Source organism: Bidens hawaiensis, unplaced genomic scaffold (assembly GCF_021521415.1).
Source record: "Bidens hawaiensis isolate Kalapana, Puna unplaced genomic scaffold, B.hawaiensis_p1.1 tig00003698_1, whole genome shotgun sequence".
Taxonomy (NCBI): domain Eukaryota; kingdom Viridiplantae; phylum Streptophyta; class Magnoliopsida; order Asterales; family Asteraceae; genus Bidens; species Bidens hawaiensis.
In genome coordinates this window covers 106008-178096 of record NW_027491212.1, presented here as the reverse complement: position 1 = coordinate 178096, position 72089 = coordinate 106008, and the positions used below count along the sequence as shown (strand labels likewise).

The 72089-nt window shown below is 36.8% G+C and overlaps 4 protein-coding genes across 5 annotated transcripts; 3 read left to right on the top strand and 1 right to left on the bottom strand.

The window, feature by feature from the left end:
* The first annotated feature begins 31672 nt into the window (after positions 1-31672).
* On the top strand, positions 31673-32448 carry LOC143624177 (uncharacterized). Its single transcript, XM_077094900.1, has 3 exons — positions 31673-31854; positions 31965-32108; positions 32181-32448. Exons 1-3 carry the CDS (start codon positions 31673-31675, stop codon positions 32446-32448), a joined length of 594 nt encoding a protein of 197 aa, XP_076951015.1.
* Positions 32449-42595: 10147 nt separating this feature from the next.
* LOC143624214 (azadirone synthase LFS-like) lies at positions 42596-45301 on the top strand. 2 transcript variants are annotated; one of them, XM_077094929.1, is made up of 11 exons: positions 42596-42773; positions 43011-43206; positions 43318-43416; positions 43788-43839; positions 43932-44053; positions 44143-44243; positions 44335-44393; positions 44483-44539; positions 44697-44742; positions 44873-44952; positions 45066-45301. In XM_077094929.1, the coding sequence occupies exons 1-11, from the start codon at positions 42681-42683 to the stop codon at positions 45145-45147; spliced, it is 987 nt and encodes a 328-aa protein (XP_076951044.1). In that variant the 5' UTR covers positions 42596-42680; the 3' UTR covers positions 45148-45301. The 2 variants fall into 2 exon arrangements, with proteins under 2 accessions (XP_076951044.1, XP_076951045.1); XM_077094930.1 differs by having other exon boundaries at positions 44873-44963; positions 44996-45105.
* A 3330-nt stretch (positions 45302-48631) lies between these two features.
* On the top strand, positions 48632-51805 carry LOC143624213 (azadirone synthase LFS-like). Its single transcript, XM_077094928.1, has 12 exons — positions 48632-48812; positions 49412-49607; positions 49753-49851; positions 50260-50311; positions 50415-50536; positions 50630-50730; positions 50807-50865; positions 50951-51007; positions 51176-51221; positions 51288-51367; positions 51455-51552; positions 51659-51805. The coding sequence occupies exons 1-11, from the start codon at positions 48720-48722 to the stop codon at positions 51537-51539; spliced, it is 990 nt and encodes a 329-aa protein (XP_076951043.1). The 5' UTR covers positions 48632-48719; the 3' UTR covers positions 51540-51552; positions 51659-51805.
* Positions 51806-52292: 487 nt separating this feature from the next.
* On the bottom strand, positions 52293-58528 carry LOC143624218 (NADP-dependent malic enzyme-like). The gene is made up of 18 exons (XM_077094934.1): positions 58332-58528; positions 57342-57462; positions 57193-57267; positions 56938-57089; positions 56740-56845; positions 56565-56630; positions 56342-56437; positions 56184-56255; positions 56026-56109; positions 55853-55951; positions 55687-55734; positions 54812-54865; positions 54640-54738; positions 54457-54546; positions 53897-53974; positions 53646-53811; positions 53442-53570; positions 52293-52612 (listed from the first exon to the last, which is right to left on the bottom strand). Exons 1-18 carry the CDS (start codon positions 58526-58528, stop codon positions 52524-52526), a joined length of 1821 nt encoding a protein of 606 aa, XP_076951049.1. The 3' UTR covers positions 52293-52523.
* Between the last annotated feature and the right edge of the window lie 13561 nt (positions 58529-72089).

Sequence of the window (72089 nt, the reverse complement as noted above, 5' to 3'; positions counted from 1 at the left end):
ATTCGGGTTTTCTTGGTGTTGGCCTTTGAATTGAAGGTCTAGTATACGATTAAGAAGTATATATATTAAGATCAAGAAATAGGAGAATATAAGGGTTGGAAGGTAGATCTCAAGGTTATATTCTCGGCTTACCTAGTAACAGGATCGGATGCTTGGGAGATGATTAGTGCAAGTTTGCAGTTCTTAAGAGAGAAGTTTGAAGTGTGTTTGGGTGATAACTTAGGTTACATATTTATAGTCAAACTCAAGGGAACAAAATCCCTTGCTTTAGGGGATTGTAATCTTTTCATATCTAGGTGTAATGATGATAAAGTATGGAAATTATTATTATTTATTTAAAAGTGGAGTAGTGGATAAAAGATTTTGATTTGATTTGGTCAGGACATGCAGGTCTGGGGTTGGTGAGAATAGGGTGGCTGACAGTTGACTTTTCATGTTACAGTGTGCTTTTTCAGGTACTTTTGTCAGTGTACAGTAAAAAGTGGAAAATCTCTGAAACACGCTACTGTTTCCTTTTGGGCGGGAGTAATCTCCTTACGTCTGGAGAATAGACTAAGTGTTCTGCGCGTATCACTTGGTGCGCATAGCTTTCTGTGTGAAGGACATTTCTTTGCTGCGGGTAGGCACGTAACCTTCTCGCAGTTAGGGACATTGAGTTTCATTTGTAGATTCTCCAGGTGGTCTTGGTATTTCAACATAGTGATCAGTTATGTTGAAGTCAATTCCATCTTGGAGCTTCAGACAAACTAGCTCTCAATGTTCCCGCCATGCAGGGAGGTTAGTTCCCTTCCGCACGCGCATAAACGATTTAGGATGCACCCGCCTTAGCATCATGCGGGATGGTCAGCCCATTAGACAACATAACGTTAAGGTACATAAAACCAATACACTCGCGCATGGCGCATATAACATATGCCCACGCAGGTTCTTAACATGGCGCGCTCGCGCAGGGCGCACATAACAAATGCACGCGCTGACTAACATGGCGCACTCGCGCAGGGCGCACATAACAAATGCACGCGCTGACTAACATGGCGCGCTCGCGCAGGGCGCACATAACAAATGCACGCGCTGACTAACATGGTGCACTCGCGCAAGGCGCATATAACAAAATTACCTAATATTTAGGTTGATTACTTGGTTTAAGGGATTGGGAATTTACCGGGTGTCACATTCTCCCCCTGTTAAGAGAATTTCGTCCCGAAATTTAGGAGACGTCGCTGGCAGAAGCCATGTTCTGAAAGAGGTGTGGGTATTTCTTGCGCATCTGGTCTTCTCTTTCCCAAGTGAATTCAGGCCCACGCCTCGAGTTCCATTGAACCTTTACTAACTTGATTCTGCTTCTGCGTAACTTTTGTTCTTTCCAATCGGTTACTGCTATAGGTTCTTCTACGAAGTGCAGCTGTTTGTCGATGTGAATCTCTTCCAACGGCAAAATCAACGTCTCGTCAGATAAACACTTTTTGAGGTTGGACACATGAAACGTATCATGAACTCCACTGAGTTCGGCGGGTAAACGGAGTTTATAAGCAACCGGACCGATCCTTTCCAGGATCTCAAATGGTCCAATGTAGCGCGGATTCAACTTTCCTCGCTTACCGAAACGGGGGACTCCTTTCCATGGAGAGACTTTCAAAAGTATTCTATCCCCTACCTGAAACTCCAATGGTTTCCTTCGCACATCTGCGTAGCTCTTCTGTCTGTCGCGCGCTGTCTTAAGGCGATCCCGTATCTGAAAAATCTTGTCTGTTGTTTCTTGGATCAATTCTGGACCAGTCATTTGCTTGTCACCCACTTCAGCCCAGCACAGTGGGGATCTACACTTGCGCCCATACAAAGCTTCGAATGGCGCAGCCTTGATGCTTGTGTGATAGCTGTTGTTGTAAGAAAATTCAACCAATGGGAGATGAGTATCCCAGCTACCTCCGAAATCGATCGCGCACGCGCGCAGCATATCTTCCAATGTCTGGATTGTTCGCTCGCTTTGCCCATCCGTTTGAGGATGATATGCCGTACTCATGTCAAGACGAGTACCTAAAGCCCCTTGTAACGATCTCCAAAATCTTGAGGTGAACCGACTATCTCTATCAGAAATGATGGACACTGGGACTCCATGTTTTGAAACTACTTCTCGAATATACAATCGGGCTAACTTTTCCATCTTATCGGTTTCCTTGATCGGCAGGAAGTGCGCTGACTTAGTTAGCCGATCCACAATAACCCAGATTGTGTCATAACCCCCAGGTGTCCTTGGCAGTTTGGTGATGAAGTCCATAGAGATTTGTTCCCACTTCCACATGGGAATTTCTGGCTGCTGAAGCAACCCTGATGGTTTCTGGTATTCAGCCTTCACCTTCGAACACGTCAGGCACTTACTGACATACGTCGCGATGGCGCCTTTAAGATTGGGCCACCAATACAGCGTTTTAACATCTTGGTACATCTTGTCTGCGCCAGGATGTACGGAGTACCTTGTCTTGTGAGCTTCGTTTAATACTTGCTCGCGCAGTCCTCCCTTGAGAGGGACCCATATGCGGTTAGCAAAATATAGATTGCCGTTCTCTTTAAGTTCCAAACTCTTAATCATACCCCCAAGGCATTCGTTTTTAACAAACTCTGGTTTCAAGGCTTCTTGCTGAGCGTCTCGGATGCGGGTAGAGAGATCTGCGTGAATGGTCAACCTTAGAGCCTTGACTCGTAGCGTTTTTATTCGCTCCTTCCTACTTAGCGCGTCTGCTACCACATTCGCCTTTCCAGGGTGGTACTTAATTTCACAATCATAATCATTCAACAACTCCACCCATCTTCGTTGCCTCATGTTTAAATCCTTTTGATCAAATATATGTTGAAGGCTCTTGTGATCCGTAAAGATTACACACTTTGTACCATAGAGGTAATGGCGCCAAATCTTTAGCGCGAAGACAACCGCTCCAAGTTCCAGATCATGCGTTGTGTAGTTCTTTTCATTGGTCTTGAGTTGGCGCGAGGCATACGCTATGACTTTGTCTCGCTGCATAAGGACACATCCAAGTCCCTGATGTGAAGCGTCGCAGTAAACGACGATGTCATCCGTCCCCTCGGGCAGAGACAAAATTGGCGCACTACATAACTTCTGTTTCAACATTTGAAATGCTGTTTCCTGATTTTCGCCCCAAACAAACTTCTTGTCTTTCTGAGTTAGCGCGGTCAGTGGTAGAGCTATCTTGGAGAAGTTCTCAATGAAGCGTCGATAGTAGCCAGCTAGTCCTAGGAATTGCCTCACCTCAGTTGAGGTTTTTGGCGCTTCCCAGTTTTCGATGGCCTTGACTTTGGAAGGATCAACGTGTATTCCTTTCTCGTTTACAACGTGACCGAGAAAGTGAACTTCTCTAAGCCAAAACTCACATTTGGAAAACTTCGCATACAACTTTTCTTTCCGCAACAATTCCAAAATCAATCTCAGGTGTTGCTCATGCTCGGCCTTGGTCCGAGAGTAAATCAGAATATCATCTATAAACACAATCACAAACTTGTCCAAGTATGGTTTGCACACGCGGTTCATCAGATCCATGAATACAGCCGGCGCATTAGTTAGCCCGAAGGGCATCACTAAGAACTCATAATGGCCGTATCTAGTTCGGAAGGCTGTTTTTGGCACATCTTCCTCATGGACCCTAAGTTGGTGGTATCCTGACCGTAGATCTATCTTCGAATAATAACTGGATCCCTGCAACTGGTCAAATAAGTCGTCAATCCTTGGTAAGGGGTACCGATTCTTGACTGTTAGCTTGTTCAGCTCCCTGTAGTCAATACACATCCGGAAGGAACCATCCTTCTTCTTAACAAACAGTACTGGAGCTCCCCAAGGCGAAAAGCTTGGGCGTATGAAACCCTTATCCAATAGTTCCTGTAACTGATTGGATAGCTCTTGCATCTCAGATGGAGCTAATCGATAAGGCGCTCGAGCTACTGGCGCAGCTCCTGGACTAAATCAATACGAAATTCGACTTGTCGCGGTGGCGGTAATTCGGGCAAATCTTCAGGAAAAACTTCTGGAAATTCGCGCACTACTGGTAAGTCTTCAATTCTTCGCTCATCTCCTTTCTTTTCTACGACATGCGCCAGGAAGGCGTAGCACCCTTTCCTTAGGCACTTACGCGCCTTTAGGCACGAAATCAGTTTCGTCGCAACTCCCCTTCTTTCCCCTTGAATTACCAAGGCTTCTCCGTTCAACAGTGGGATCCGAACCTGCTTCTCATGGCAAATAACTTCCGCGCGGTTCTCGGCTAACCAATCCATACCTACCACAATGTCAAAACTTCCCAAGTCTATTGGCAACAAATTAATATTGAACCCGTGACCTCCCATGACTATTACACATTGTTCAGTTCTTTCGTTCGCGCATAACTGCCTACCATTGGCTAGTTCTATAGTATAAGGCGTGTCTAGCCTACTGCTTGCTAGGCCTAGGGAGTTTTTAAACTCAGCAGATATAAAACTTAGGTCAGCGCCAGTATCAAATAAGACAGATGCAAAATGGCCGTTAAGCAAAAACGTACCGGTTACCACATTCGGCTCTTCTTTAGCTTCGCCTGCGCCGATCACAAAAGCTCTCCCGCGAGCTTGGTTTCCCCTTTGCGGGCAATCCCGGCTGAAATGCCCTGGCTTTCCGCATGCGTAGCAGTTGTCACTGGCTCCAGCTTCTTTAGCACGGCAATTCACCGTCTTGTGCCCTGGCCTGTTACATTTGGCGCACGTGACGCTCGCGCATTCACCCTCGTGGTGAAACTTGCATTTGTTGCACCATGGGCGAGGCCCGTTGTATCCTTTCCTTGATGGCTCCGCGGCTTGGATCGCGTAAGCCCTTACGCTCTCCTGCTTCTTGAAAGGTGGCTGCTTGGAGTCGGACCCTCGGTGGTGAGAGTTCCATTTCCTCTTGGAGTCAGAGGTTCGCTGCTCGTTTCCGCGCGTAGTCAACATACCCGCACGGACCGTATCCCTTGTAAGGGTGATGGCCCGCGCTACCGCCTCATCAAAGGTTGGAGGCGCTGCGGCGTTGAGCGGAACCCTAACAACAGGAGGTAACCCAAAAATATACCTCTCGATCTTCTTTTCCTCCGTGTTTGCCATGTCGGGTACCAACTGGCAAAGCTCGTTGAACCGGTTGTTGTAGGCGTCGATATCCGTTCCTACCATGGTGTGGTTCCAGAATTCCTGCTGCAGACTCTGGATTTCTGCGCGAGAGCAGAACTTTCTCATCATCATTTCCTTCAGTTCTTCCCAGGTCTTGTGAAGAGCAACTTCTCGCCCCAAAGTCTTCATTTGAAGTTTCCACCAGGACGAAGCTGCTTCTTGGAACATGCATGTCGCGTAAAGAACCTTCTGGTTCTCACTACATCTGCTAATGGAGAGAACTGTCTCCATCTTGTCAATCCAGTTGTAGAGCCCAATGGCCCCTTCGGTACCCTTGAATGGCCAAGGCCTACAGGCCATAAATGTTTTATAGGAGCATCCTTTGTCCAAGGCTCCTGAATCGGGTTCTGGGGTCTCGTTCTGACGACCCTGACTTGATTCGGCCTTGCTGGCCTCATGTGTCGCAATCGCCTGCGCGATTATTTCCGCGAGTTCCTCGGGTGTCATGGTAATTCCCTTGGCTCTGGTTGGAGGCATTCTCGCTTTAAAAGAGAATGAAAATATATTAAACTTAGCGCATGTACTCTGAGCACATAATGTTCTTTATCTACTACACTGTGTGACCCGTGTTCCTAAGTGTGTGTATAGTTTCTTTTGAAAATATTCTTTGAAAAAAAATATTTCATGCGATTCCCCAACGGTTATAGTCTAGGTTAAAACTTCTTTTCCTAGTTCGCTATAACCAGTGCTCTGATACCAATCTGTCACACCCGGCCCTGAACGGCGGAAACAGCCGGGCGCGCGCGAGTGGGGATTGATACTCAAGCACGGGCCATTGCAAACATTCAAGATAAGATTTTCATTGCGCATGAAAATGTTTAATACAAATACATTACATTGTTTAAAAATTACATAAAATCACCCAAGTATAAAAACTGTTGAAGATTTCCACGCCATATCCCCTTGCGCGGCGGGAACAACCACGCGCATCGAAGGGATAGAACTAAAATCTTCCAAAAAGCTAGTTTTAGATGTTCAGCGTGAGGTGCTCTAAGTGTGACTCCATGCGCTACCTAGTTATCTCCTGAAAGACACGTAAAAACATTTGAATCAGTATAAACTGAGTGAGTTCACAAGTTTTAGTAACTTGATAAATCGTATTGCATCATAATCTTGATAAAAATCATTCTGAAACATAATTCTGATAGCATCCTTAAAACACATGCTTGGTAAAACATAGTTCTATCAACATATTCTGATAAAATCGTTCCGCGGGTTACGCGCGAACATTTCTGGGAACTGTGCTCGTCTGTGTAAGTGGCGCTGCCACTACGAGCGAAACAAGTAATACCGTCCCGCGGTTTACGCGCGGACACATCTGAAAAACCGTGCTCGTCTGTGTAAGTGGCGCTGCCACTACGAGCGAAAAATACCGTCCCGCGGGTTACGCGCAGACGTTGTGCCGGAAAACAAGGCGCTCGTCTGCGTAAGAGGAGCGACCTCTACGAGCGGGCTCAAACCCATAGTACTGCCCCATTACCATACTAGGCACTCGTCTGTGTAAGAGGTGCGACCCCTACGAGTGGGCGGATCAAACCAGCAGTCCCTACCCTTAGAGTTCCAATGGTAAAGTGATCACTTACTCGAATCTGGTGCACTAACATCGAAAAACCATAGATAACCGTTCGCATTACTCACCATGAAACATAAACACATAATCGCTTGCTTAGCTTGTAAGTATACCATGATAAAACATTATATAAGTACGTGTCCCTCGCCCCGAAAGCAGTTTAAAAATAGTGAAAACAGTGAAAATAGGGGCTGTGAGACTCACCTGTGGTTCTTGTTAAGGGATTAATCGAGATTCGGGTTTTCTTGGTGTTGGCCTTTGAATTGAAGGTCTAGTATACGATTAAGAAGTATATATATTAAGATCAAGAAATAGGAGAATATAAGGGTTGGAAGGTAGATCTCAAGGTTATATTCTCGGCTTACCTAGTAACAGGATCGGATGCTTGGGAGATGATTAGTGCAAGTTTGCAGTTCTTAAGAGAGAAGTTTGAAGTGTGTTTGGGTGATAACTTAGGTTACATATTTATAGTCAAACTCAAGGGAACACAATCCCTTGCTTTAGGGGATTGTAATCTTTTCATATCTAGGTGTAATGATGATAAAGTATGGAAATTATTATTATTTATTTAAAAGTGGAGTAGTGGATAAAAGATTTTGATTTGATTTGGTCAGGACATGCAGGTCTGGGGTTGGTGAGAATAGGGTGGCTGACAGTTGACTTTTCATGTTACAGTGTGCTTTTTCAGGTACTTTTGTCAGTGTACAGTAAAAAGTGGAAAATCTCTGAAACACGCTACTGTTTCCTTTTGGGCGGGAGTAATCTCCTTACGTCTGGAGAATAGACTAAGTGTTCTGCGCGTATCACTTGGTGCGCATAGCTTTCTGTGTGAAGGACATTTCTTTGCTGCGGGTAGGCACGTAACCTTCTCGCAGTTAGGGACATTGAGTTTCATTTGTAGATTCTCCAGGTGGTCTTGGTATTTCAACATAGTAATCAGTTATGTTGAAGTCAATTCCATCTTGGAGCTTCAGACAAACTAGCTCTCAATGTTCCCGCCATGCGGGGAGGTTAGTTCCCTTCCGCACGCGCATAAACGATTTAGGATGCACCCGCCTTAGCATCATGCGGGATGGTCAGCCCATTAGACAACATAACGTTAAGGTACATAAAACCAATACACTCGCGCATGGCGCATATAACATATGCCCACGCAGGTTCTTAACATGGCGCGCTCGCGCAGGGCGCACATAACAAATGCACGCGCTGACTAACATGGCGCACTCGCGCAGGGCGCACATAACAAATGCACGCGCTGACTAACATGGCGCGCTCGCGCAGGGCGCACATAACAAATGCACGCGCTGACTAACATGGCGCACTCGCGCAAGGCGCATATAACAAAATTACCTAATATTTAGGTTGATTACTTGGTTTAAGGGATTGGGAATTTACCGGGTGTCACACTGTGACATTCGTCAAAATTCGGATATCGATTTATATTCGTGTTGCAAACCTTTATTATACAAACCCGACTCAACATCTTTTTGTTTCTTTATTTTCGTTATCATATAATATTATTATATATCTCGATCACCAATAAATCGGTGTTAGTCATATTATAGAGTCGTCAATAAAAACATAAGTGGTTCAAACTAATTTTCGTTAAGTTGTTATAAGATTTTAAAACCTTTAAACTTGTTTTAAACGTTTATTGAAACTTGAGGGGGCTGTTATGAAAATATGCATACATATATTCCAACCCAAAACCCTAACCCTACCCACATTAACATACAACCTCCATCATCTTCTTCCTCCCTTTGTTTTCCGGCCGCCGTCGCCACAGCCGACGCCACCCCTCCGGCCACCACCTCCAACACACACACAAACATCCAACCGCACCCCACCACCTCCTGCCGTTTTTCGGCGAACCTCCATTTCCAGCGAAAAGCCGCCTCCGGCTACCACACCCGCACCACCACCTCCCTTCGTCTCTCCCCCTGGTCCGAAACCTGACACCACCGAACCCTCTCTTCCTCTCACGCACTCCTGGCAGCACCCCTTTTCCCCGCGTTTTTCCGGCGACCAGAAATTCGGCCGCCGTGTGATCGTTCAAGCTCTCTCGGTTCTCCTCGTTTTTCCGGCGACTTTTGGCCACCGTGACCCTCACCGTCTCTCTCTCTTTATCTCTCTGCTCTCTCTCCGTCTTTCTCCCTCCTCATATCTCTCTCTCTCTCGCGATGTCTCTCTCTCTCTCTCTTACTCCATCTCTCTCTCGGCTCTGCCGGAATTTGGCTCCGGCAACCCTCCGTGTCTTCATCTCCGACGACTCGTGTTCACTAATAGGTACAATTTAATTGGGTTTTGTTATTATTAATCTTTCATATATCGAGTGTCAGATTTAAATTGTTAATAATCGGATATAAAAGTTTGGTTATAAATTGTTATATAAAATATAGAATTAGATTGTTAATAAATTGTGTTTCGGGATTAGATTGTTGAGGCGTCTCGTCAAAACCCGAGTTCGAGTCCCACGTTTAAACCGATTTTGTGTTTTCGTAGTTAGAAGTCGTATAATTAGTATAAAACTATTTAAATATATATAACTCATTATTTTTAACAATTATTATTATTATAAATTGCTATGAATATTCATGGATGACCTTAATTTTATAGACAAGAATCATACCAATTCAAATTCATAAGTCGTATAAAAAAGTTAAGTATTAGGCATTATTATCTATTCTCAAATTGTTAATTATTTAAATCTAGCGCATATATAGTTATATACACAGTAACACAAATAGTAACATAATTGTGGATTTGCGTGCATTTGGTATGATTATTTAATCATTGTATATTAAATATTATTATGTATTACAAGTTGTTAATTATGTTTTTGATTTTCTAGTTATGATTTATATTTTCTGTCAATAAGAAATTAATTTTTTTTGCCTCAACTAAGGTACGAAATTATGTAGTTCTGAATCTTGATGAGTAGGCATTTTCTAGAAAGTTCTCTTTGCATAGCTTAGCGATATAAATTAGTATGTGTTTGAGCATGTCTAAGTGTCTAACCTCAAGTGCGACTCGGGAATAGTTTTTCGAGCATAAGTGTAGATTGGGTTCGGCTAATCTATCTATTACTTATTCTGTATATTTAATAATATATTTTTTATACGTAAATAATATACATTATTTAATACTATATTTTTAATTTTCATATCATACTTATTAGTTAAATATATATTTAATATGTTAAAAAATATTTATATGAAATAAGAGGCTTGTACTAGCATCGTGAGCTTAGTCAAGCTATTTTTGCTAAGCAAGTCACAACCTAGTCAAGTTTGATATGTGAAGTTTTGCTTTCGCTCATTGATTAAATGTGCTTCTATGGCTTGTCTTGATTCGAGCTTTAAACATGCAAGTCTCGGGAAGCCTACGAGCGTATTTACTCTTTTAAGCCCATGGAAACTAGTAAGATTTGTCTATATCCAAGTTAATTATGCATAGACTTAATTGCACTTATGGTCCCTGTGGTGAAACCCAAAACGTAGCTTTCAATCACGTGGTGGTTTTTTCGCAGTTATGGTCCCTGTGGTGGTCTTTTTTTTTTTTTGCAATTGGAACCAACCATTAGTCCCAAAACATTAATAACCTTGCAGCTTACAACCTTCGGTTATTGTTTTGTTAGTCGTTACCCGACCAGTTTCTATGTTCGGGTAATTTTAATTAATAAAATATCACATTTATCGAGTTATTATCATTATTATTATTTATATATTTATAGTATATATATATATATATTCATTTATCCATAATAAATTTCAGTTATATACATTTTTACCCCTAAACTTAAGTTCTAACTCAATATGTATCCACACCTATAGTTCGGGGGCCTTTTTGCAAATTTGATTAAAAGATTATATTATACTCCTTTACCCAAACCCGTAACCCATGTGTAACATCCTACTTCTTTTGATAATAATAAATAAAAGAAGTTTCATTTACTTAAGGGTGTGTTTATATTTAGTTAAGATAATAAAGTGTGGTCTTGGAAAAAGAAAGATGGAATAAGGGATGGTGAAGGGGCTTAGGTCCATGGGCTTATGGGTATATAAACCCCTTAAACCTCTCTAAAACCTTAAAACCCTCATTCTTATCTTTTAGCCTCCATAACACACTCAAAAACACACACAAACACTCCCTAATATCACGGCCGAGATCCAAGATCCAAGCCAAGCTTAGATCCTAGTAGATCTTGAGTATCAAGCAAGAAACAAGTCCATAGCTATACGAGAAGCTAACCCGTAGCTTAAAATACGTCAAGAGGAACGTTTTATGTATAAAGGTTTAACTTTTAAGAACAGTTTGCCCTATGACTTGGTACTAAGGCAAATTGGGTATTTTTATACCATAAAAATGTAAACTTGATGTTAAAAGTGGACTTAATGGACTCGTTAGTATGCGCGGTTCATATAATAACCCTAGATCTAGCTTAAACGAGTTTTAAATCAATAAAGGTATAAACTTTATTGACAAGTAAGCCAGATCTTGGTCTAAGATAGAAAGGAAAACGTTTAGGAGATGATACAACACTGAAAAATGAGAACGGGTGTTAATATATGAGGTAATAATGAAGATAAAGGTGTTGATACCCTACAATGGGTATATTCGAATGAAAAGCAAGCATTCGAATGGAAAGCACCCGATTAGAAAGAAAAGAAAGAAGGAAAAGGGTGCAGATTCCATTTGAACCGAACAAAGGGTCCATTCAAATAGAAGGTTTGATTCGAACAGAAAGTCCATTCGAACAGAAAAGTCCATTCGAATAGAAAGTACATTTGAATAGAAAGTACATTCGAATAGAATCTGCCATTCGAATAGAAAGTCCATTCGAATAGAATCTGCCATTCGAATAGAAAGTCCATTCGAATAGAAAATTCATTCGATTAGAATTGAGAATTCGATTAGATTAGTTCAGTCTTAGAATTTTCTGATGAACTTTTAGTAAAGGACTGTTAATGAAAATAAAATTTTTCCAAGCTGACCTGACAGCTTAATCCCAGCCAGGGGCTCTGCCCCTTGGACCCCGCTAGGGGCTGCGCCCCGCTACCAGGGGCGCTGCCCCCGGACCCCTGTTCGTTGAGGGTTATATTGAATAAAAATACGATATGGGTAGTGATAGTTAATTGATACGTGTAATTGTTATACAATTAGCCGCCCCCAGTTAAAAAGAGGAGTTACCATTAACTTGGAAAGTAACCGAGCTCAGGTGAGTTTCTAGCCCCATTTCCTGGCTATGTTTTCGGGGCTGTTTGCATACTCGATTTGATTAATTAATACACTTACCTTAAGTGGTAAGTGTATGCTATGTGAATGTTTATTAATGATGTATGTATGATATATGAATATTTATGAATGATGTATGTATGATATGTGAATGATGTAGAAAAGATTAAGAGTATGCATGAAAGTATATAAATATAAAAGAAAAGGAAGGTACGTATTAATTAACGGCAAGAGGATGGCAGACTCTAATAATATCTGTGAAGAAGGTTGGGCAGACCCTAATAATATATGTGAATGAGGGTGACAGACCCTAATAATACCTGTGAAGGAAGGTGGCAGACCCTAATAATATCTGTGAGGTTATAGGGCGAAAAGCTCTTTAAGGGTGGCAGACCCTAATAATATCTGTAAGGTTATAGGGCGAAAGACTCTTTAAAACGTATAAGTATGTATGTAAAGTAAGATAAATAATGAAAGTATGAAAGAAAGAAAGAATGAAAGTAAGAATGAAGGTATATACTTATGCATGTATGAAAGAAAGAAGGAACATGTGAAGTAACTAATATGTATCTTCGAATACATATAAGTAAATATGTGAATGTATTGTATGTTACTTGTTTACTAGAACTCACTCAGCGTAGCTATAATCTATATTTATTTTCCCGCTATCACTCTTAATTAGGGTTTCCCGTTGATATTCTTCGACGAGCGTGACACCTTATTTTCTTATTTTTATCCTTTTGCTTAATTGATAAGGTGAGTAACTCATTCCCCTATTTTACTCGTTTTCAATACTTTGGGGACATATGCGTATCATATCGTATTTACATATTAATTAGTATTCACATTAGCTAATTGTTTACCTTGTGTGCTTATCAATTAATTGCCTAAATTGCTATGTCTAATTGTATATTTGATCGCATTCGGAGAGGTCAATCATAATCACATTAGTAGTATGAACATACGACCGTCGTAGTAGCCAAAGCCCATTTGGCAAGGCAATGGTTTTACCGACACTCATTAATTGCTCACCGGCTTAATTGTTTATCTCACAAAGGACAATTTTTCTCTTTTTATATTATATTGTATTTAAATTTACTGATGTTTTACTTGCTCAACATTGTGTTGACAAATCTACTCTAATTTATACGCATATGCAGGTTTTTGTTTGAATTGATTGCACGTTGGTGAAGAATTTAGTGACACTTTTAAGCTATAGGAAATTAATCAAGACTTATTTTAACTTTGAATTTGAATTTAAAAATTTTCTTTTATTCCAAGATTATGTACTTTGTTTGCTTGGAATGTTTGAATTATTAAATTAAATAAATAGATATTGTCACATGTAATATTGCATGATAGTACTTTGGGAGCTGTGAACAATTAGTTCACGGACCAACATTTCTGCCTTAGGTTGGGGTGTGACACAACCTCGTAGTCTGATAACGTATGCAATTTGGACCCTAATTCAATTTTAGTTTTTTCCCTCCAAATCTAACAACTAACATTTGACTTTCCTTGTTTGACCTTCTTTGACTCGTTGACTTTCAATTACCTACTTATTATACTCAAATTCAAACACAATGATTTACCCTAATCTTGATTATGTATATGGCTAACCAATTGAAACACACCGTCTGACTTTACTAAGTCAAATTGTGACTTTGCGAAACATTTACGGGTTAGGCTAAATGTTACCGCCCTCCCGTACTTGTCATACCCCTCCTTGAACTTTGAATTCCTTCAAAAACTTTTTTTGACATATTATTACCCTCTAACATTTTTTTTAAATTTTACGCTGTCTCTTTAAAAGTTTTATTTTTATTTTTTATTTCTACAATATTTTATTTTTTATTACTTGTTTGTTTCTCTCTTTTGTGTTTATTGTCCTTAATCATAATAATATTTCTTATTATCACTTTCATGTATTATTATATTTATTAAACTATATATAAATATGAGAGAGAGAGAGAGAGATTGATATTAATATTGATACTATCACTGTCGGACATTATTATATTTATAAAACTATATATAAATATGTGCTCATGTGTCTGTGAGGAGGGGGGGGGGGGAGTAATACTAATACAGATACTATTTTTATAATAAATTAATAAAATTTACAATGATAATAATAACAATAATAATAATAACAAAATATTTTAACTTTGAAATATTTAGTGGAGATTATTAACTAAAACAAAAATGTTTGAGGGACTAATATGTATATAAATAATGTTAAATGAAAATGGTAATTGATTTGATAAATTCAAGGGGTGTACATTTACTAAAAATTGCATGAACGGTGGTACGTTAAGCAACAACCATATTAACCAATTGAAACACAATGTTTGACTTTCCTAAGTCAAACTGTGCATTTCAACAAATGCAGCTACCTAATATACTCAAATGCATACAACACATACACAGATATATGCCTACATATAGACACACACCCATACATACATACATACATACATACATACATACATACATACATACACACTGTAACATCCCGTTTTTCTCGTTTCGGTTAATAAATAAAATAGAAGTTATTATGAGTTGGACTTGTGTTGGGTTAAATAAACATGAGTTAGGGACTTGGGTTAAAAAGGAAAGAAATAAAGACCATGGGCTTAAGACCATGACCCATCATATATATAAACAATAATTACTCCATAATCCATTCATTTCACATATTCCTTACACCACTCAAAACACACACTCAAGCTCTCTCTCTAGTTTCTCTCTTTCCCTTAGCCGAACCCAAGAGGAAAACCGAGCATCGATATGAGGTAGTGATAGACTGATATTGTATGAACCCAAATCCGCTAGATTTAGTCGCGAAACGACGAGCCGACACCCTTAAACCGTTAAATTCACGAGATCCGGGTGGAATTGGGTATAAACCGATCAAAAGATGAGCTTAGAGGTCACCCTAGCTCAGATTTGGATCGAACGGGACGAAAAACGGTGAAAACGGTGCAAAAATACACTTTTCCGGCCACCGCCTGGTTTTCCGGCGGTGACGGCGCCGGAAAGGCGGCGTGGTACGAGGTACGAGGTTAGGATGTCAGAGAATGTTCTGACATTCTTTGACCTAACCCTAATTCGTTAGCGGGGAAATGATGAATTAACCCTAATTCGTTAGCGCGGAAATGACGAATTAACCCCAATTCGTTATGTCAATTCGCTAAGGAAAAAAGTAGCGAATAAGCTTTAATTCGTTAAGGAAATTTGTTAATAGGGGACGAATGAACCGCATTCGTTATAGGGTTCATTCGTTAACCAGACCAAACGAATAAGCCCAAATTCGTTATAAGGACCAGTTCGTCATAAGGTCCAATTCGTTATGAGGACCAGTTCGTTATAAGGTCCGATTCGTTATAGTAGCAAATTCGTCAAGAAGGCAGGCTCGTTATAATAGTCAGTTCGTTATGAAGTAACGAATGGGTTCATTCGTTATGAACCCCATTCGTTAAGGGACTGGGCCGAATTAGAAGTTTGAAGAATGACAGAAAGGTCCCTGGACTTAGAATAAAATGGATTAACTACAAAGAAACCCTTGAACTTTTGAGTTAGAAAATAAAATAATAATTTAGAATTCTATTGAAAAATGTGTTAAGACAGTATGTGAAAGTATTGTATGTTACTTGATTAACTAGAACTCACTCAACGTAGCTGACTTTTAGTATGCACGCAGGTGAGTAGGATGAGGCAGCTCGCTTGACGTGGGCACATGGCATGTGAAGGAAGAGACTGGCATTTCAAGGAAGATCGCTATGTTTTACGTTTAATGTATTTAAATTTGAAAGACAAGTTGTTGTTTAAGACAAGTTGCGCATTATTATGTAATGTTTTATGAAAGATTTAATATTCCGCGAAGTTTTATTTAACTCTGATGATTAGAACTGTGTTTATGAGTAAATAAACCGCCCAATGTAGGGCACCGGTAACGGGGCCTTACACACACACACATACACAGATGCCTACATATATGCAGACACACATACACATAAATGCCAACATACATATTACATATATATGCACAGTCACATGTGATTGTGAATAGGAAATTATGACCGTGCAAACACATACATAACATACTGTTATGCCCAACAATTGATTATTTAACACATATAAACACAAAGACACACCCACATATACATAACACACACAAACACATAAATACAGGAACACACACACACACAAACACTGTTACTTAAATATAAGATTGACATTCAACTTATAAAGATAACGACATGTTACACTTAGTTCATTGAAAGACATAATTGATATTTATTATAGATTATAAGTACTAATATATACACAGATACATACATACACATCGATAAATATGCATATACAATACATAAATGCATACATAGGTGCATACATATAGATGTACGGGTAAAAGAACGTGTTCTAATGCTTAATGTAGTGTGTTTTAATTGTTTATATGTATCGAACACGAGTACTTTGATTGGTTTTATGATTGTAGGTGATCGAAGCTTAAAGAAACCAATATGGAGCATTTAGGATGGAGTGTAAATGAAACTAATGATTTATGGTATGATAGAGAGTTGAAATACGAAGACGTGGCCGCAAACGGGGAGGAAAAACGGAGTTGGAATGAAGATTTTATGAAATAAATGAAAAATATACGAGCTGGTATTGTAGAAGGCGTAGGCTATGGAGGGAACTTAGCCTACGAGTTTGTCTCATCATGTTTGACCGTAAGTCAGTGGATGAAGGGCCATAGCCTATGGCTTCACCGTAAGCTACGGTTCCAGCCGTAGGCTACAGCTGGGTCTGACTGGATATCTTATTTTTCTTTATTTTCTTCCATATTTAAGGCCTGTTAAACCCTAGGTCGATTATTCTTCATAACCTATCCACCGACGATGATTTTGGGGTAATTCTCCACCATCATCATAATCATCCACGTGCTAGTGCATAAAATGTCTATTGCTTAGGTCTTGTGTATAGGTCTTGATAGTTTAGTGATTTGGAATGGTTGGTTAATGTTGTAAGAAACCCGTTCACAAAAAGAAATAAAACTGAAATTTTAGTAATAGTAATCCATATTACAATACAAGAACAAAATATGAAACTTACAATATAGAAACCAAATTACAAACATATTAGATTTAATTAACAAAGCGAGAAACAAGGTGATTGAGGCATGTGTAAAACACGCTTCCCTTAAAACAGATTTTCCGGGCCACCCAGGTGAACCTGTCTGTTTTCCAGGGTACAACAGCCTAAGCTGATTGTACTGCCAGGATTAGCCTAGCACCTGAACTAAACCTGAAACAAGAGCGCGTAAGATCGAAAAGTTGGGAAATTCTTTTGGTTGTGTGTGAGATTGCATGAACAATATTTTTCTCTATCCCAACCGTGGACCTCCATGCTAGTATATATAGAGGAGCCATGTGTCAACCAAAATACTTGAGTTAATTCACTATTCATTATATGAGTTAAATGATGATCTTAATGTGACACTTATGAGATTTGAATATCTCAATGAATTTCCTTCAACCGACGGAAATCAAAAGGTCACCGATTTCTCATTCATATAAACTACATTATTGGAATAATAATTATATTAGTAACTAATACAAATAATTATTTATCTCCAAATATTAAAATTTCCAACAATCTCCCACATGAATGGAGATCGGACCGTACGCCCAAGTGATAGATATAGTTACAGCGGTTGAGTGTTGCAGGAGAAGTAGGTGTTCCCTTTGAACCCTCCTTTGTGAAATATACTTTGTCTCCTAGCGGTTAGTAGACGTGGTGTCCTTGAACCAACCCCTTTCTACGACGCTATTAAATTTCACACAACACTCTTCCTGGCCTAGCTAACCCCTCATTGTTGTGTCCGTTATGGTCATGGAACACTAGCCTGGTTCTGCAAGAGCTCTAGGATTTGTGCACCCCAGAAATCCATTTGAAGTGACCCCACTTCTCTCTCACATAGGTGATTTTTTTTTCTACAAATCATTAAAAGCGTTATGCTTATCCTCCTTGACATCACTGATTTATTATAGTAATGGACTAGGAAGTATACAACTCCCTTTATATGTTGAGGTACTCCCCCACGGTGACCTCAATTTATACAGTTAGGTTGTCCTATTGAACCTAGATCATGGGATTCCCAGTCTTCTAGGATAGGTTTTCCTTTGTAGAAACTTACTCCATGGGCTTTAGTCCCATTCCTCTCAAAGATTTACATACGACCTCTCTGCTTAAGCCTTTTGTAAGCGGATCCGCAATGTTATCCATTGACTTCACGTAGTCAATGGTGATAACTCCCGTTGAGAGAAACTGTCATATGGTATTGTGTCTACGGCGCATGTGTCTAGATTTGCCATTATACATTGAACTTTGAGCTCTTCCAATCGCCGACGGGCAGTCATAATGATTGCAAATAGCCGTAAAAGGTTTTGGCCATCCCGGAATATATTCCAAAAATTGGCGTAACCATTCGGCTTCTTCACCAGCTTTGTCTAACGCAATGAACTCAGATTCCTTCGTAGATCTAGCTATAAGCGTTTGCTTGGAATCATTCATGTCGGATATCCAGCTAGCATCACTGTATCCTTCTACAACAGCTGGGTCTTGGCCATAATGTAGTCCATAACTCCTTGTGTATCTCAAATATCTTAATAATCTTGTCATACTCTTTCAATGCTCAGAGCTAGGATTACTAGTATATCTACTTAGCCTGCTCACAACATATGCTAAGTCCGGTCGGGTACAAGACATAAGATACATAAGACTGCCAATTATCCTTGAATACTCCAACTGAGCAACACCCTCACCTCTATTATTTGACAATTGTTGGCTAGTATCAATCGGAGTTTGAGCCACACTCGTGTCTCCCGCGTTTAACTTTTCATGGATTTTATCTACATAAGAGATTGACTTAACACAAGACCATTTTGGGTTCTAGTGATCTTAACTCCAAGAATCACATCGGCTAAGCCCATGTCTTTCATGTCAAATCTCTCCTTCAACATATTTTTAGTAGATTTGATCATCTTATCATCACTCCCTATGACAATCATATCATCCACATACATGCATAAAATCACATAACCTCTAGCTGTGTCTTTCACATAGACACACTTGTCGCACTCATTTATCTTGAAACCATTTTCCAGCATAGCTTGATTAAACTTTTGGTGCCATTGTTTTGGGGCTTGCTTCAAACCATATAGGGACTTGACGAGTTTGCAAACTTTACCCTCCTGGCCAGGAGCTGAAAAACCCTCAGGTTGTTCCATATATATTTCTTCGTCCAACTCCCCATTTAGAAATGCATTTTTTACATCCATTTGATGTATTTCCAAATTTCTCAAAGCAGCAATCGCAAGCACCAACCTTATAGAGGTTATTCGAGTCATAGGCGAGTATGTATCAAAATAGTCTAGACCTTCCTTCTGTCTAAACCCTTTGATTACTAACCTTGCCTTGTACTTACCAATGGAACCATCCATTTTCATCTTCTTTTTGAGTATCCAACGATATCCAAGCGGTTTACGACCCGGTGGAAGATCCACTAGTTCCCAAGTATGATTCTGTAAGATAGAATCAATTTCATTTTTAATGGTTTTTTTCCATCGTGGTCCTTCTGAAGAGGTGACCGCCTCTCGATAGGTTTGGGGCTCACCCTCAACCAAGTAAGTAAGAAAGTCAGGTCCAAAGGATCTCTCAATCCGTTGTCGTTTACTTCTTCTTGGCTCAACCTCTTCAGCCTCAGCATGTTCTTGAGTTTCATGTTGAACAATATCATCGACAAGTGTTGATGTACTAGCACGTGTTGATGAACTAGCATGTGTAGATGAGCTAGCATGTTCATTTTCTAAACATGGAAACACAACTTCAAAGAATGATGCATTCCTTGATTCCATTAAAATTTTTCTGTGTATTTCGGGATTCTTTGATTCATGAACAAGAAACCGATATGCACTACTATGATGAGCATATCCTATAAATACACAATCTACCATTTTGGGGTCCTATTTTTTGAGCCTTTGGTGGTGGTACGATCACTTTTGCTTGGCACCCCCACACTTTCAAGTATTTATAATATGGTTTTCTACCCGTCCATAATTCATAAGGAGTTACATCCTTATTCTTGAAAGGTATTTTGTTCAAAAGATAATTAGCCGACAAAACGGCTTCCCCCCACATGTCTGGGCTTAACCCGGAACTCAACAATAACACATTCATCATTTCTTTTAAGGTATGATTCTTACATTCTGCAATGCCATTAGATTGTGGGGAGTATGGTGGGGTAAGCTCATGAACAATTCCACTTTGTGCGCATAGATTTGCAAATGGTGCAACATATTCACCACTTCTATCGCTTCTTACTCTTTTTATTTTCCGGTTTAGTTGGTTTTCTACTTCATTTTTATACAAGACAAACTTGTTTATGGCTTCATCTTTACTTTTAAGTAGGTATACATAACAATACCTTGTACAATCATCAATAAAAGTGATGAAGTACTTATTTCCTCCTCTTATGGGAACTAATTTTAGATCACATACATCGGTGTGTATCATGTCAAGGGGCCCGGTTATTCGTTCAACCGATTTAAATGATGATCTTGTTTCTTTAGCTTCAACACATGTTTTACATTTAGTTTTTGAGTTGAAAGTGATAGAAGATATGTAATTTAGTTTAGTCAAACGACGCATTGAATTATAGTTAACATGACCTAAACGACCATGCCACACATTAAAAGACTCAATCAAGTAAGCCGAAGTAGTCGCCTTTTCATTCATATTATTCTTGGTCACAACCATTACATTTAACTTAAACATGTCATTAAGGACATAACACTTAACAACAAACATACCATTCTTAGTTAACACAAACTTATCACTTTCAAAAACTAGACGAAAGCCAAACTTATTCAACAACCATCCAGACACAAGACTCTTGTGCAGATCAGGAATATAAAGCAAGTTGCTTAGAGTGAGCTCCTTTCCCGGAATCCACTTCAAAATCACCTCACCTTCACCCTTGATATATGCTGTAGTTGAGTTCCCCATGTAGAGTTTTTCATCTCTTGCAACCTCCTTAAACTTTCTAAAGAGGGTCTTGTCCGGGCACACATGACGAGTAGCCCCGGTGTCGATCCACCATCCTTTAGGGTGGTTGGACACTAAGTTTACCTCATCCATCATAGCAGTAAGATCAGTGATCAGTGATCATGTTTGCTCTCTCTTTTTTGGGTTTGTTGCAACGATCAACTCGATGACCAACTTCTCCACAATTATAACACTTTCCCTTAAAAACCGAAAGCTTTTTCTTACAGCACCCATTCTAAGCCCAAGATCAAACTTACCCCTTACCTTGCCATACAGTTTGTGATTCTTGTTGCCATTGTACCCCTTGACGATTGACCATGTTCAACCATGTTTGCCTTTGCAGAAACTTCCACTTGAGTTCCCTTTAGTGCCACCTATTATCCTCCTCAATTCGAAGACGGACAACTAAGTACTCAACGGTTATCTCTTTTTCGCTTATGTTTAAGATAATTCTTAAAGTCTACCCAACTTGGAGGCAATTTCTCAATCATGGAAGCCACTTGGAATGCCTCTCTAAAAGTCATTCTTTCAGAAATCATATTGCCAATTAAAATTTGCAAGTCTTGAATTTGACTCATTAAAGTTTTAGAATCAACCATCTTAAAGTCCAAGAACCAGGCTACAACATATTTCTCTATACCCGCGTCTTCGATTTTGTACTTTCGTTCCAAAGTGTCCCATAATTCTTTGGCACTTGGTATTTTTGCAATATACATTATACAATTCATCAACAAGGCCATTCAACACATAGTTGCGGCAAAGATACTCGAAGTGCTTTCAAGCATCAAGACCACTCACGGCTTGAACATCCGCACCCTCCTCTAGTTGAGGGGGGGACTCGGTCAAAAATCTCACAAGGTTCAAAGTGGTTAAGTAAATCATCATCTTTGGTTGCCAACTTTTGAAGTTCACACTAGAAAGTTTTCCTGGTTTTTCAGCATGGTTAGCAATAGTTTGGGCTGCGTGGGTACCAACCAATGGTCCCATGGTGGAAGAAGTTGACCCAATAGTAGTGGATCCCATAGACACGGTAGTGGAGGATACAACAGTACTCTCCATTTCTGAAACAAGTTACAAAACGATTAGGTCTACTAAAGAATTTATTATTATTATTTTTTTACTAAAAACCATACACAAACTTTTACAAAAGTTTGCACCTAATCAGATGCAATTTAAATATAAATGGTCTAACAAAAAAAATATAAGTTAGATGACTTTTGTGGCGGCTTAGAAACTCAGATGTCAAAATTTCATGAGACATAAAAAAATAATACTAACTAAATAGACATACATACATACATACATACATACATACATACATACATACATACATACATACATACATACGTACGTACGTACGTACGTACGTACGTACGTACGTACGTACGTACGTACATACATACATACATACATACATACATACGCAGATGCCTACATATATGGAAACACGCAGACACATAGATGCCAACATACATATTACATATATATACACAATCATATGTGATTGTGAATAGACAATTATGTCCCTGCAAACACATATATAACATACAGTTATGCCCAACAGTTGATTATTTAACACATATAAACACAAAGGCACACCCACATATACATAACACACACAAAGACATAAATACAAGAACACACACACACACACACACACTGTTCCTTAAATATAAGATTGACATTACACTTAGTTCATTGAAAGACATAATTGATATTTATTATAGATTATAAGTCCTAATATATACACAGATACATACATACATACACATAGAAAAATATGCATACACAATACATAAATACATATATAGATGCATACATATAGATGTACGGGTAAAAGAACGTGTTCTAATGCTTAATGTGGTGTATTTTAATTGTTTATATGTATCGAACACGAGTACTTTGATTGGTTTTTTGATTGTAGGTGATCAGAGCCTAAAGAAACCAATTTGGAGCATTTAGGATGGAGTGTAAATGAAGCTAATTATTTATGATATGACAGAGAGTTAAAATACGATGACGTGGCCGCAAACGGGGAGGAAAACAGAGTTGGAATGGAGATTTTTTGAAGAAAACAAAAAATATACGAGCTGGTATTGTAGAAGGTGTAGGCTATGGGCACCGGACCTTTGACTACGAATTTGGCTCATCATGTGTGACCATAAGTCAGTGGATGAAGGGCGATAGCCTATGGGTTCACCGTAAGCTACACCGGATATCTTATTTTTCTTTATTTTCTTCCATATTTAAGGCCCGTTAAACCCTAGGTCGATTATTCTTCATACCCAATCCACCACGACGATTTTGGGGTAATTCTCCACCATCATCATAATCATCTATGTGTTAGTGCATAAAATGTCTATTGCTTAGGTCGTGTGTATAGGTCTTGAGAGTTTAGTGATTTGGAATGGTTGGTTAATGTTGTAAGAAACCCGTTCACAAAAAGAAATAAAACTGAAATTTTAGTAATAGTAATCCAAGAAAAAGAAATGAACCTTACAATATAGAAACCAAATTACAAACATATTAGAAAGAAATAACAAAGCGAGAAACAAGGTGACTGAGGCACGTGTAAAACACGCTTCCCTTAAAACAGATTTTTCGGGCCACCCAGGTGAACCCGTCTGTTTCCCAGGGTACAACAGCCTAAGCAGATTGTAGTGCCGGGATTAGCCTAGCACCTGAACTAAACCTGAAACAAGAGCGCATAAGATGAAAAGGTCAGGAAATTCTTTTGGTTGTGTGTGAGATTGCATGAACATTATTTTTCTCTATCCCAACCGTGGACCTCCATGCTAGTATATATACAGGAGCCATGTGTCAACCAAAATACTTGAGTTAATTCACCATTCATTATATGAGTTAAATGATGATCTTAATGCGACACTTATGGGATTTGAATATCTCAATTAATTTCCTTCAACCGATGGAAATCAAAAGGTCACCGATTTCTCATTCATATAAACTACATTTTTGGAATAATAATTATATTAGTAACTAATACAAATAATTATTTATCTCCAAATATTAAAATTTCCAACAAATGTTCCACACCCAAATTAAACGAGACTGTGAAATGATTTGGCCCAATAAAGATGTTGAAGCAATAGAAGAGGCTCTTGATTTTTCAGATAATGAAGTTTCACACCAACGCCATCAGTTCTTGAAATGTCAATCAATGTATCAGTTGGGGTTGTTAATGAGGATGTTGAGGGAAAAGGTCCATACCTTTTGGAGTATATTGTTGAATTTGTGGACCGAGTTGAAGACAAAGTACCTTTCAAGGAATCAGACACTGAAATAGTCCCAAGTTTTTTCTGATAATCCCTGGTTACATATTCCTCCAATTCATAAAGTTGGGTATGCTGATTTGAACTCGAAAAAGAAGAAGGTGGAGTTAAAGGATATTGGGAAAAATCGTAAAATTGGGCCTGTTTGGGCTCGACGTGTTAACCATCGGGCATAACTGGAAATTCTCAATGGAAATGTGCATTCACACCAACTCGGATTGGTTTGTCAAACATGCTAATCATGAAGGAGGAAGCAGAGCATTGACACCCTAACTACCGAGTGGTTAACACGTCGAGCCCAAACAGGCCCGAATTATGTGGGAAATTCGGTAGGTAAATGTTTCATTAGACCACCATAATCGCCAAATCAGGTAATGTTTCGGCTGAAGACCTTAAAACAAACTTAGCACTGACTGGGAGGCAACTCTACCCTTTGTTTTGTTTTATTTTCTTAATTTTTGGTTTTCTTTTTGCGTGTCACTTTTTGTTTGTGTTTAGTATTCATGGTAAATCCTAAGCGTGGAGAATTTCATAGTGGGTTAGTCAAGATTAGTTGGAGCATATATCGTCACATCATAGTTCAAGGAGTGCGGGTCAAGTTTTCAACAATACTTATCAGTAGGAACCATTTGACACGAGGGATTTGAATCGGGTGCATGTGCCTCTTTCCTTTACTTTGTTTGTTAATTGTTAAAATAGTAAAAGTTCTCAGGTACCACACTCGTTTATTAATTAAAAATATACATTGGAGACAATGTAATGTTAAAGTGTGGGCATACGGGAAAGTATTGGGAAATAGTTTTTGAGAAAAGTGAAAAATGTTATAAATTTCCTAATTTTTTTTTCAAAACAATGGAAAATCAGGAACTGTTTTTCAAAACTAACATATATATATATATATGAGATAATAAAAGATGGAAACACACATAGCTTTTAAAAATGAAAGGACAATTTGGTTGTTGAGTTATTTAAGCTTATAATTGCTTGATTTTAGTGGGAAACATACTCGGGTTTTGTTTGCTTAGCTAAACCCGTGTAAGGACTGGGATGAAAGGTCGGGCCATACTCAAGCCTTTTGTTAGTTTGATCACCAATGATATAATTTTGTAATATATGAGTAGACTATTGAACGATGCTTGGATTGGCTTAACGTTAGAGTATGCTAGATGGCCTGCTATATAAACTAAAATGAAAGTACTTCTAGTTTAAGTGGTTAACGCTTCACAGCGTATGGTTTTATGGTCTTAAATCCTGTATTGATAGGATGCTTCGAGATTCTGAGATTTTGGGTCTTTAGGCAGCTTGTCATCTGGGTTTTTGTATTACCTAACTGGTTTACAAATATTAAATTGAGCTGAAAAGCTAAACCCGCAGTTACTACTTCCAATATAAAGTAAAATCTACATAGCCAATGCAAATTACTTAGTCAAAATAGTGATAAAAAGTCATAAATGATCATTAGGTACTTCTTTGTACGCTTAAACAATTGAGTTGATCACTCCCGCTGTTAGTCATACGTTGGTCTCTCTTGCGCGTTCCATACCTATAATAAGAACCTACCCTATATATATATATATATGAGATAATAAAAGATGGAAGCACACTTAGCTTTTAAAAATGAAAGGACAGTTTGGTTGTTGAGTTATTTAAGCTTATAATTGCTTGCTTTTAGTGGGAAACATCCTAGGGTTTTATTTGCTTAGCTAAACCCATGTAAGGACCGGGATGAAAGGTCGGGCCATACTCAAGCCTTTTGTTAGTTTGATCACCAAAGATATAATTTTCTAATATATGAATAGACTATTGAACGATGCTTGGATTGGCTTAACGTTAGAGTATGCTAGATGGCCTGTTATATAAACTAAAATGAAAGTACTTCTAGTTTAAGTGGTTAACGCTTCACAGCCTATGGTTTTATGGTCTTAAATCCTGTATTGATAGGATAATTCGGGATTCTGAGATTTTGGGTCTTTAGGCAGCTTGTCATCTGGGTTTTGTATTACTTAACTGGTTTACAAATACTAAATTGAGCTGAAAAGCTAAACCCGCAGTTACTACTTCCAATATAAAGTAAAATCTACATAGCCAATGCAAATTACTTAGTCAAAATAGTGATAAAAAGTCAAAAATGATCATTAGGTACTTCTTTGTACACTTAAACAATTGAGTTGATCACTCCCGCTGTTTGTCATACGTTGGTCTCTCTTGCGCGTTCCATACCAATAATAAGAACCTACCTGAGATTTAACGTATGTAAACCCTACATATTAAATCATGCATATTCACATGGGATGATGCGCTCTAGGGTGTTGCTTGATAATAGGGGTATGTCATGTAGTGGGGATCGTTTGCTAGGTAGTTACTTAATTGTACCTTAACTGTATCAAATGGCCATTCTGGTAGACTTGATGCTTGAGTTTAGGTGGACAACAATATCTTTGATTGTCTTAGCTATTACATATGGGCTTTTAAATTGTACACTTTGTTGTGCAAAATTTTGATCAGTAAATTTAAAGGTTTAAGTCAAGTTGGGGTAGTCTAGATCGGTAAAATTATAATGATGCGTGGTAAGCCAGCTTCAGGGCTTTGTACGGTGGGTCCCATTTAATCATATGAACTAATGAATTTATCCCACCTTATTTTTCCCGGTAAGTATTAGGGCATGGGTTTAGTTGGACAAAAATATTGGTGATCGTAGTTTTAGTGTTATATGTGATTAATTAAGTAACCTAAATGTTTTGGAAACTAGATTCTGATTATAATTCTAATGTAAATATTTTATGGGACGAAAAGGATAAATGTGGGGATGTGATATATGGGTAAAATAACATGTTCTAAGTGCTTAATGTGGTGTGTTTAATTGTTTAAATGTATCGAACACGAGTACTTTGATTGGTTTTATGATTCTAGGTGATCGGAGCTTAAAGAAACCAATTTAGAGCATTTAGGATGGATTGGAATGAGAGTAATAATTTATGATATGAAAGATAGTTGAAATACGAAAACGTGTCCATAAACGGGAAGGAAAACGGATTTGAAATGAAGATTTTTTAAAGAAAATGAAAATTATACGAGCTAGTACTGTAGCAGGTGTAGGCTACGGGTACCAGATCGTAGCCTACGACTTTGGATCATCATGTGTGACTGTAAGGCAGTGGATGAAGGCCGTAGCCTACGACTTCGTCGTAAGTTACGGTTCCAGTCGTAGGCTACGGCTGGGTCTGACGGATATCTTATTTTTATTTAAACCCTAGGTCAATTATTATTCTTACCCTACCCACCAAGGACGATTTTGGGGTAATTATCCACCATCATAACACCTTCCAATCATCATAGTCATTCATGCTTTCATCCTTCCGACCAAGAATCGAGACATCCATGATCAAGATGCAAGGCTAGATCGTTCGTGACCATATGGGAGTAGGGTTTTGTTTGTGGTTAGACTTTTTGGTATTTTGAACCTAAATTTTGAATTTGGATTTGGTTAATCATTCGGTTAGTTGAATCTTTGCATTTGTTTGTGTGCTTAAATAGTTTTTCGTAATTGAATGCTTAAGATTGTATCAGTTAATTGGTTTGAGGTCATCAAAATTTAGGATTGAGTTCTTATCATCATTGACCCATTTATCATTAACCACAACACTGATTTCATTAATCAAATCCTAAAACTGGTAATCAATTAGAGCCAAATATTTAGTCTTTTGCTTATTGATTCAAACAAAAAGATTTCCAAATTGGTTTAATTACTTGTCTAACTTGCTTCACAACGTAAAACCTGGAGATTGGTTATTTCGTCATAATTGTTTACAAATCAAAGTAACAGTGTTTTCACTTAACAAATCTTCCAAACCGCTTGACATCGTCTGTCCACTTAGTTTAAAATTTTATAAATTATGAGTTTGATTAGCACTTAATTGTACTAGTTATAAGTATTTAAGTTTAATAAATACTTGTTTTTGATTAGAGCATCACATCTACATCATATATACAAATACACAGACACACATACACATACACACAAATACATACATATATTCACATACCACACACATGCAGATGCAAATGCATACACATGCACACATAGTAATGTGAAATGAAATTTATGTCCTTGCACAAATACTTACTAATTGTTCATATAAATTAATTCTAAATAAACACTGGCTTATACATACTGTGTGTATGTATAACTAAGTGTTTTATACTACAACAGTCAAACAGATCATTCAGATTCAAAACCATTAACCATTGACCTATACGATACATACATACCTCATTGTCATTCAAGCCATTGCAATCATATATACATCATAAAGTAGCTTAACATTAATACCAAAAACATATATTTACATAATTACTAGTTAACAGAATTCCAAATTACTTGTTAACATAATACAAAACACCTAATTAGTAGTTAATAAGTTTTTATAATACCTATATACAAATACTTAGTTAAAAAAATTAAAAAAACTTGAGATTATTTAAAAGCTACTCTAATTGATCAAGGCCTCCTGCAATAAAGTGGATGGTATAGATCCGGTTTGGCTATGGCTTAATAAACGTAACCAAATCCACCTTAAATTTGGTCTAGGAGGCGTTAACCCAGACCGCCGCTACAAAATGATAAACGAAACTAGTTTATCGGCGACTAATAATCGGAGTATTCTATTAACAACTTTGAATTCAAGAATCAACCAACATTTACAAAAATGACAGTCACATGAGAGAGCGCCGGTGTCCACAAACATGTCTGGTATTCATGCCATTGAGTTGATGATGATGATGATCAACGTCGGAGACAGAGCAGAAGATGGTGGTCACGGTGGATGACAGTTAGGGTTGTAAACTGTTAACGAGGGGCGAGGTTGTTAATATCTACGTGGGAGGGGTTATTGACCACCGATTTACCCTTCAGTTTAACAGAAATCATTAACGAATAATTAATGGAAAACCCAATTGCAAAAAAAGACCACCACGGGGACCACAATTGTGAAAAAACCACCACGGGGTTGAAAGTTGCGTTTTGCCACAAGAACCATAACTGCAATTAAGTCTTATGTATATATATATATGGGTGGCATGCAATAACATAAAACTAGAGTATTCAATGACATTTATACATGAGAAGTAGAGAAATTATGATACATTTAGCTTGTTATCATGATGAACAACCGGCTTTTGTAATTATGATGTTATTTACTTGACGACACACTTTTTGTCCATTAACATAACGCAATTCTTTCGTTAGACTATAATATAATTTACAGGCTCGTCGCTTGTCGATTATCAATTGTCATCATCGATTTATGAGTTGTGTCGATGAAAAAAAATCAAAAAGATCACTTAACCATTAAATTTACCTTGATAATGACACTCACAATTTTAGATGAATTCCATATTTTTGCATGAAATTTTGAAGACGTCCCCTCCAAAAACGCTCAGAGGCAATAACACCCTTAAATGTTGTAGGCTAAAAAATGAGATATGATGACCATGTTCTAAGTTTTAACTAGTTTGATATTTACAAATGACTTTTGACCTAGTGGTACCAAGATGTTGGCTAAAGTTTTGCTTTTACAACATGTGAGAGTTCAAGTTTCATGGTTGTTGAGTAAATGTGTAATTTAGGAGTACTATTAAAGAGTATATGATTTGATATTTCATATTTTCTAACTAGTTTAATATTTAATTAGAACATTTTTGAAACTTGGTTACTATTTTACAAAGTTGTGTTTAGATAGAATTACAAATTTTGTCATTTAAACATAGTCAATTTATGGATCAAGTCCTTTAAAAATTTTACTTTCACCCGCGGTCCTTTATATGACAATATGTCTCACTTTTTGTCTTTTAACTTAACGGTCATCCAAAAGGTCCGTCAAGTCATCACATGTGCCATGCATGTGAGGGAAAAACGGTAATTTTCACCTATTATTATTGTTGTTATTAAATACAAAATAGTAGGTTAGGCCCCCCATTTTCATCTTCATCAAAATCTCATCACCCATCACACCACAATAATCATCTTTCATCAGAACCCACTTCTTTCTCATTAACTCTAAACACCTCTAACCTCCATTATCACCACCACCCACCTCCACCTCCATTGCTATATTGATAAAAATCCTAATAAACCAACACCACCACCATCTGATAATGTGACGATGGTACTCCATGGCCTAAAACGTGATTCCATCCAAACCGGTGAAAATCAAGTGGCGTCAAACAGTTCAGTGAGCTATGAGGTTGCTTGTGAAGTTCCCAGCTAAATAAGTGGTAAGAAACGGTGGTTTATTGTGGCGGCGGCTAGGGTTCCGAAACAATTTTGATCGACATCAAAAGCATTTCGTTATGGTGGCTGGTTTTCGGCAACCGCATACAACAGATCCAACCACAACAGCAACAGATCCAACCACAACGGCAACAGTGGCCTGGCATCGGTCGCCGACAACGATGTTTGTTGGAAAGTAATTGTTATTATCAGTTGGCCATATTGGTGTATGTGGGATAATGGATGCATGTGATTCTCTTGAATAAGTCTAGTCCTTCACGTGGAGCTTTGTTATTTTGTTATTTCTCCTTTTAGTAGGTCAAAGTAGTTTGCTTATTTATCTCTTGTTTTAGTTTTGTACCGTTAGTTTGTTACTCTGGTTCATGTATTATAGCTTCTTGGCATTTTAGTGAAGTTAAGCTTTTGGCTATTCTCTGAGCATACCATTTATTTCACGTTATATCAATTGGCATCAGAGCGAAAATTATCAAAATCTTCAAGAAGTAAGCAAAAAAAATGATCGATGGCTGCAAATGAAGAACACATGAAAGTTCCGGTGTTCGATGGTCACTAATAAAACTTGAGTGAGATGATGGAGAACCTGCTGCGTGCAAAGGGGTTACGGAAGCTCATCGATCTGGGTATAAAAGAACCGGCAGTTGGCATCGCCGTGAGTGATGCACAGAAGAAGAAACTAGAATAACTCCATTTGGTCGATCTACAAGTGAAACATTACCCCTATCAAGCTACCGATAGGGTAACGTTTTAGAAAATACTTGATTGATCATCGTCGAAGAATATATGGAACTCGATAAAGAAAAGGTTTGCCGGTAACGAGCAAGTGAAAAGATCCATGTTACAAAAATTAAAAAGTGATTTCGAAATTTTGGAGATTAAAAATGGTGAGACCATACCCGAGTACTTTGGTAGGGTCTTGACCATTACAAATCAAATGAGAAGCAACGGTGAGGAGATGACCGACACGAAGATTGTGGAGAAGATTCTCATAAATTTTCTGAAAAATACATGTACATTGTAGTCTCCATTGAAGAATCGAACAATGTGGAAGAAATGACCGTTGAAAAGTTGCAAAGTTATCTTATATTGCATGCGCAAAAGTTCAGAAAGGTTGATAAAGAAGATGAACATGTACTCAAGATAGATGAAAGTGAAGGATCGAGTGGCGGTCGTGGTCGTGGAAGAGGAAGGTTCGTTTTAAGAGGAAGAGGACGTGTTCGTGGTAAATCATCATTCAACAAGGAGACCATCGATGCTATAGATGTTGCAAACTCGGACATTTCTCTTATGAGTGTCCGAGTATGGAGGAAAATGAGGAAAACTACGCTGGTTTCAATGAATATGAAGATGTTATGTTCATGGGTGAATCGGAAATAGAAGAGCATGTGTTAATGGCTCTTACCAATGATGATGGAAGAAATCCTCTTTGGTTCTTGGATTCCAGGTGATTTAACCATATGTGTGGGATCAAAGAAAAGTTCATTACTTTTGATCCAAATTTATCGACCACGGTAAGGTTAGGTAACAACACCCGAATGAATGTAGGTGGTAAAGGAAATGTGAAGTTGAGGATCGAAGGAACTAACTTTATAGTTCAAGATGTGTACTATGTGGCTGAGTTAAAGAATTCTTTGCTAAATGTGGGGCAACTTCAACAGAAGGGACTATCCTTCTTGTTTAAATCAAACACTTGCAAATTCTATCAAGAAGAAAAGGGTCTTTTGTTTGTAAGCAAGATGAGTGCAAATAGGATGTTGCCTATTTGTGAAGATGTTAATGGTTGAGTTGTTGATCAAAGGTTAGAAATGTGCAATTATATAAAGGATGAAAGCATGGGAAAACTATGGCATGAAAGGTTGGGCCACATAAGTCAAACTAGCATGGGGACACTTCAACAAAAAGGAATGGTTAGGGGTTTACCTACTTTTATTGTTAAAAAGGCAGTGTGCAGGGAGTGTTTAATTGGAAAACAAACAAGAGAAAGTATTCCAAAGAAAAGTAGATGGCCTACATTTGTGGGCCCATAACACCCCATTCCAATTAAGGTAATAAATACATGATAAGCTTTATAGATGATTTTAGTAGAAAGGGATGAGTCTATTTTCTAAAAGAAAAATCACAAGCCTTGGAAAGTTTTAAAGAGTTCAAAGCTAGAGTTGAAAAGGAAACGAGTCAGGATGTTAAGGCTCTTAGAACGGATAGAGGTGGTGAATACCTATCTCTCGGTTTTATCAAGTTTTGCAAAGAACATGGTATAAGGAGACAGTTAAAAACAAGATATACTCCACAGCAAAACGGGATAGCCGAGAGGAAAAACAGAACTGTCATCGGAATGATTATTATGCTGCTGGCTTCAAAACACGTACCAAAAGTGTTTTGTGATGAAGCCGCTCTTTGGTGCTTTTATGTGTTAAATCTATGCCCGATTAAGGCTTTATCTCATACCACTCCCGAGGAAACATGGTGTGGGAGAAAGCCTACAGTAGAACATTTACGTGTGTGGGGTTGTTTGGCACACATGCATGTCCCGAAAGAAAGAAGGGTGAAACTTGATGATAGAAGTTTTAATCGTGTTTTAACCGGGTTGACCGAAGAATCAAAAGGCTATAGGTTGATTGATTCGACAAATATGAAGGTTATAGTAAGTAACGATGTTGTGTTTGAGGAGGATAAAGAGTGGGTTTGGAGTGAAACTGAAGAGAAAGCAGAAGAACATGGTGAAATTAGTTGGGGAAACTATGTCTTTGATTTGGTTCAAGAGTTAGATGAGAATGATGAGGAGGAACCAACATGGGTTAAAGATGAAACATGAGACTATGGTTCAGATGGTGTTACGATTCAACGGGAAACGAGAGAAAGAAAGCCACCATGACACTTTGATGACTATGTAGATAGAAGTGAGTTTGATTCAGATAATGAGGAAGAAGAGGTGAACGCAATGGAGATAGTTGATCAAGAACCAATTTCTTTTGAGGAGGTTGTAAGGATGGAGAAATGAAAGAAGGCCATGGATGTTGAGATTGAAGCAACCGAAAAGAATGAAACTTGGCATCTCATTGAATTGCCAAAAGAAGTTGAACGAGAAGGGTGAGGTTGAGAAATATAAAGCTCGATTAGTAGCGAAAGGGTGTGGTCAATAATACGGTATTGATTACATGGAGGTTTTCGCTCCGGTAGCAAGAATGGATACGATAAGACTAATGATAGCCATTCCGGCTCAAAGAGGATGGAAGTTATTCCAAATGGACGTCAAGTCGGCGTTCTAGCATGGGAAATCGGAAGAAGACGTTTACGTGAAACAACCTATGGGTTATGTCGTGAAGGGAAGTGAAGAAAAAGTGTATAAACTCATTAAGGCTTTGTACGGTTTGAAACAAGCTCCTCGAGCTTGGTTCAATAGGATTGAGGCCTATTTTTTTTATCAAGGTTTCGAGAAAAGTAAAGCCGAAAGCACGTTGTTTATCAAACGAGGAAGAAGAGATGAAGTGATATATGTTAACGTATATGTCGATGATCTCATATTCACCGGAAATGATGATGATATGAATTCAAGATGACAGATTTGGGGAAAATGAGATACTTTTTTTGGGTATTGAGGTTTTTCAAACCAGCCACAACATTCACCTTTCTCAAGGGACTTATGCTACAAAGATGTTAAGCTGTTTCGATATGTTAGAATCCATTGTCGTGAAGGATCCGATAGTTCCGGGAAAAAAGTTGAAGAATGATGAAGGTGAGGAGGTCGATGTAATCTTCTTCAAACAAATGGTGGGAAGTCTCATGTATATTACTAACACAAGGCCCGATCTATAGTATGTGGTAAGCTTGATTAGTAAATTCATGTCAAAGCCTATGATGGAACATTACAATGTTGCAAAAAGAATTATGATGTACATACAAGGAACTGTTGATTTTGGGGTGTGGTACAAGAAGGGTGGAAAAGGTGAAATGGTCGTATATGCCGATAGTGACTACGCGGAAGATCTTAATAACAGAAAGAGGACTTCGGGCTATGTGATTTTTTGGGATGGAGTTGTTGTTACATGGTCATCTAAGAAACAAAGTATCATTGCACTCTCATCCACGGAAGCCGAGTACGTTGCTGCAGCCGCCTGTGCGTGTCAAGTTTTATGGGTTCGAGAAGTGTTGAGTGAATTCGGTATTAAGTTTGATGCAACAACTGAGATTAAATGTGATAACACTTCGGCTATTAAGTTTTCTAAGAATCCCGCTTTTCATAGCAAATGCAAACATATCGATGCTCGATACCATTTTCTTAGAGATTTGGTGAAAGATGGTAATATAAACTTAGAGTATTGTGGAACCAAAGATCAAGTGGCAGATGTTCTTACAAAGTCTTTGCACAGGGAAGTATTCATGAAGCTAAGAGGCAGATTGGGTGTGTGTTCTTTAAAAGGCAAACAAGGCATTGAGTAAGTCTAGTTTGAGGAAGGGTTTGTTGGAAAGTAATTGTTATTAACAGTTGGTCATATTGGTGCATGTGGGATAATGGATGCATGGTATGCTCTTGAATAAGTCAAGTCCTTCACATGGGGCTGTATTATTTAGTTATTTCTCCTTTTCAGTAGGTCAAAGTAGTTTGCTTATTTATCTCTTGTTTTAGTTTTGTACCGTTAGTTTGTTTCTCTGGTTCATGTATTTATAGCTTCTTGGCATTTTAGTGAAGTTAAGCTTTTGGCTATTCTCTGAGCATACCATTGAATAAGTCAAGTCCTTCACATGGGGCTGTATTATTTAGTTATTTCTCCTTTTCAGTAGGTCAAAGTAGTTTGCTTATTTATCTCTTGTTTTAGTTTTGTACCGTTAGTTTGTTTCTCTAGTTCATGTATTTATAGCTTCTTGGCATTTTAGTGAAGTTAAGCTTTTGGCTATTCTCTGAGCATACCATTGATTTCACTTTAAATCAACGTTGGTGCTTTGAAGATGGCAAGGAGGTTGCTGATGGTGATGGTTGGCGGCGGCAGAAACATTTCGCGGGATTGAAGAGGGTGGTGTATTGATTAGCGATTGCTGGTTGCCGGAAAATCAAGGGTTATGGTGATGATACTAGTGGAGAAGGTTAATTTCTAGTCGAAAAGAGAGTAGCTAAAACACTGCGGGTGGTGAACAGGTTTTTGCCTGCAAGGGTGGCCGGTGATGGAAGTTTTCCGGCAATATATGTGGTTGTCGGGATTTTGGCTAGTGTAAAAATGAGGGAAATTTTTTTTAATTTGATATAGAAGTTATTAGAAGAAAAGTAGAAAGAAATAAACAAATAAGTATGGTTTAAAAAATTAGTTAAATTACCTTAGGTCGTGTTTGTTTCACGAAAGTGGTAGGAATTCGACGGAATGGGATTTTTAAAACTCACGAGACTGTGTGTCCGTTTCAATAAAGGAAGGAATTGAAATGGAAACTAAATCCTATCAAATCCCACATTTCATGGGATTTCAAAATCTACCTTTTTGAAAGGAATTGAAAGGAAGGTTCAAAAAAACTCATGAATTTTGAAACAGTAATGCCTTTTTTCTTCACGCCTCATCTTCTGTTTGTCGTCTACACCACCTTCGTCCTCCCCGGCCACCGTGCTACACCACTGGCGTCCTCCTTCGTTGCCGTGCTACACCACCGGCGGTCTCCTCCACCGTCACGCTCAAGGTTTGTTATCTGTTTTTTTCTTTTTTGTGCAACCAAATATGATTAATTGAACACAAAGTTTTTTTCTTCATTTACTGATACTCGAATGGTAGATTCTGGTAGATCAATTGCTTTAAATCATAATCTGTAGTATTGAATATTTTGACTTTAATTTACAAGCATAAAAGCATAAATATTTGTCTTTTTATTATTATTTAAGAATTTTTTTTATTATTTCAGATTTGTTTATATATATTTTTTGATTTTTTTATTATTATTATTTTTTTTATATTTTTAGATTTTTTTATTTATATGTTTGTTGATCAAAGGGAGACAAGGAGAATAGAGAAATTCTAATTTCATCAATAAGTTTACCAACCAAACACATGATGGGATTTTCAAACATTATAATTCAAATTTCAATTCCTTTAAAAAAAATTCCGTGAAACGAACGCACCCTAAGACTTTGGATGGGGTTAAGTGTAAAGGACTAAAACCGAGACACTTTGTCATTTATAAAGAAAACGAATGAAACCAAACTTTTGAAAGGACTTGACTCATAAACTAACTATATTTAAATGGCAAAATTTATAATTTTGTCTTGTTTTTATTAATTTTCTCGAAAGAATATTTATGGTACAACGTTCTTTATTTATTTTAATTTTTGATATATAATATTTAAAATTAAAATATTATATCTATCTATTTTAATAAAAGACTACTATTCTTGCCACTTGTCAATCTCATAGCCTTTCTCACTTTTTTTTCAACCAATTTCAATATATGACCCTTATCTTTTATGTCATTTCAATATGAAATTCAAGTTTATTTTTATTAAATGTAAATTCTAACCGATTCATTTTTATATCTTGGTGTTTAATATTAAATAATTAAAGTTGAATATTTATAATTATAATCATATGTATAATAGTTTACTATATGAACCATCGGTCATTTATTTATATGATTTTTTTTGTGTAGTATAAAGAGTTTTAGCAATAAGAAAATCAATATTTAGTTTCAATATTTTTCCATAACTCAAACCAAAATGCTTTAAAACATATATTTTATGACTTGATTTTTAATTTTTTATAATTTAAATATACTTAATTTAATATGCCTTATAAAAAAATTATTTAATTAAAAGCATTCAAAATTTTAAACAAAAGAATTGGTTTCAGTCTCATTCCACTACTTTCTCTTTCAAAATATCATTTGGGAAATTGAAACCTAAAATGCTAATTTCTTCACTTATTTACATAATTTCAGTATTATATTAATTTTTTAATTTTATTTTTGTACAAATACAATGAATTGGGGTAATGTTAGTGTTACATGTTGGTTAGTACATAATTAAAATGTTTTTTATGGTTTATATTCAAAATAATAAAGTTATACACAAAAATTTTGAAAAAAATATGGTTATAACATTTATTATTAAAATACTTTATAAAGATTTATTAAGATTTACACATTATTTAAATTTAACTCGGTAGAAATATTTATTACCTTTATTTTTATTATTTATTATTTGTAACTTAATCATGTTTCTCATTGTATTTCATTATATTCCATTTTCACATTAACTTAAAAGAAATAGTTAATTCGGTTAAAAGTCATTTACCATGCTTTCATAAAATTTGAAATCTTTGCTTCTTCTTTTTTTTTCTATAAGTTGTTAATATATATACACACACACACACATACAAATATATATATATATACACAAATATACATATAATACCGATTAATTAAATATCCAAACAACTTCCCATAATATTAACTAATAACGCGGGATTAGGATTCAAAATTAAAACATTCCTTATCCAATACTTTCAGCTAGGGTTTTCTTCCGGTTTCGGGTTTGTTTCTTCATGTTTCAAAATTTTAAATTCAGACACCAAACCCAACCCAAATCTCTCACGCTTCCTTTGATTTCTTATAATTTGCGTTCGGATTTTTTAAGGTTGGGTTAATCTTGGTTGGTTCAAGTATTTTAGGAAAAAAAAACTATATTGTTAAATTTAAATGTAGCATATTCTTCTTTTCTTGTAATGTAAATAAACCAATAACAAATCAAAAATAAACCGATAAAACATCCTAAAAAGAGAAAAATTTAACAAGGTTCAAACATGATAAACAAGACCGACATAATCGTCTTCAGTATGTTGTGATAGGGTGTTGGATTGTAGTTGTTTTTAGTTATAAACTGAAACATTAGTGAACGGGAAACAATCGATTCATAATATGTGAAATGAGAACAGATTTGGACTAAATTCTGATAACGTCAGCAGCTCTGTGACAACCCTACTTTCAACTATTATAAATAAGAATCACTACATTCACTTTATGCAACTTTACATCTTCTAATATTCTGCTAACTCAGAATAATCACTATTATTTGAACATGGATTAGTATGTCTTTGTCATTTTACTGGAAATTATATTAATATAAAATGAAACAAATCATTTTGTTATATTTTTATTTTTGATTTATTTGTTTCTTGATTATAAAATTGTTAATTGTAAAATATAAATCAATTAAAAAGTTTGTTATTCACAGAATACTAATGACAACAAAATTTTTCATGATAAATCAATTTCAATATCTAACGATTTTAAGGATGATTATATCATCAAAGTTCAGGTAATATGGTTTTTGGGATATTCATGTTTTTGTTTTTTTGGATAAACATGAGCAGATGTTCTCAAATGACATCATATTAATTGATTAAAATGTATAATATTTTATGTGTATGAATATTTTTTATTAGTTTCAAGGATATATTATCGTTTATCTAGAGTTAGTATGTACTTGAAGAACCTTTTCTCGTCACACGAACAACCATATGTGGCTATATCAAGAGTTATAACGAGACCTATATGTTACCTTATCAAGAGTTATAAGCAGACACGGACTAAAGCTTTTGATTTCTGATAAACAATGTATACCTACTAATACAATCACAAATGTAGTGTACAAGGAAATTTTTACTTATTTATAACATATTTGTGTAATCTTAGTTATGTAATTTATGTAATTGTAATGTAAATTGTAATTGTATTAACAACTAGCAGAACTACTGCGTGTTGCGGCGGAAGTGTGGTTGGTATTGACTCAGTTGATTTCATTGGCATAGTATTTTCATTCATGGCAGATCGGATCGATCTGAAAGCGGGGTTCTAAACGGGACCGTTCGTTTGATTTGGATGTTCGTTCGCATCCACTTGTTATCGAATGACAATGATATTATAGTGTATGATGCTGGTGGTATATATAGGATATGAAACGGTGGGGGAAAGTGAAGGTGACGGTTAAAGGAGACGCGCCGGAAGTTGAAAATTACGATGGTATTGATTAATTGTGACACTTACAATACTAAAATATGATAACCGTTGTCATTATGTTTAATGTAAGATTTAAAACAATATAATGACCGCCATTATATTATTTTATTTATTAATAAACGTGGTAGTTTCAATCTAACTATTTAAGAGATAGAATTTGTGTAAAATAAAAAAATATATAGATCTGCAGCGGTTATTTGTTTTAGAGAAAATTCCAATTTGCCTCCCTGTGATATATCGGCGGGAGATGGATTAGCCCCTGAAAACTAATTTGCGCATTTTGTGCACCTGTATTTCTCCGACGGGTTTTTCTGACTCCTGCCGTTAGTTGACTTACCGTTGACTTAGTAAAGTTACCATTATGCCCTTTTATTATTATAATATACCCATATCTTCAAGGTTTGCTAAGTGTAACAACAAATCTTCATCATCTACCCAGATTCTTCAACCCAGATCTTCACCATCACCATACTCACTCAAACCCAGATCTTCATCATCATCATCATACAACACCAAACCTAGGTCTTCAACCCAGATCTTCACCATCGTCATACTCATTCAAACCCAGATCTTCATCATCATCATCATCATACAACACCAAACCTAGATCTTCATCACCATGATACCCACACCACCACCAACGTATCCTCTTCACCTACCCGGAAACCCTAAACCCATAATCCCCAAACCCTAAAACATAATTCCGACGAAGGTGACCGCCGAAAAATCAAATCGGGTTTGAATTTGGACGGAGGTGACCCAGAAACCCTAGCCGCCGCCACCACCACCGTCTTCCTGTTGCTGGAACCCTAGCCGCTGCCACCACCACCACCGTCTTCCTTTTGCCGGAACCCTAGCCGCTGCCACCACCACCACCGTCTTCCTTTTGCCGGAACCCTAGCCGCTGCCACCACCACCACCGTCTTCCTTTTGCCGGAACCCTAGCCGCTGCCACCACCACCACCGTCTTCCTTTTGCCGGAACCCTAGCCGCTGCCACCACTACCATCTTCATCCGGTAACAGTTCATGCTGGCGGTAACCCTAGTTGGCACCACCATCGTCGTCGTCCTGTTGCTGGAAAAATGAATCGGTCTCCTACACCACCATGGAGCCATCGCCGCCACACATCTCTCTCTCTAGCCGCCACCACCACCACCGTCTTCCTAATTTCTTCAATTTACAATCTTGATTTCAAAATCTTGAAACCCTAAACTCACTAGTTGGAAAGGGCTGAAAGTTTGATTAGTTTCTAAGTGGTTTATGTTATGAATATGAGGATGATAATGAGATTCAGATGAAAAAAGGAATTGTTATGGATGGATATAGAGTTTATGTTGCTGTTGGTATGATTAAGATGAGGGTGATATGGATATGAGGACATGAGGATGATTATGAATGATGATGATGATGATAAGATTATGATTATTATTATTATTATTATTATTATTATTATTATTATTATTATTATTATTACGAGATGATTACCAAAATGCCCTTGGCATCCGTCAGTCAACTAACGGAAAGGAGTCAGAAAAACCCGCCGGAGAAATACAGGTGCACAAATTACGCAAATTAGTTTTCAGGGGCTAATCAATCTCCCGCCGATATATCACATGGAGGCAAATTGGAATTTTCCCTTTTGTTTTATTATTTGTTTTATTCTATAACAATTAGATATAATAAAAAAATTTATAAAACTAAACATTTTGAAACTATATGCAGCGACCCTTTGTTTTATTCTATAACAATTAAATAAACAAAAAATAAAAGGAAACTAAACATTTTGACATCAATTTTAAAAATAGTATAGATAATGACATCAATTTTAAATGTAGTATAGATAATATATGATTATCTATTGTAATTATAAGGAATATTGGATTTTAATAATCTCTGCTAAATTGTATTGGCCGATAATAATCCCTATTCGTTTTATCGCCACTAGCGGACCCAAATTCAAAAAACTTGGCCCTCAATGGTCCCCCATTAAAAATGACTTAACGGCGTTATCGTTTTTCCTGAATTTCAAACAAATGTTTTAGGGCTTTTGATCGTTAGGAGGATACGAGTCGATTGGTTTAAAACTTAGCTCGAAGCAATGATCCAAACGACTTGATTTTGGTTAATTGTAAGTTCAAACACCCGAATTAAAGCATTGTTTCGTCATTTTGAAGCACTGTTTCAAACTAAGTTTTACACCAATCGACTCGTATCCTCCTAATGATCAAAAGCCCTAAATCATTGGTTTGAAATTCAGAAAAAACTATAACGACGTTTAGTCATTTTTAACAGGGGACCATTAGGGGCCAACTTTTTTGAATTTGGGACCGCTAGTAGCGATAAAATGAATAAGGATTATTATCGGCCAATATCATTTAATAGGGATTATTAAAATCCAATATTCCTAATAATAATTGTTAACTGTATTTTACTTAATAGTTAAAGTTTGAAATTTTCATAAGTTGTCTGTGTAATACACATACATCAAACTAATAAATTATAAATTAAATTTAATTTTAGGAAAAAAAATAAAATTGCATATCGCTTTGTACATGGATATGAAATTATCCATTTGCCCCTTTTATGATAAAGGATATGTTTGGCAGGAAGCTCTTAGGAGTTTATAGGAGATTCAAACTTTAAGCTTTTAAGAAAAAACTTAAAAGCCCATACTTAATTAAAAACATTATTTGGTTTAAGGAGCTTGAAGCTTTTAGGTCAGCAGAAAAAACCTAAAGCTTAAAGCTTCTATTAGTCGCGTTTAGAAAGAGCCACAAACTTTTAGCATATCAATTTACTTAAAGAATTTTCCAAAATCAATATATTTACTATTATTGTTTTTAGTTATGCCCAATTTCCCAAGTATGTTATGCAGTTTGTTCCCAATTTCCCAAGTATGTTATGTTCTTATTTTGTGTTTTCCACTTTGAATTACACATATAAACCTTCAAGGGAAGACAAAACAAGAAGACAGACGGTGATTGATTTCTTTCAAGACTCCAAATCTCAGAGGAATTAATCAGTGCTCTAATGGCGGACTGTATAATAAAAGGTTCTTCCAGTTTGAACTCTATTGATCTCTCCTCCCCAGACATCACTACCTCTGTATCTTTACTCAAACAGGTTACAGGTCTATCTATTTCTCTTTCTCTGTATATATGCATGCATGTCATAAGGGTTTATTATTATTTGATTCATCAGTAATATTTCACTTTCTCTGTCACTAATTCCTTTTAAATTCGGTTTCTATCATTCTAATTTCTGTATAAAGATTCTGGTTTGCAGCTAGCTATTCAATACTCAGAAAATTAATAATATTAATCCTAATCTGTTTGTTTTTTTATATTTTGTCTCTCTTAGGCATGCATGGATTCTGGTTTCTTCTATGTAACCAATCATGGAATCAGTCAGGAATTGATGGATCAAGTGTTCGCCCAAAGCAAGAACTTCTTTGATCTTCCATTGGATGAGAAAATGAAGCTTCTTAGGAATGAAAAACATCGAGGCTACACGCCTGTTTTTGATGAACTTCTCGATCCCGTTAAGCAACTCCATGGTTTATTCAACTTCATATAAAGCTTGTTCATGTTATTGCCAATTCATATATGCATATGCACATATTGCGTTTATCTGCTAAATCCATGGGTCTACTACTATGATGTTTTAGGTGATCACAAGGAAGGATTTTATATAGGTGTTGAAGTGCCTGAAGATGATTCTAAAGCTCAAAGGACATTTTTCGGGCCAAATTTATGGCCCAACCGAGGTATTAACCGAGTCTTGGCAAGGTTTATGTTCTGTTGAATAGTCGTGAAGTTAATTAGCTTAACGATTCTTGAACCTGTGAAAAATCAGATTACCACGTGTTTGACAAAGTCTGATTATTCGAGGAAGTAATGTAGAAAATGACAAACAAAAGAACAATTTTGTTAACAAAAGGGGACTTCGCGAGAAGTGCATTTTGATAATCAGTTTTGTTACAGTTGGCATAAAACTAATATCCAAAATTGATCATATTTACCTCTTAAATAATAATTAATCAAAAGTGCAATTTGCATATCCAAACATTAAAAACTGATGGTCATTTTAAATCATAAATTGTTCTCCTACAACACTCAAGCTCAAACCTGGTGACAGATATCTTGCCTGGATGGAGACAAACTATGGAAAAATATCATCAACAAGCTCTGTAAGTTTTTTCTAGCTTATAAGGCATAAAAAATTATTCAATACAAAACCAGTTTTAATTGAAACTTAATTTTTTTATTGTAATCTTTTTAGGGAGGTTGTTAGAAAAACCGCAAGGCTAATAGCTCTTGCACTTGATCTAGACGCCAACTTTTTTGAACGACCAGAAATTCTCGGCGATCCTATCGCAATCTTACGCTTGTTGCATTATGGAGGTGAAAACTGAGTCTAGAATAATAATTCTATTTTCAATGTTTTCAAGATCTTGTGATATAAGACGATAAGAATGTTGGTTATGTTGCAGGTCAAATATCTAACCCTGCAAAGGGAATATATGGAGCTGGTGCACACTCTGATTATGGTTTGATTACCCTCTTGGCAACAGATAGTGTTTCTGGACTTCAGGTATGAAAACTTGATATTAGTCACTTATGCATATTATTTACTTTTGAAATAACTAGCTAGATATATGTATATATTTTTTGTGATTTTTTAGATATGCAAGGATAAAGACGCGAAGCCTCAGGTGTGGGAATATGTTGAACCAGTAAAGGGGTAAGTTGGTTAAATCTTTACACTGTAGAAGATGATGAAGAATGTGCCCTTATATCTCTCACATTTGATGGCCTATATGCATGTTTCAGAGCGTTTGTGGTAAATCTTGGTGATATGCTTGAACGATGGAGCAATGGTGTTTTCAGGTATAAACAGACAGTCTTCAGTTTGATAGTTGATGTTAGTTCTTAAATTGTTAGGAAGAAGATAAAATTAAAAATAGAAATCACTAATTCAGGCCTATTTTGACTCTTTTAAGGTAATAGCTTTGACTCAAAAAGTCAAATGAATTTTGTATTTCAGGTCAACAATGCATAGAGTGTTGGGCCACGGGGAAGACCGATACTCAGTATGACTTGCTCTTAAATTATCTTTTGAACCCCATGTCTCTTTTCGTACAAAATAAAATAAAAAGTAAAAACTTGAATTTTCAAACCAGAACTTGTACTAAATAATCTGTATTCCTGTTTTGTGAGCAGATTCCATACTTTGTGGTGCCTGGACATGATTGTCTGGTTGAGTGCTTACCTACCTGCCAATCAGAGCAAAATCCACCCAAGTAAGTATTCGGTGATAACATTGGACGTGAATAAGAATTTGAGTTTGTAGAAACAACAATATTGTTGCTTTTCATTGTTGGTTGGATTCTGATTTGGGTTCTGATTGTCTTAGGTTTCCTCCTATTAAATGTGAAACATACCTTCTTCAAAAATATCAGAACACACATGCTGATCTTAGTGCTTATAGCAATTAGCAAACCCTGAATAACAGGAGGTAGAAACCCAAGTTCTTTGGACAGTTATCAACTGGTGTTGTACAACATATATAAGAATAAAAGATCAATGGTTACACTTCTATATGAAGCCAACTTTTATATTTAATCATGTTATACTACATGTCTTAAGTTTCATTTTTGATAAATTACTAACAATATCAAATATGAGTCAGTTTGGAGGAAAATAATCAACATTAGGAACAGAACATGTCAGGAGCTAAAGAAATAGTTCAAATCTTCATGTTAGTTCAAATCTTTATTACAGATAAAATCTTGTCTGAAAAACCGAACTAGATCAGATTAAAAAGACCAAAAGAAAAGTCTAATGTGATTTTAAATTTACATTAGTCAAATGTTATGTTCATGAAAAGATTGCAGCAGCTCCCTAAGAGTTCAACATGTTCATTCAGCCAATCAACTTGTCAACAACTTCATGAAACCGCTCATCAGTCAAGGAAGAACACAGATTACCATCATCTTTCCAATCCCGAATTTTTCGTCACACTTTTAACATGTTCCTCCAAGTTTATATATAGTGCATCAACCATATATTCCATTCTATCAGTTAATTACTAAAATCATCATATTTTTTGTAGTCATATACAACAGCTAAAGAATATGAAAAAAAAGGGGTCCTCAGGTCCACCCATCCTGATAACAACCATTTTGACTTGGACCCAGTTTTAGTAATCAGTGTCCAGGCCGACCTAAGGATTTTAATTTGTACTTAAATGCTACCAAAAGCATCTCATGGGGCATTTTATATTAAGGATTATTATTTGTACTTACATGCTGCCAAAAGCATCACCTCGTGTACACGGATTGCACCTGAGATGACTAACCCAAAAACCATCCCAACAACATATATATATATATATATATATATATATATATATATATATATATATATATATATATATATAGTATATGGGAAACTAAAGTATAATATCATATTAAGAACCTATTACTAGCATTGGGGTTTTTGCAATTATTAATATGGATAACACATTAGCAACTTCAAAAGTGGTTGTCACGACAATATAGAATAAATGTAAGATAAACTTTTTGTTCAAAGAGATAAACCAATATAGCTAAGATTATTTATGATGTCATCTAGATTTTAAATTTGGTTTAGTCCAGGGACAGACACAGATGTGTGGATCCACTTAGGTGATGTGTTAGCCAACCCAACATTTTTGCATTTCTACCCTTTACATGCTATTAAATCTTCTAGAGATCGATTCCAAAGTGTTTATTGGTTGGTAAAGCACGTCATCATACCTTAAACTTTTGTCATAATGTGGTAACTATGTAGGCTTAGATTTTTGTTACGTATATGCCATGCTAAAGAATAAACACAAAGACGAGTTGTAGATTCTTAGTCGTAGCTATGGATATTCATGGACTACCTTAATTTTATAGACAATCATCACATGCGTGTGGATCATACCAATTCAAAATCATAAGTTGCATCAAAATGTTAAGTATTAGGTATGATTATCTATTCCTGAATTGTTAATTGTTTAAATTTAGTGCATATATATATAGTAACAAAAATAGTAACCTAATTGTGGGTTTGCGTGCATTTGGTATGAATTGTTGTCTTATTTGATCGTTGTATATTAGGTATGATTATATATCACTAATTGCTAATTAGTGATATATATAGTAACAAAAATAGTAACCTAATTGTGGGTTTGCGTGCATTTGGTATGAATTGTTGTCTTTTTTGATCGTTGTATATTAGGTATGATTATATATCACTAATTGCTAATTATGTTTTTGATTTTCTAGTTATGATTTATGTTTTCTGTCAATAACGAATTAACTTTTTTCGCCTCAGCTAGGGTAAGAAATCATGTGGTTCCGAACCCTGATGAGTAGGCATCTTCAAGAAAGTCCACTTTGCGTAGCTTAGCGATATAAACTAGTAGAGTTGTGTTTGAGCTCGTGTCTGCTAGTCTAAGTGTCTAAACTCAAGTTCGACTCGGGAATAATTTTCAAGCATAAGCAAAATTGGGCTAATTTATCTATCACTTATTTTATATATATAAAGTTATATTTTTATACGTAAATAATATACATTATTTAAATATTATATTATTAATTTTCATATAATACTTGTTATTTAAATATATATTTAATATGTTAAGAAAAATTTATATGAAATAAGAGGCTTTTTAGCCTCGTGAGCCTAGTCAAGCTATTTTTTGCTAAGCAAGTCACTACATAGGCAAGTTCGACATGTGAAGTTTTGTTTTCGCTCATTGACTAAATACGCTTCTATAGCTTGGTTTGATTCGAGCTTTAAATGCGCCAGTCTCAAGTAGCCTACGAGGGTGTTGACTCTCTTAAACCCATGGCAACCATTAAGATTTGTCCATATCCAAGTTAATTGTGTATATATATGGGTGGCATGCGATAACATAGAACTAGAGCATTCAATGACTTTTATACACGAGAATTAGAGGATTTATGATGGCATTTAGCTTGTTGTTTTTATTTGGACGACACACTTTTCGTAATTATGATGTTATTTTACTTGGACGACTCATTTTTTGTCCATTAACATAACGTAATTCTTTCGTTAGACTATACTATAATTTACATGTTTATCGATTGTTGATTGTCAATTGCCATCATCAATTTATGAGATGTGACGATGATAAAAAAACTCATAAGAAACCACTAACAATTTGTATTTTATCTTGATCATAACACTCATAAGTTTAGGGGGTGTTTGGCTAAGCTTTTTGTTTTTGCTTTTTTGCTTTTGGAGGGGTAAAATGTCCAAAATGCCCATCCAAAAGCACCAAATTAAAGCTTTTTTGCTTTTTGGAGAGGCATTTTGGACATTTTACCCCTCCAAAAACAAAAAAGCAAAAACAAAAAGCTTAGCCAAACACCCCCTTAGATGAATTCCATAGTTTGCATGAAATTTTGAAAACGTCTCCTCCAAAAACACCAAGAGACGATAACACCCTTAAATGTGGCTTAAAAACGGGATATGATGATCATGTTCTAAGTTCTAACTAGTTTGATGTTTACAATGACTTTTAGCCTAATGGTATCAAGATATTGACTAAGGTTTTGCTTTTATGATAAGTGAGGCTTCAAGTTTCGTGGTTGTCGAGTAAATGTGTAATTAATTTATTTAGGAGTACTACTATAAGAGTATGTGAGTTGATATTTTATATTTTCTAAGTAGTTTAGCATCTAATTATAAAAAGTTTTAAAACATGGTTACTACTTTTTACCGATCGAGTTATCTATATTAATATTCTTGGAAGAATACATGTGGTATAAAGTTCTTTATTTTATTTTAAACGATATTTAATATTTAAAATATACAAAATTAAAATATCATGTGCATTATGAAAAATAATATGCATGATATTATCCATTTACCTATTTTGTAATAAAATGAAGTTTGTTCCCGATTTCCCAAGTATAAATAGATAAACAAACCTTCAAGGGAAGACACAACACAAGAAGACGGTGATTGATTTCTTTCAAGATTCCAAATCTAAGAGGATTTAAGCAGTGCTCTAATGGCGGACTGCATAATAAAACCTTCTTCCAGTTTGAACTCTATTGATCTCTCCTCCCCAGATATCACTAACTCTGTGTCCTTACTCAAACAGGTCTCTCTCTTTCTCTGTATATTATATATATGCATGCATGTAATATTTATAAGGGTTATACACATATATTAATTACATGTATGTTATCTACTGTGCGCACTAAGAGGAGGCCTTTCTTGATTTTGGATTTTTGATGGGAAATACTTTTACTTGTATTGATATGATCTTTGTTACCAGAGTTTATTACTTGTGCTAGAATCCAATTCAAACAGTTTTCAATGCGTTCAAATGTCGAGATGTTAACACTAGACTAATTTAGTCTTACCATTTTGAATTATATTAATTATTATTACTATACTTCATATTTTGTTGTGTAATTAATGGACTTTGAAACTGTAGATGTGGATTATTAATAATTACCCTAGTTATTTGTACGTTTAGTAGGTTAATTTCATTTGTACCGGATCTCACCCTTTATTATTTTCTTTATAGTTACTGTTATTTGATTCATTAGTAACCATTAAGTTTGTTTGTTTAGTACTTGTGCTGTCCTTAATTTGAATATAAGTGTTGAGTTTCGACATGAACCGATAAATTTGGATGTGACACATGACTGTTAATCTGTTTGTTTTTTCTTTTTCTTTTTTTGTATCTCTAAGGCATGCATGGATTCTGGTTTCTTTTATGTAACCAATCATGGAATCAGTCAGGAATTGATGGACCAAGTTTTCGGCCAAAGCAAACACTTCTTTGATCTTCCATTGGATGAGAAAATGAAGCTTCTTAGGAATGAAAAACATCGAGGCTACACGCCTGTTTTTGATGAACTTCTTGATCCCGTTAAGCAACTCCATGGTTTGTTTTAACTTCATATAAAACTTGTTTCCAATAATCTACCTGTTATTGCCAATTTTGGTCATATAGTTATCATGATACATAAATGCATGCATATGCACATGATGCTTTTATCTGCTAACATCATATGCTTATGATGTTTTAGGTGATTACAAGGAGGGAATCTACCTAGGTATTGAAGTGCCTGAAGATGATCCTAAAGCTCAAAGGACATTTTTCGGCCCAAATTTATGGCCCGACTCAGGTATTAACCGTGTCTTGACAAGAATTATGTGCTGTTTAATATTCGTGAAGTTAATTAGCTTAACAATTCTAGAACCTGTGAAAAATCAGATTACCACGTGTTTGACGAAGTCAGATTATTTGAGGAAGTAATGTAGAAAATGAAACAAAAGAACAATTTTGTTAAGAAAATAGGACGTCGCGAGATGTGCATTTAGATAATCAGTTTTGTTACAGTTGGCATAAAACTAATATCCAAATTTGATCATTTGACCTCTAAATAGTAATTAATCAAAAGTGCAGTTTGCATATCCAAACATTAAAAGCTGATGCTCGTTTTAAAACATAAATTAAAATCGCATTTTAAAATACATTGTTCTCCTACAACACTCAAGCTTATAATCATTTTGTATCAATGACCTGGTGACAGATGTCTTACCTGGATGGAGGCAAACTATGGAAAAATATCATCAACAAGCTCTGTAAGTTTTTTCTAAGTTTATAAGGCATAAGAGAGCTATCCAATACAAAACCAGTTTTAAGTAAAACTTCAATTATTATTTTTTTTTTTTGTAATCTTTGTAGGGAGGTTGTTAGAAAAACCGCAAGGCTAATAGCTCTTGCACTTGATCTAGACGCCAACTTTTTTGAACAACCAGAAATGCTTGGCGATCCTATTGCAATCTTACGCTTGTTGCATTATGGAGGTGAAAACTGAGTGTAGAATATATAGTAATTACATTTTTAATGTTCTCAACATCTTGTGATATAAGACAATAAGAAAGTCGGTTATGTTGCAGGTCAAGTATCTAATCCTGCAAAGGGACTATATGGAGCCGGTGCACACTCTGATTATGGTTTGATTACTCTCTTGGCGACGGATGGTGTTTCGGGACTTCAAGTATGCAAACTTGATATTAGTGGCACATGCATATTATTTAATAACTTGTTACATATTCCTTTTGTGATTTTTTTAGATATGCAAGGATAAAGACGCGAAGCCTCAGGTGTGGGAATACGTTGAACCAATAAAAGGGTAAGTTGGCTGAATTTTAACGCTGTAGATGATGAATAATGTGTCCTTAGATCTCTCACATTCAATAGCCTATATGCATGTTCAGAGCGTTTGTGGTAAATCTTGGCGATATGCTTGAGCGATGGAGCAATGGTGTTTTCAGGTATATATATTGACTTTTGAGATGAAACAGAGAGTCTTCGGTTTGATAGTTGATGTTAGTTCTTAAAATGTTAAAAAAGAAGATAAAATTCAAAATGGAATTCACTATTTTGAGTCTCTTTAAGATAATAGCTCTAACTCAAAAAGTCAAATGAATTTTGATTCTCAGGTCAACATTGCATAGAGTGTTGGGCAATGGGGAAGAGCGATACTCGGTATGACTTGATCTTTAAAGATACAACTTGCACATACTAATCTGTGTTCTTGTTTTGTATGAGCAGGTTCCATACTTTGTGGAGCCTGGACATGATTGTGTGGTTGAATGCTTACCTACCTGCCAGTCAGAACAAAATCCACCCAAGTAAGTATTGTACGTGAATAAGAATTTGAGTTTGTAGAAACAACAATATTGTTGGTTGGATTCTGATTCGGGTTCTGGTTGTCTTAGGTTTCCTCCTATCAAATGTGAAACATACCTTCTTCAACAATATCGGGACACGCATGCTGATCTTAGCGCATACAATAAACCCTGAAGTTAATTAGATTGTTCGACAGGAGATCGAAACCCAAGTTGTTTTGACAGTTGTCTACTGGTGTTGTACAACAAATAAGAATAAAAGATCAATGGTCATACTTAATATGAAGCAAGCAGTTGTTGATTCACAACTTTTATATTAAATCATATTATGATTACATGTTTTAAGTTTGATATTTGATAAATCACATACAATATCTAATCATTTGTTTAAATCTTTGTTCAAACCATAGTGTAACACCATCTGGGCATCTAGCCATCAATAACCACTGTCTTCGTACGAAGACTATTTTCACCTCCGATCATGGTATTCAACCAAAAACTAGATTTTAGGAAACGAATTTAACAACAAATTCTATTAAAAAAAATAATCAACCAAGCATATATATACATAAAATCATCTATGATACCGCCTGAACCGAACTTGACGAGATATGCTACACATTTTGCCATATATACGCCTCCTGTATTTTCTCTTAATCTGGTTGTACCCTTTGTATAATATCACAAGTTCACAATAAATGAATGGCAATCCTGTTGCTTAGAAAACCTTGCTATCATTATATTCAGTAGTCGAACCAAATAGATCAGGTTTAACCAAAATTACTCGGTTACAGGTTATTATTCTAGTATGTATGTAGTTGGGTTCGGGTAGCTTCAGATCTAAAAACGCCTGGACTAGTTTTATTCACTATGTATTCTATCTGCTAATGCTATGTATTGAGTCGTTAGTCGGTAAATGGTCCCCAAATATTTACTAGTTTTGATTTACACCCACAAGTATATATACACACAATTCTATGAGTAATGATTTAATGTCATCAAGGAACTAATGCAACAGTCACACCATAACCAACCATGCTCAAAATCAACACTAAAACCACTTCCACACCATATAGGTTACATACAACATTCAGCAAAACACAAACACAAGATTAACAACATTCTCACACACTGAAACCACATATGAGTTAGCTAATGTTCATCTGTAGTTTCTATAATTGGGGGTGTACATACAACTCTCTGCATACTTCACTAGATCTGCAGGGCGCGGGAGTCGGGTTGCCAAACCTATTAGCATCCAGCCAAAATCATACAGATTACTATCATCTTTCCAATCCCAAATTTGAAAAATACAAAACTCGTCTAGTGACACTTTTAACTCTTAGCGATAATTATTATATGTTTAGTAGATAATACTAAACATATAATAATTATCGCTAAGATTAACATGTTCCTCCAAGTTCATATTTAGTGCATAAACCATATATTTCACTTTTTCAGTTACTTAGATTATACTAATTATTTATAAAGTGCTCTCGGTCCTCTCAATTTGATCACAACCATTTTGACCTGGACCCATATTTAGTCAATCAGGTACCATAAGGCTGTTCCCGCTCAAAAAAAGAAAAAAAGCTTGGCTCAAAAATAGCTCGTAACTAAACGAGCCGAGCCCATGCCAGGGTTGGCTCGGCTCATGGGCTCGCTCGTCAGCTCATTTGATTGCTGGCTCGCTTAAATTAAATGCCAAATATTAATACATGTCATATTAATAACATAAAAATTTGAAAAGAAAACAAAAAAATAAATCTAATATATATCTTTAAAAAAAACAAAGTTATCACGTATAAGGTTATAATTTTGTATGTGTATGTTGAAAAATTATTTTTTTTATCATTTATATACCAATATCAATATTTTTAAATGAAATACAAAAATAATGTAATGAGTGGGCTCGACGAGCTGGCTCGAGCTTTTACTGAACCGAGCTCAAGCTCAAACTTTTAGCTCGTTAAATAACCGAAACGAGCCGAGCCAGCTCCTTTAAGTTCTAGCTTGGAACGTGAACAGGTCTAGTCCGGAGTCCCGACCCACCCGATTTGCCACAGACGAGACTCACCAAGTTCATACGCTTTGGCAGCAACATTTGCAGCGATATGAGCCGAAATCTTTCTAATGTTAGTAAGAGGAGGATAAATCATCCCTTTATCATAGTGCTCTTGTGTTACTTGATTAGCCAATGCTTCAGCTGATTAAAAGAAATCCAAAAACTTTCAATACTTGTAATGTATTCTTTATATTAAGGATTATAATGTGTACTTACATGCTGCCAAAAGCATCTCATCGTGTACACGGATTGCACCCGATATGACTAATCCAAAACCGAGTCCTGGGAAAATGTAAGCATTATTTGCCTGACCCGGAATGAAGGTTTTGCCATTGTATTCATAAGGATCAAAAGGACTGCCACTAGAAAATATTGCGCGGCCCTACACAATGATTAAATTAACTTTTTTTTAATTATGTATTATTATTATTTTTTGTAACGGAAGTTCAATAACTAATTTCTGTTACCTCAGTCCACGTGTAAGCTTGTTCAGCAGTACACTCTGCTTGCGTGGTGGGGTTAGAGAGAGCCATAATAAGCGGTTTCTGCATACAACTTATAAGGAGTTTAGTGCATGTTACTGTGTATTGAGTAAAGGTGGCTATTTTGACGAATTTTACATATGAATGGGTCAAAACAGGTTGTGTTTAACATATAAAAAGAGAGTTGAAAACGGAACCACGTCAAAAGCCTCACAACTTATATTTGAAAGTTGAAACCTCTATTTTGAATGAAAATGGAGGAATTGAACTAACCACATGTACCGACACAATAATATAATTCACGTACTTGACACAATTATGATTTATAGAAAGGGTCAACTTCTGGACAAAATGTCTTTTAAAAGTTAACTTTTGGGCGTGTCTTTTAAAAGCTAACTTTTGGACAAATTGTTCTTTTGAAGTTAAGTTTTTTACAAAATGTCTTTTTTTATGTTATTTTTGGACAAAAAGTTTTTTGTGCCAACCCAACATACAACTTAAGTCATTGTGTGTGTGTGTGTGTGAGAGAGAGAGAGAGAGAGAACCTTGTTGATTGCTGCCATGGCCTCAACTACATCCTTTGTAAATGTCTGTCCTACGCCAGATGTTCCAATAAGGGCGGACGGTTTGATGGCCTGATGATTATTTGAAAGGAAATTAACTTTTATGCTAAACTGGAAACAAAAACATTTATCATGAACATGGAAAAATCATTAAAACTGTCTCACCTTAACAGCATCTAAGAGAGTTGAAAGAGGCTCATGGTCATGAGCCCATGGCTTTTTAAAGTGCTGAAGCGATTCTTTACGAGAAGAAACAATTAAACCCTGCAGAACAGTCATCACATAAGAACAAAATCACCTTTTAAGGAGAAAATATTAGTGTACCATGTGTACCCACCTTAGAGTCTACAAGCCATATCTTCTTACGTGCCTCTTCAACAGGAATATTCGTCTATAAAACATCAAACAAACGATAAAAAAGAAGAAATTATTATTACATGTTATGCAACTAAAAGATCATCTTTAGCATAGGCCTGTAAATGAACCAAACGTGCGGTGAACTGTTCGTGAACCGTTCGGCGGGAAGTTCGTTTATATTCGTTTATTTAATAAACGAGCGAACACGAACAAAAAATTTGTGTTCGTTTAATTAAACGAACGAACATGAGCACATGTTCCGTTCGTTCATTTATGTTCATGAACGTTCGTTTATGTTTGTTTATTAATGTTTGTTTATTAATGTTCGTGTATGTGTTAATAGAAAATAATTAAATATTTTTTTGGATAAGTTATCTACTTAAAATTTTGTATTTGTTAATTTGTGTTCATTTATGTTTGTTTGTGTTCGTATACATTTGTTCATTTATGTTCGTTTATCTTTGTTTAATTATGTTAAACGAACATAAACAAACACAAGTGTTCATTTTTTAAATAAACGAACAAAAACTTAAATATTCGTTCGATTAAGCATTCGTGTTCGTTTAAAGTTAAATGAACGAACACTAACATACCCTTGTTCATGTTCATTCGATTTGTTTACATGCTTTCATTATTCACGTTGATGAATATATCGGTCTCAATTTCTAGGCTTAGTCGACTTTATTTGTGTTTGTGAACACGTTCATTTCCTTAATAAATGAACACGAACATAAAATCTCGTTCGGTAAGTGTTCGTGAACCGTTCATGAACAAATTATTTCCTTAATGAATGAACATGAACAAGGTCTTGTTCATGTTCGTTTGGTTCGTTTACAGCCCTATTAAAGTTGGTACCTTTGTTGATATCTCAAGAGCAATAAGCTCTGCTATACCAGTCCCCGCCTGAAATACAAGGATAGTGGTCAAAACAGATTATTTTTAAACACTTTGTGCATTCTTTGGGATTATAGAACGGGTTGAAATAATGTTTATTAAAGGAGCACAAAGATAAAAGTCTCACTTCTCCAGCACCAAAAAACAAGAATGTATGATCAGCCAGGTTACCGCCAAGTAATTTCAGTGACGCAACAAGACCAGCAAGAACCACAGATGCAGTCCCCTGCAACCAAATAAACAAACAATATACAGTAATGCATAGATTAGCAATAGAAATTCATCAATCACCATATATACCTGAATGTCATCATTGAACACCAAATGACTGGTCTTATATTTGGCTAACAGTTCAAATGCATTGTGGTTTGCAAAGTCTTCAAACTGCAAATTTCAGATCATATGACATAAAGAGTGACTTAAATGACAAACTTTTAGAAGCCATATTGATTATTTACCTGCACAAGCACTTTTTCACCATAGTTCTGCTTGACTGCAGCCATGAACTCTTCAAGTAAGTCATAATATTCCTGCGCAAACACCATATGTTGCAACATGATTAAGGTAATAGTCAAAATCAAGACACGTTCAAGGATCCTAATTGGTCATGATGTACCTTTCCAGTGGCCCTCTTTTGTCTAAGACCAATATAGAACTCATCATCCAGAAGCTTCTGGTTGTTTGTCCCCACGTCAATGGTAATAGGCAAGCACTACATACGCAAGTTAAATACCATAATTAAGGTTACAATAAACGGAAGTAAGTTATCATGATTCATGCAATCACTAAAGTTTTGTCCTCATTTGTTTGGAATATATGTAAAACACAATGAAGCTTACCGCAGAAGGCCTAACGCCTCCAAGTGCAGTATATAAAGCAAGTTTCCCAACTGGAATTCCCATACCCTAAACGAATTCAGATAGTTCAATTATCAGACAACAATAGCACAATACTAATACATCTGAATATCTGATTCAACAAAATCATAAAGTAGAGAAAGTTGGCTCATTTTACCTGACACCCAAGATCTCCCAAACCCAAGATACGCTCGCCATCTGTCACCACAATAACTTGAATACTTCTCTCAGGCCAGTTCTTAAGTACCTCAAGAATCTTTCCCCTGTAAGTTCAGTTGACTACATCAAGTCAAACTACTTTGGTACACTGTATTTCAAGTAAACACGGTTCAAATAATCAATCTAAAAGCCATACTTCTCTTTCAAACTAATGTAGAGACCCTGAGGGCGCTTGAATATACTCCCGTATTTCTGGCAAGCCTCACCGACTGTAGGGGTGTACACAATAGGGAGAAGTTCTTCCACATTATTAATAAGAAGCTTGTAGAACAGCCTCTCATTTCGCTCCTATAAACATCAAATTGAATGTGATTTACTAATAATATGATCTTTTGTAGAGTAATAACTATCCTTATAATCACGATCATGTTCATAAAGTTGATAGTGATACCTCGAGATCCATCATGGCCATATACTTATGCAACGGAACATCATAATTGCGAATACTTTGCATCAATTTCTTCTCCTGGTGAGTCATAAGAATAAAACTTCTCATATAAACTTAATCTATTCAATGTTCATAAGGGGACAGATGCAGACCTGAAGCTCCTGTGTCGAAACAGCCGGAGGCAACAGTCCGCGCAAGTAGTGAGAATCTCTTTCCCTCTCAGTGAATGCAAGCCCCTTATTATGGTGTGGATCCCTCAACAAAGTGTATCCACTAGAAACAACAATGTTTGCAGTTTAATCTAACTAATTAGCAGAAATCAAATCCAAAACAAGCTAGCTAAACATGCAAGCTCTAATTCTTGAAGCTTAAACTCAAATAAAGCTGTACTAATTACAGAATTAGCGAAAAGTGTGCATGGTGCGGTTTTGGGCTAAAACCGAACCGAAAACCAAAGTTTTGGCCTTTTGTTTTTCAAAAACGTGTTTTCAGTTTTGGGATTTTGGGTTAAGCTCAATTTTGAATTCGGTATCTTCAGTTTTAAAACAAATCAGACAAGTAATTTTGGGGCAAACGCAATTTTTTTGTTGGAACGACCAACTAAGTAAAGTTGGTACTCCGTACGCGACCCCCATTGGCTAAAGGTAGCCCGAGCTGGTCACGAGTCCGGACGGACGGAGCCCCTGGCGGTCCACCTATTGAGGGGGATTCCCCGGATAAAACCCAACCCCACGCTGCCAAACGGCATGACAGTGAGCAGCCGGTAAAACTGGATGAGATCAGGACTTGAACCTCATCACTCATATCTACCAAATAAATTAGTGACAGCACTTGGTCACGTCTCACTTGTAAAGTGAGTGCTGCCATTGAGAGCACACATCCAATTTATAAACGCAATTTAACACATGATATTTTGAAATTGGCCTAATATTAAAAAAAATAAATTAATAATGAAATAATAGTTAGGCATAGAATATTTACATTTAAAATAGTTTAGTCTCGGCAAAACATAAATTTAAAAACAAAACAAATATTCAAGTTTATAAAAAAAACATTCGGTTTTTTACTACAAAGTAAAAACTGAACCAAAGTGACGTGACCGACGGTTAGTAGTAGTAGTAGTGAGTAATGGATGTAGTTACCTGGCGACGGAAACAGTCCACGGAGTGACGAGTTGGTCCTCGGTGGCACGATCTTCGCCGTAGACGTCAGCAACGCCACCGCCAACGGTGGACTTGGGATCAATCACGGACTCTCCCTCCTTCATCCGCTTCACTGAGCTGTCCATTGTACACTTGAAACGCTTCTTAACCGACCTCAATATATGTGATCGCCTCATACAATACAGTATTATTATTATTATTATATAAATAGGAGGCACAACAGAAGCTTATAAAAATAAATAAATGATTCAGACGAACATGTGGCAACGGAAGTTAGCTACATCTTTACACGTGTGAATTCCTATGCTTCATTATTGGATTGGATTTCATTGTAGATAGTATTCATATTCATTTTCTTAGATTCGTATCTAAAATCACACTAAAAATTACTACATCATGTTAATTAAATAATACTGTTTAATACTTTTATAATTACAATTTTTTCTCTCTTTCACATACAAGCACTTTTAAAAAGTATTAAACAGTTATATGACATAAACAAAAAACTTTTCAAATATATGTGTTTATGTCTCATCCTCTCATAATACTCTAAACTACTCCCTACACTAAAAATTATAAAACCTCACTCACAACTTTTAGTGGATAGGATGTGAATGCTCTTACACGTCTTATATATTAAACCCACTACTAACCAGGTGTTGCAATGGGGATGCAACGTAAGAGTGTTTTTCCGGTAACTTTCTTGGGTTTTAGGTTATTTGGGTTTGAGCTTAAAGAAAATTGACCTAATAACTGACCTAAATAAGATCAAGTTGTTCGGGTTTTGGGTTAAACGGGCTGGGTTTCGGATTTAGTAGGTAAAACGATTCAAATTTAGCAGGTTCATAAAAATATAAAACCTCAACACCATTTAACTCTGGTAAATACCAAAAACATTTGATACAAACTTCATTCAAGCTAATGGTAAAAAGAAAAAAAGAATGATTTTAGGTAAAAACTACAAACTGCGTTGTAACTTGTAAATGTCACACCAAAAATTAGCATGACCACTTTTTGGAGCAATAGAATCAAATTCGCGCTAACAATGAAGTCCTCATCGTATTTCCTATACCAAATTATAAGAAAAATATATTATTATTTTTTTTTAATTTTCACTAAAGCTCAAAGGTTGCCTGTGTCACCATATTGGCCTGCCACGTGGCCACGTGGCGATCGTTATGCCACGTGTGGCCACGTGGCATACCACGTATCAAGTTGTCAGACAATCCATCGCGATACGCGATGGGTCTCCCTTCTGATCTATCGCGTATCGCGATAGGTCAGAAGACCTGAATTTTCAATTTCGACCTTAGAGTTTAGAATTTGGCATATTTGGTCCCTTGACTTTGAAAATTTGATATTTTTAACTCGAAATTTAAATTGGAGTCCCCATCCAACCATCCCAAATTTGAGATATGTGTTATTAGGATGGTCGGATGGGGACTCCAATTTGTTATTGAAATTCATCATATCATGTATTTTAATGTGGTTATACGTGGAAAGAATACACATTATTTAATTGATTTTGGCATATAACTATATATGTTAGATGATTTTAAAATTTGGTTGCTTGAAAATATTTCATTATTTTTAATATAAATTTTGATTAGATATTAATCCCTAGATAATATTGTAAAAAATGGCAAATTTTGGATTCATTCCATTCCGTGGGTTAAACAACCAGGACAATAAATAGTAATGCTCCATTTTATTTTGTTGTCCATTCTATTCATATACCCATTCCATTCCTCCATCCATTCAATTATCTCATACCAAACTGATCCTTAGTAGTTTTTACATTAACTTAACATTAATAATTAAAGAAGTTAGTGAATTGGACTGAAATGACAAAATAATAATAATAATAATAATAATAATAATAATAATAATAATAATAAAACCATGATGACCAAAATGTTAAAATAAAACTTTTAAACAAAAATGATAAAAGTGACAAACCACATGAACAATTATGAGTGTTTACTCTTTTTATAATTTACGACATACGAAGACAAATGTAATCTACTCTAAAAAAAGACTAGTATCTGCATTGGAAAATTTCAAAATTTATAAAAAGCCATTGTTATGAATCTAGTGAATGAATACGATTCAAGGGTAATTACATAAAAAGGTTTCAAATGTTAAACTACATGCAATTTGCCTTCTAATAAGCGATAGAATAGTTAATTAATTAGGGTTAAGTTATTCTACAAAAGAGAACAAAAATTAGAAGAATGAGAAGCCATAACAAATTGATATGTGTCAAGTAGAAATCAAAGGAAAAATGGTATAAAAGTAATATTACACATTTTCTCTCTCCACATGCAAGTCACATGTTAATTCCCCCATCATTTTTAAACGTCTATAACTTTTTCATGTGATATTTTTTTAAAAAAATAAAATTCACCATAATAACAAACGTTTTTTTACCTTTAATATGAGTATAATTTTGTTATATAGTAATAAAAAATAATTTACGTCATTGTGTCTTTTTGCGTACTATTGTGTCTTTCTGTTTGTTATTGTATTTTTTCGCCATTGTGTCTTTCATCTAATAATTGTGTTTTTTTAAATACTAATAACACCGTTGTGTAATAGTATATATATATAATGAAAAATACCAACAAATTATCTAATACATAAAGCACAATGATGAATGCATATTACACAATAACCTGAAACGTAAAACACAATAATGAATACATATAACAACACAATGGCCTAAAACATAAGACACAATGGTAAATACATATAACGCAATGGTCTGAAACATAAGACACAATGGTAAATACATATAACACAATTGCCAGAAACGTAAGACACAATGGTAAATAATATAACACAATGGCCTGAAACGTAAGACACAATGGTAAATACATATAACACAATGGCCAGAAACGTAAGACACAATGGTAAATACATATAAAACAATGGCCAGAAACGTAAGACACAATGGTAATAATATAACACAATGGCCTGAAACGCAAGACACAATAGTAAATACATATAACTCAATGACCTGAAATGTAAAACACAATGAAATCTATATATTACACAATGCCTTGAACGTAATACACAAACAACATAATACCATTTTTCTCAAATTAAGTGAATATTGAACACAATGACTAAAACACAAAGATAAGTATAAAGACAAATGTTGAGCACAAAGACACAATGACACACGAAAGACACAATGACGTAATCTTTGTGTTAATTTTTATCTTTAATATGAGTATCAATTGAAAAACACAATGACCAAAATTTATAAAACAATGCATAGAAAAACCCAATTTAAAACACAATGGACAACCAAATAGCACAATATAAAAAAACCCACAAACTTTTTTTTTATTTTTATATAACAATATGATATTCATATTAAACATAAAAAATGCTTGTTATTATGATACAAAAATTTTCCAAAAAAATGTCGTATGTAAAAGTTATAGACGTTTTAAAATGATGGGGGAATTGACATGTGCCTTGAATGTGAAGAGAGAAAGTCTTCATAAGTGAGTTATTATCTTCATGCCCTTTGTCACACCCCCATCTAGGGCCTAGGAGCGTGACCCAATAGTTGGTATTGTATTTGTAAATATATCAGAGTTGCGTTAATTTGCGGAAGGCTTATAAAACTTTAAGGATCGAAAATGTAACTTATATAAAAGACGGGATTCTAAACACTCGTTTAAGTTGTTACAAAACATTTACTTGTTTAATATTTACAAACCACCATATTAAGTTTACAAAATGAATCCGAGCCATCGGATATATCAATAGCGCTTCGACACTCCAAGCGCTAAACTTGTTCACCTGCAAAATGTAAGAAAATACGTCAGCAACGAATGCTGGTAAACACGCTGACGCAAAATAACTTCTTTTACTTTATTACCCCTCGAGACTACGCTTTCCTCGGCCCAACGTGGCTTAGGAATAACAAAGTCAAACAACACATTATAAACTAGAGCCTCTACGCTAGGTCACCTCAGCAAACACCGCAGCGTTCGACTTAGTTAAGTACCCGTAAATATACACATAAGGTCGTACTCCCAGCAGGAGAGCGTCCTACGACCAAGGGTGGTGCGATCATGCCCATACATCGCATAGTACCACCTATGTAAGGATCCAGACATACGTATACCACAGCCTGAGGGTTAGGTTTATACCCATAGTTATAAAGGTTTTAAGAACATATAGTTCCTTGTAAACAATTTCATATAGAAAGTTTGATTCATTTAAAAACAAGTTTAAAAGTTTGGGGGCGTATTCACCTTGTCTCTTTAGGATTGGCTTCACTCACCGTCCAAGGGTCTTTCCCTTTCTTTATCTCGCACCTATAGTACGAGTATAAATATTTGTTAGTCGGATACACGATCCGGCTTAAGACCTTTAGTCTTATATCTCAATCCTCGATTGAACCTTTAGTTCAATTCTTTATTTACTTAAAAACTTCCAGTTTAAAAGTAAATTATAAACCTTTAATTTATATTGAAAACCCGACGTTTCTTCTTCTCCAAGAAACGTAATCTTTTCTTTTATTATTTAAGAATACTCTTTATTCATTAAATAATATTTTCATAAAAAAGAATATATATATACATATATACTTACACACATATATATGTAATTCACAACATTCAATACTCAAACTTTCATTCGTTTCTTTGTTATGTTTTCTTTTCTTTTCTTTTATCGAGGCATCGAGTATAACCTCGACTTAAGGCTTAAGCCTTGAATATAATATTGAATTATATTATATTCATTATTACGCCCAACCTTAGTGGTGTATCGAAAATCTAGAGAAATAAGCTGCACTCCGACGCCGCTTTACTTTTCTTGATCAACTTTGATATGCCAACTTCAACACTCGTCGGCACGTCTTTCGGGACTCTTTGCCATTACAACAACGCCTTCTTGATGAATGAGGGTGGAGGGTGACACAACTTTGAGGAAACATTGTATACAAACAAGATATTCGAGGCACGCTTATCGAGGAAATCGTGGCACATTTTACGAGGATTTTTAGAGAGAGAATGGTATTTGTAGAAAGAGGTTAGAGAGCTGGGTTTGGTGTGCAGAATGAAGTGCCCATGGTCGCTATTTATAGACCTCAAATTTGGTCCCATCGCGCTACGCGATAGATCCCTAGGCAGGCCTATCGCGTACCGCGATATAGACCTGATGACGCAGAGGTGTAGGCCTGCCACGTGTCGACACGTGGCAGTCACCGCTCCACGTGGCAACACATGGCGACAGTGTTGCCACGTGGTGACACGTGGCAACACATGGTGCCACCGTGTCAGACACCCCATCGCGGTACGCGATGGGAGTCTCTTCTGACTCATCACGTAGCACGATGGGTCAGGAAAATAGATTTTTCATTTTTAACCCTCAACTTTGAAATTTGGAAATTTTAGTCCCTAGACTTTGGAAAGTTGATACTTTGAACTCGAAATTTTCACGTTGCTACATCCTCCCCACCTTGAAACAAATCTCGTCTTCGAGATTGCTTTACTCAAACAAGTGCAGGTATTTTCTTTTCATTTCCGATTCGAGTTCCCAAGTATATTCGGGCCCTCTACGCGAGTTCCATTTAACTTTCATTATTTTCAAAGTTCGTCTTTTTAATTTCTTTGTTTTCGAATCTTCAATTTTAATTGGACGTTCTACGAATTTTAAATTTTCGTTTATTTCTACGTTTTTCAATGGCATAGCCAAAGATTCATCGGTCAAACACTTACGCAGATTCGAAACATGGAACACATCATGTATTCTTTGCATTTCCTCAGGCAGTCGCAATCGGTATGCAACATTGCCAATTCGTTCGAGTACCTCAAAAGGTCCAACGAATCGAGGACTCAGTTTTCCTTTCTTACCGAAGCGAACTAGGCCTTTCCAAGGCGAGACTTTCAATAACACTTTGTCACCGACATTAAACTCTAACGGCTTACGACGGACATCGGCGTAACTCTTTTGGCGATCACGTGCCGTCTTAAGTCGTTCTCGAATTTGAATAACCTTGTCGGTGGTTTCTTGGACTATCTCGGGTCCAGATAATTGGCTGTCTCCCGTTTCAGACCAGCACACGGGCGTTCTACACTTTCGACCATATAACGCCTCGAATGGTGCGGCTTGAATACTTGTGTGATAGCTATTATTGTATGAGAATTCTATTAGGGGTAAGTGGTCATCCCAACTTCCACCTAAGTCGATCACACAAGCACGGAGCATATCCTCCAACGTTTGAATCGTTCTTTCACTTTGCCCATCGGTTTGCGGATGATAGGAAGTGCTCAGGTTTAACTTTGTACCAAGAGCTTGTTGGAAGCTTTTCCAGAAATGAGACGTAAAACGACTGTCTCGATCAGATATTGTAGACAGTGGTACTCCATGCAAAGTGACAATGGTGTTTACATAGATACGCGCTAATCTATCCATTGAGTACGACTCATTAATGGGTATGAAGTGTGCGGACTTCGTTAAACGATCTACAATTACCCATATTACATTATGTTGTCGAGTCGTCTTCGGGAGTTTGGTAATGAAATCCATAGTGATTAACTCCCACTTCCAAACGGGAAGTTCGGGTTGCTGAAGCAATCCCGAAGGCTTTTGGTGTTCAGCCTTGACTTTCAAACAAGTAAGACATTTCGCAACGTGCGAAGCGACATCCCTTTTCATTCCATTCCACCAATAGTTCGCCTTAAGATTGTGGTACATCTTATCACTTCCGGGATGCATCATGTATTTCGACTTATGAGCTTCGTTCAAAATTTTCTCACGCAATCCTCCAACGATTGGTACCCAAATCCGGTTTCCCATTCTAAGGATACCATCATTACCTTTGACTAACGAGTCAATGGTGCCATTACGTTTTTCGTCGGAGATTTGGTTTTCAATGATTGCTTGAGTTTGAGCGGATTTGATTTGCTCATTGAGATCTATTTGGAGTTCTAGGCGCAACGCTCAGACTCTTTTGGGTTTTTCGTGTTCTTTATGGCTTAAGGCATCAGCCACGACGTTGCCTTTGCCTTCATGATAAACAATCTCACAATCGTAGTCATTGAGCGTTTCCATCCATCGCCGTTGGCGCATATTGAGTTCTTTTTGATCAAAGATGTGTTTCAAGCTCTTATGATCAGTGTACACGATGAATCTTACTCCATATAGATAGTGCCTCCATATTTTAAGTGCAAATATTATGGCACCTAACTCTAGATCGTGAGTCTTGTAATTCTTCTCGTGTACTTTGAGTTGACGAGAGGCGTAAGCGATCACTTTCTTGCGTTGCATTAGTACGCATCCCAAACCCGAGTGAGACGCATCACTAAATACTACAAAATCCTCAGTACCTTCTGGTAAAGCCAAGATAGGTGCTTGGGTGAGTTTTTGTTTGAGTATATCGAACGCCTCTTGTTGCTTCGTTCCCCATTCATACTTGATGTTCTTACGAGTTAAGGAAGTTAAGGGAACGCCAATTCGAGAAAAGTTCTCGATAAACCTACGGTAATAGCCAGCTAAACCTAAGAAACTTCGGATCTCGGTTGGCGACTTCGGGACCTCCCACTTTGAGATAGCTTCAATCTTAGCGGGGTCCACTTGAATACCGTTAACGTTAATGACATGACCAAGAAATTACACCTCGTGTAACCAGAACTCGCACTTTGAGAACTTAGCGTACAATTTCTCGGTTCTAAGAATTTCAAGCAAAATTTGAAGATGAATTTCATGATCAGCTTTAAATTTAGAGTAAATAAGTATATCGTCGATGAATACAATAACAAATTTATCCAAGTACGGCTTGCAAATACGGTTCATCATATCCATGAACGCAGCTGGGGCATTAGTGAGTCCAAACGGCATAACCGTGAACTCATAATGTCCATACCTTGTTCGAAATGCGGTTTTCGGAATATCTTCGGTTTGGACTTTGAGTTGGTGATAGCCGGAATGAAGATCAAATTTAGAAAAATAGCTAGCACCTTGAAGTTGGTCGAAAAGATCATCGATACGAGGGAGGGGATATCGGTTTTTGATTGTGACTTTGTTCAACGCACGATAGTCGATACACATCCTCATGGAACCATCTTTCTTCTTGACGAATAGGATTGGTGCTCCCCAAGGCGACGAACTTGGTCGAATGAAACCTTTCTCCAATAACTCATCGAGTTGTTTCTTTAACTCTTTCATCTCGGTTGGCGCTAAACGATACAGAGCTTTGGCAATTGGATCAGTACCGGGAACAAGATCGATCCTAAACTCTACTTCACGATCGGAAGGGATTCCAGGAAGTTCATCAGGAAAGACGTCAGAAAAATCAGAAACAATAGGGACGTCTTTGATTTCTTTTGGCTTTGACTCTTCAGTGACGTAGACCATGAATGCGATACATCCTTGATTCAAACATTTGTTAGCTCTAATCATAGAAAGTATGCTAACTTGGCCAGCGTCTTTGTCCCCTTCAATTTGAATCGTTCGTTTATCGGGGGCTTGAAGTTCAACAGTTTTGCTATTGCAAATGATACGAGCATGGTTATCGGATAACCAATCCATACCAAGTACAATATCAAAACCAGCCAAACTCATGGGTAACAAACAAATAGGCAAATTATAACCAGCTAGAAGTATTTTTCCGTTTTCAATGGCTTCGGAGATCTTAACGATTGCACCACTAACAGTCTCGACGCTTAGAGTTTTATCTAATTTTGTTAAAGGTTCGTTTAATAGACTACATAAATTATAATTTATAAAACTTAAATTGGCACCCGAATCAAATAAAACTCTAGCATAGGTGTCGTTGACTAGAAACGTACCGGTTATGGTTTCCGGCATATCAGCGGCCCTTTTTGTGTCGAGTACGAAGACTCAAGCGTTTCCTTTCTTGTTTTGGCCACTTCCACCCGCACCACCAGCAGCAGGTTTACTCTTTTGGCACTCAAAACTCAGATGGCCCATCTCCTTGCAATTAAAGCAAGTCATCATCTTCTTCCAACAATTAGCGGCATCATGTCCCGTACGATTACCGGACTCACAGACTTTAGAAGACGGGACGAAATTGCATCGGCCCTTATGGTACCTCCTACATGTCTTACAAAGTGTTGCATTTGAATTAAAGCGGCTTTGATTTGCGCCCTTGCCCTTGTAGTTGGCACCTCCTCCATTTCTTCCTTGAGTAGCAGTTGTTGTCACCTTTTTATCCTCTTCTTTGTTGCGGACCATGTCGCCCATCAAATAACCGGCCAACTCCATAGCAGAGTCAGCGGTTTGAGGTAGGTGAGACCTCACCATGTCACGAATTTCCCGTGGCAGTCCCCAAATATATCGAGTTACTTTGCTGGACTCAGGGTTAACCAGCTGGGGAACTAGACGACAATACTCGAGAAATTTGGTATTGTACTAACGAAGATTTGCCCCACGACCTTATGATTAAGAAACTTTTTTTGGACTTGGTCGGTTTCATGCATCGGACAAAACTTCCCCATCACCATGGCTTTAAACTCATCCCATGTAACACCGTGAAAATTTCGAGTTCAAAGTATCAACTTTCCAAAGTCTATGGACTAAGATTGCCAAATTCCAAAGTTGAGGGTCTAAATTGTAAAATCTAATTTTCCTGACCCATCGCGGTACGCGACAGGTCAGAAGAGACTCCCATCACGATACGCGATGGGGAGTCTGACACAGTGTGACACGTGTGCAACGTGGCACACGGTGGCACTATGTGCTGCCACGTGTCACCACGTGGCAACACTGCCGCCACGTGTTGCCACTTGTCGACACGTGGCAGGCCTACACCTCTGCGTCATCAAACCTACGTCGCGGTACGCGACGGGGTGCTTTGGAGCCGGGCGCGGTACGCGATGGGACCCAAGATTTGGTCTATAAATAGCGGCCAAGGGCAGCTCATTTCTACACACCAACATTGCTCTCACATCTCACTACTCTCTCACTAGAATACCTAGAAAAAATGTGCCATGATTTCCTCGATAAGCGTGCCTCGAATCTTTCGTTGTGTACCAACGTTTCCTTTAGAAGTGGTACCACCCTCCATCCACATACCAAGAAGGTGTTGTTGAAATGGCAATGAATCTCGATAAGCGTGTCAACGAGTATTGAAGTTTGGTGTACTCATTTGACGATCGAGAAGTAAAGCCTCGTCGGAGTGCTGCTCAAGTCCCTAGGATTTCGGTACGCCATTAAGGTAAGCGAAATATCGAATTCAATATAATTGAATATTATATTTTGCTAGATAGTTTTATTAAATAAAAAAACTCCTTGTTACGAGTTGGTTGGCTAATGAAAAAAAAGACGTATTTTTATTCTCTTATTTTAAATTCTTATTTTAAATAAAGTCAAAACAAAATATGAATTTCAATTTTGACCCAATATACTTGGTCTTTGTGAGAACCGCGTGAATCACTATACTACTTGATTCACATGGTTCTCGCCGGTTGAGACAAGATTTTTTATATACACCGCATTGCATTCTATTTGTATTCGTAATAACTTTTCTTTAATTTACCTAGAGGTTAACGTAAATGAACCATAACTATGTAACCCGATTCCTAATAGATTTACCCCAAAATAGCATATCCAAATTATAAGAAAGCCTAGAGTTGCCACAACTGCGGAATTTGCTCCTTGCAAATTTTGATTTGTTCGAGTATACCTGTCACACCCCCGTCTAGGGCCTAGGAGCGTGACCCAATAGTTGGTATCGTGATTGTAAATAAATCAGAGTTACGTTTAATTGCGTAAAACTAATAAACTTTAAGGATCGAAAATGTAATATTTACATATATCAAAAGTCGGGATTAAAACACCCAACGGTTAACAAAATATTTATGTGTTTATAATTTACAAACCACCATATTTTTAATTTTACAAAAGAAAATCCGAGCCATTGGATTTATATAAGTAGCACTTCGATACTCCAAGCGCTAAACTTGTTCACCTGAAAATGTAAGAAAATACGTCAGCAACGAATGCTGGTGAACACGCTGACGCAAAAATTCTTTCTTTTACTTTATTACCCCTCGAGACTACGCCTGTCTCAGCCCAACGTGGCTTAGGAATAACAAAGTCAAATAACATATTATAAACTAGAGCCTCTACACTAGGTCACCTCACAAACACCGCAGCGTTCGACTTCATTAAGTACCCGTAAATATACACATACAGTCGTACTCCCTGCAGGAGAGCGTCCTACGACCAAGGGTGGTGCGATCTTGCCCAAACATCGCATAGTACCACCTATGTAAGGATCCAGGCATATGTATACCACAGCCTGAGGGCTAGGTTTATACCAATAGTTATAGCGGTTTTAGGAACACATAGTCCCTTGTAAACAATTTCATATAACAAGTTGACTCTTTTGAAAACAAGTTTAAAAGTTTGGGGGCGTATTCACCTTGTCTCTTTAGGATCGGCTTCACTCACCGTCCAAGGGTCTTTCCCTTTCTTTTATCTCGAACCTATAGTTACGAGTATAAATGTTTGTTAGTCGGATACACGATCCGGCTTATGACCTTTAGTCATATATCTCAATCCTCGATTGAACCTCTAGTTCAATTCTTATTTAATTGAAAACCTCTTGTTTAAAAGTAAATTTATAAACCTTTAGTTTATATTCAAAACCCGATGTTTCTTCTTCTCCAAGAAACGTAATCATTTTCTTTTATTATTTAAGAATACACTTTATTCATTAAATAATATATTCAATTATATTGAATTCGATATTACACCTAACCTTAATGGCGTACCGAAATCCTAGGGACTTGAGCAGCACTCCGACGCCGCTTTACTTCTCGATCGTCAAATGAGTACACCAAACTTCAATACCCGTTGACAAACTTATCGAGATTCATTGCCATTTCAACAACACCTTCTTGGTATGTGGGTGGAAGGTGGTACCACTTCTAAAGGAAACGTCGGTACACAACTAAAGATTCAAGGCACGCTTATCGAGAAAATCGTGGCACGTTTTTTCTAGGTATTCTAGTGAGAGTGTAGTGAGATGTGAGAGCAATGTTGGTGTGCAGAAATGAGCTGCCGTTGGCCGCTATTTATAGACCAAATCTTGGGTCCCATCGCGTACCGCGCCCGGCTCCAAAGCATCCCGTCGCGTACCGCGACGTAGGTTTGATGACGCAGAGGTGTAGGCCTGCCACGTGTCGACACGTGGCAGTCACCGCTCCACGTGGCAACACGTGGCGGCAGTGTTGCCACGTGGTGACACGTGGCAGCACATAGTGCCACCGTGTGCCACGTGGCACACGTGTCACACTGTGTCAGACTCCCCATCGCGTACCACGATGGGAGTCTCTTCTGACCTGTCGCGTACCGCGAGGGGTCAGGAAAATTAGATTTTACAATTTAGACCCTCAACTTTGGAATTTGGCAATCTTAGTCCCTAAACTTTGGAAAGTTGATACTTTGATTTCGAAATTTTCACGGTGTTACATCCTCCCCACCTTGAAACAAATCTCGTCCTCGAGATTGCTTTACTCGAACAAGTGTGGGTATTTCCTTTTCATTTCTGATTCGATTTCCCAAGTATATTCGGGCCCTCTACGCGAGTCACATTTAACTTTCACAATTTTCAAAGTTTTTCTTTTCAATTTCTTTGTTTTTGAATCTTCAATTTTAATTGGACGTTCTACAAATTTTAAATTTTCGTTTATTTCTACGTCTTTCAATGGTATAGCCAAAAATTCGTCGGTCAAACACTTACGCAGATTCGAAACATGGAACACATCATGTATTCCTTGCATTTCATCGGGCAGCCGCAAATGGTATGCAACAGTGTCGATTCGTTCAAGTACCTCGAAAGGTCCAACGAATCGAGGACTCAATTTTCCTTTCTTACCGAAGCGAACAACGCCTTTCCAAGGCGAGACTTTCAATAACACTTTCTCACCGACATTGAACTCTAACGGCTTACGACGGACATCGGCGTAACTCTTTTGGCGATCACGTGCCGTCTTAAGTCGTTCACGGATTTGAATAACTTTGTCGGTAGTTTCTTGGACTATCTCGGGTCCAGATAACTGATTGTCTCCTGTTTCAGACCAACACACGGGCGTTCTACACTTTCGGCCATATAACGCCTCGAATGGTGCGGTTTGAATACTTGCGTGATAGCTATTGTTATATGAAAATTCCATTAGGGGTAAGTGGTCGTCCCAAGTTCCACCTAAGTCGATCACACAAGTTCGGAGCATATCTTCCAACGTTTGAATAGTCCTTTCGCTTTGCCCATCAGTTTGTGGATGATAGGCGGTGCTAAGGTTTAACTTCGTACCAAGAGCTTGTTGGAAGCTTTTCCAAAAGTGAGACATAAAACGACTGTCTCGATCAGAAATTATAGACAATGGTACTCCATGTAAAGAAACTATGTTGTTCACATAAATACGTGATAGTCTATCCATAGAGTACGACTCATTGATGGGTATAAAGTGTGCGGATTTCGTCAATCGATCCACAATCACCCAAATAGCATTATGTTGTCGAGTCGTCTTTAGGAGTTTAGTAATGAAGTCCATAGTAATTAACTCCCACTTCCAAACGGGAAGTTCGGGTTGCTAAAGCATTCCCGAAGGCTTTTGGTGTTCAGACTTAACTTTTAAACAAGTTAAATATTTTGCAACATGTGAAGCGACATCCCTTTTCATTCCATTCCACCAATAATTTGCCTTTAGATTGTGGTACATCTTATCACTTCCGGGATGAATC

What these genes read in the sequence shown, in the direction of transcription:
- LOC143624177 (XM_077094900.1), top strand. Translation starts at nt 31,673, where the DNA reads ATGTACATTGTAGTCTCCATTGAAGAATCGAACAATGTGGAAGAAATG. An exon ending in CGTGGTCGTGGAAGAGGAAG is followed by an intron (nt 31,855 to 31,964) that starts GTTCGTTTTAAG and finishes TGAGTGTCCGAG; the next exon opens with TATGGAGGAAAATGAGGAAA. An exon ending in CTTTGGTTCTTGGATTCCAG is followed by an intron (nt 32,109 to 32,180) that starts GTGATTTAACCA and finishes GACCACGGTAAG; the next exon opens with GTTAGGTAACAACACCCGAA.
- LOC143624214 (XM_077094929.1), top strand. Translation starts at nt 42,681, where the DNA reads ATGGCGGACTGTATAATAAAAGGTTCTTCCAGTTTGAACTCTATTGAT. An exon ending in TCCCGTTAAGCAACTCCATG is followed by an intron (nt 43,207 to 43,317) that starts GTTTATTCAACT and finishes ATGATGTTTTAG; the next exon opens with GTGATCACAAGGAAGGATTT. An exon ending in TGGAGCAATGGTGTTTTCAG is followed by an intron (nt 44,540 to 44,696) that starts GTATAAACAGAC and finishes TTTGTATTTCAG; the next exon opens with GTCAACAATGCATAGAGTGT.
- LOC143624213 (XM_077094928.1), top strand. Translation starts at nt 48,720, where the DNA reads ATGGCGGACTGCATAATAAAACCTTCTTCCAGTTTGAACTCTATTGAT. An exon ending in ACGCTTGTTGCATTATGGAG is followed by an intron (nt 50,537 to 50,629) that starts GTGAAAACTGAG and finishes GTTATGTTGCAG; the next exon opens with GTCAAGTATCTAATCCTGCA. An exon ending in ATGGTGTTTCGGGACTTCAA is followed by an intron (nt 50,731 to 50,806) that starts GTATGCAAACTT and finishes TGATTTTTTTAG; the next exon opens with ATATGCAAGGATAAAGACGC.
- LOC143624218 (XM_077094934.1), bottom strand. Translation starts at nt 58,528, where the DNA reads ATGAGGCGATCACATATATTGAGGTCGGTTAAGAAGCGTTTCAAGTGT. An exon ending in TGGCCATGATGGATCTCGAG is followed by an intron (nt 57,090 to 57,192) that starts GTATCACTATCA and finishes TGATGTTTATAG; the next exon opens with GAGCGAAATGAGAGGCTGTT. An exon ending in GTGAAAAAGTGCTTGTGCAG is followed by an intron (nt 56,110 to 56,183) that starts GTAAATAATCAA and finishes TGAAATTTGCAG; the next exon opens with TTTGAAGACTTTGCAAACCA.